This window comes from Scleropages formosus, chromosome 17, assembly GCF_900964775.1.
Source record: "Scleropages formosus chromosome 17, fSclFor1.1, whole genome shotgun sequence".
Classification (NCBI taxonomy): Eukaryota; Metazoa; Chordata; class Actinopteri; order Osteoglossiformes; family Osteoglossidae; genus Scleropages; species Scleropages formosus.
Genome location: NC_041822.1, coordinates 2760401 through 2821933, shown reverse-complemented (window position 1 = coordinate 2821933; position 61533 = coordinate 2760401). Strand labels below are relative to the sequence as shown.

At 42.6% G+C, this 61533-nt stretch overlaps 3 protein-coding genes across 4 annotated transcripts; all 3 read right to left on the bottom strand.

Annotated features, from left to right (window-relative positions):
* Nucleotides 1-12417: 12417 nt before the first annotated feature.
* Nucleotides 12418-30925, bottom strand: mfsd3 (major facilitator superfamily domain containing 3). 2 transcript variants are annotated; one of them, XM_018760004.2, is made up of 7 exons: nucleotides 30854-30925; nucleotides 29719-30465; nucleotides 23586-23733; nucleotides 20214-20314; nucleotides 17667-17776; nucleotides 14287-14319; nucleotides 12418-14192 (listed from the first exon to the last, which is right to left on the bottom strand). In XM_018760004.2, the coding sequence occupies exons 2-7, from the start codon at nucleotides 30401-30403 to the stop codon at nucleotides 14145-14147; spliced, it is 1125 nt and encodes a 374-aa protein (XP_018615520.2). In that variant the 5' UTR covers nucleotides 30404-30465; nucleotides 30854-30925; the 3' UTR covers nucleotides 12418-14144. The 2 variants fall into 2 exon arrangements, with proteins under 2 accessions (XP_018615520.2, XP_018615519.2); XM_018760003.2 differs by having other exon boundaries at nucleotides 12418-14319.
* A 3322-nt stretch (nucleotides 30926-34247) lies between these two features.
* On the bottom strand, nucleotides 34248-36647 carry LOC108938982 (alpha-1-antitrypsin-like). Its single transcript, XM_018760023.2, has 5 exons — nucleotides 36597-36647; nucleotides 35365-36114; nucleotides 34939-35206; nucleotides 34705-34849; nucleotides 34248-34469 (listed from the first exon to the last, which is right to left on the bottom strand). Exons 2-5 carry the CDS (start codon nucleotides 36104-36106, stop codon nucleotides 34272-34274), a joined length of 1353 nt encoding a protein of 450 aa, XP_018615539.2. The 5' UTR covers nucleotides 36107-36114; nucleotides 36597-36647; the 3' UTR covers nucleotides 34248-34271.
* Nucleotides 36648-48540: 11893 nt separating this feature from the next.
* anxa1a (annexin A1a) lies at nucleotides 48541-54712 on the bottom strand. Its single transcript, XM_018759968.1, has 13 exons — nucleotides 54615-54712; nucleotides 53816-53888; nucleotides 53455-53539; nucleotides 52448-52542; nucleotides 52176-52289; nucleotides 51520-51610; nucleotides 51316-51395; nucleotides 51157-51213; nucleotides 50420-50513; nucleotides 49660-49755; nucleotides 49365-49423; nucleotides 49041-49163; nucleotides 48541-48899 (listed from the first exon to the last, which is right to left on the bottom strand). The coding sequence occupies exons 2-13, from the start codon at nucleotides 53873-53875 to the stop codon at nucleotides 48840-48842; spliced, it is 1014 nt and encodes a 337-aa protein (XP_018615484.1). The 5' UTR covers nucleotides 53876-53888; nucleotides 54615-54712; the 3' UTR covers nucleotides 48541-48839.
* Between the last annotated feature and the right edge of the window lie 6821 nt (nucleotides 54713-61533).

Here is a 61533-nt window from a genome sequence, read left to right as displayed (position 1 = left end):
GTTAAAAAATATTTTAAAAATTACCAAAAGAGCCCCAACCCTGTGGTAATGTTATCAAATAGAAACTGCTGAAAGTGTAAAATATTCATCAGGGTGACTGCAAATATTTGACAAACAAATGAATGGGGAAACTTAAAAATACACACACACACACACATTTTCAGAACCGCTTGTCCCATACGGGGTCACGGGGAACCGGAGCCTACCCGGTAACACAGGGCGTAAGGCTGGAGGGGGAGGGAACACACCCAGGACGGGACGCCAGTCCGTCACAAGGCACCCCAAGCGGGACTCGAACCCCAGACCCACCGGAAAGCAGGACCGTGGTCCAACCCACTGCGCCACCGCACCCCCTAACTTAAAAATATTTTTTTGCAATTTTATTTAGAATTTTTTTTAGATTTTTTAGAATAAAACTTTTTAGAATTTTTAGAATTGTGTCATATTCCTGTTTGAATGACATGGTCATTAGATGTGTCATAAAATATTTCAAGCTAGCAGTTTTATTCAGTCACCTGTTCTTACCATCCATCTGTGTTAGTCTCACATTGCTGCTACACTAAATTTTTATTGCTAAAGGATTAATCAGATACTCTTTTCCAAAGACATGTTCAACAGAACACTCAGTGAGACAACAAAATGACATAAATAAACATTAAAGTGACTATAAGTTATTACAGGGGTGACTGTTATATTATCATCATTTCAGTAATAACAATCTTTTCTCCTATTATTTGAAAACAATTTTGAGCAGAACATCCAAGCATTGCCAGTATTGCTCCCCTGTGAAGTTTGCAGAGACAGGAAAAAACTGAGTGGATGTTTGTTGCTGTCACGGCAAGTCATTCAGTATTCATTTTGACTTCCTATGCTTAGCCTGACGGGAAAGCGTTACAGCAAAATTTCGTAAATATGTGCGGCCTCTTAATCCCAAGGGGCCATAAAGCGTGGCTGGTTGGAGCGTGCAAGTGTTTACAGTTGGTATCCATGACAGCTGTACGGTACATTACTCTGCTCTGGCCCCAGTGACAGGGGTATGTCAAGGCAAACTCTAATAATCGCAGATGGACACCCAAGCTCCCGCAGCTAGCGACAGCCATGGGTAATCATCTGAATAATTGTGGATTAGAGCTAATTCAGATTAATTTTTATTTGGTGGAGATTTATTTTTTGTGAAGCCATGGAATACATGCTTGCTTTCAAGATTTCCCTCACATTCATTTGCATTTTGTCTAGACATGACATCACGTTTATCCTTTTGTTTTCCGAAAACAATACGTATTGACCTTGTGTTGGGGTGTACATCTCCATTTTAAGTTTTGGAATGTCCAAGCCTTTTGTCTTGGAAAAAAGGATGGAAAAAATGAATAAGCAATTTACCAAGTACTGGTCTTATGCTGATTGGTTGGCTTTCCCTTCACAAAACCCCACTGAAACGACTAAACTTCCAACAATAAACAAGTATAGTATTAGAGGCTACCTCTGAAAACTGACCTATTCTTTCAGATGGTACAAGACTCCAAGCTTGATGATTGCAGCTGAAAGCAAATGACAGTAATTTTTCCAGTGAACCCGAATAGAAAAGGGCTTAATGGAAAGGCAAGGTGTGCCGTAGTAAAATGGAACGTAACAGCAATGATATGAAAGCCACTTGGAAAGACTGGGCGAAGATCTCCAGAGCAAACCAAGCCTGAACCAAGCTAATGTCTATGTGCAGAGTTGGAGTCCTGTCCAAAATACTTCTATACCAAGCGATTTTGTATTACGGATATACAGATGAGCTGTTATCCTCTCTGCCAAGACAAAAAAAAATCAAATATATTTGTTACATAAAAGGAAACAATGCAAAATGCTGTGAGAAAAATGTCATTTATGTGTTTATGATTTCATGATATACAGCTAGTTAGTGAACATTTCTGAAGTATTTTACATCTTTAACAATCATTGAACAACTCTGAAGGGCAAATCAGCGGTGATATTGCGTTAAATGGCTAATAACCTGCTTATAAATTGAGATTGGCTGAGTAATTAGTATAATTTGTCACCTGTTGAAGTTCTTTACACATTATTTATACAAATTCGTATAGTTTTGAATGTATAAATTGGCATACCTGTGCTAGAGATGAGAGCAAGGTTAATAAATGTTCAGTTTTTCAGAGTGAACAAAAATTGATAACAGTCCATTAATAATTTGGCATTTTTCTATTGTCAGGAGTGAAGCCACACACCTGTTTGTTTTATTGTTCTTTTAACTTTCATAGCATTTCAGGATGATTTTTCATTTAGTTGTGTATTGTACTAGCGGTAAAGATAAAGAAGACTTGTCATGATTAAAAAATAGCTATCCAGATTAATGGAAAACACACACACACACACACATTTTCGGAACCGCTTCTCCCATACGGGGTCGCGGGGAACCGGAGCCTACCCGGCAACACGGGGCGTAAGGCCGGAGGGGGAGGGAACACACCCAGGACGGGACGCCAGTCCGTCGCAAGGCACCCCAAGCGGGACTCGAACCCCAGACCCACTGGAGAGCAGGACCCGGTCCAACCCACTGCGCCACCGCGCCCCCCTCTAATGGAAAACAACTATTTTAAATGTATAACGAAAAAGAACAGAATGAAAACGTACAGGTCAAAATCAGAATATCAGTAAAAATAAATGCTAGAGATGCACAGATATTAAGTACAGTAAACTTGATGAGCAAAAAATATCGGTGAAGCTACCAGCGTCAAAGCTGGTAAACCATTACTAGCATAAAGACCATTATTTTCTCTGCCTTCATTTCAGCACAAAAGACAATCCTCTCGAAAGTCTCAGAAACCAGCCTACTCCGAATGGTACAGTACACTCTGCTTGTGTGGTAAGCGACGCGCTATGGCAAACACGCAACCCATCGTAACTGAGCCGCTGGGAACGTAATTGTTTGACATCGATACACACTCACATGACCAAACACGAGGCCATACAGAACATTTTCTAAAAGCAGGTCTTCAAACCCACGATTAGCCCAATTAAGGCACGCTCCCATCACTGCCAGGACACTGTCCAAAAGGGTTTGCCTGGTGTAGCTTGTGCCACGGATGCGACACTGCGAACGGGCCCCCCGTCGTTATCGCCATTGATTTAACGTGTCGATCCCATCGCACTGCAGTGGCAACCAGGAAGCAACTTGTCCGCTTGTCCTCATTCCCCTGCAAAGCTCAGTGTAGCAATGCACTTATCATGGCTACAGTCCAGAGTCCAGAGCCCACAGTCACACCTCACCTACAGCACTCGTCCGAGCCCTAGCCACGAGGGCAAATTCATATTTCGACATGTGGTATTTTTCACGGATCCTGTTTACTTTTAATACCAAATAAATCCACTTTTTGCATATAATAATAAGCCCTAAAATATCACTACAATACAAGCAGACAAGCTGGAAGAGTCATGCTTCAGTCTGCGATTGTTTCTGGCAGGGTTAAATTTAGTCCAGTTCTCTATAAGCTTCTCTCACTGCCTTCAGTGCTTTTTGTATAAGTGCAGGTGTGTGTGTGTGTGTGTGTGTGTGTGTGTGTGTGTGTGTGTGTATAAGCCTTCAACAACAACAAGGCTGCCAGACAAAGGCAGTCAACGGTCTGGGTTGTTGATATGTGGAGAACGTCGCCTTTGTCTTGTGCAAAACCTGCACTTGCTAGGGTGTGACACCAGGCGCAGTACACTTCCCAGTGTGGTTATTTTCGGTGACAGACATGCCTATACTTATCATGTATTTACATGGGAGTAAGCAGAGAAGGAGAGAGTGAAAAGGAATTCCAGGGACAGAGGAAACACTGGAGCGTAACACTGCCACGACGTGCACCGCGTTCGCATCTCAGGCGTCAGCACCGTTCTCCACACATCATCCCCTCTTTAATGCAACGGCAGTACTTCTAACACTGGACCCCTTAAAGCACTGTGACCCCTGCCAGACTGCCTAGGTCTGGGGTTCGAGTCCTGCTTGGGGTGCCTTGCGACCGACTGGCATCCCGTCCTGGGGGTGTCCACTCCCCCTCCGGCCTTGCGCCTTATGTTGCCGGGTTAGGCTCCGGCTCCCCGTGACCCCACCTGGGACAAGAGGCTGTTTACAATGACAGACAATGGAGTAACATTAGTAGAAAAAAAAAACATTACTAAAGATTCTGTATGGTCTGGTATGGGAGGAGGTCCATGGGGGGGGTGACACCATGAGTTACCACACTGGGTGACACCAACCACCAACCCTAGTGATGCCACTGACAAGACCCCCTGTTTATCTCACGCAAAACTTTAAACTGCTTCCCATGTATGCCGTGTGTAAATAACCAAGTTACTGTAAGATGCAAAGAGCAGTACAATTTTGAGAGATATGCAGTGCTTTGCTGCACTTCTTCACAGAGCAACGGTGCTTGAAAATGGATAAAAGTGCAACAAAGTGGATTCAGCTTTGTTGTGTGATTCAGGTAATTTTTGCTTTACTTCATGCATATAAGCACTGTATCACAAATATGCTAAACTTGTGCCTTTTTAATCAAAAAAGGCATTCCTCTGGCATTCCTCTGGAATTTTCCCTTAGACGTCAAACGCAGAAGTTTAAACACTCCTGTTGCTTCACTGAGTCGGTTTTAAAAAAAAAAATCTCAATTGCTTCTGTCGGAGAAGGAATAAAGCCCCGGGTTAGAGCATCCATGGTTGCACAACAGCATTTAGTAAGATTGTGGTGGGTTGTAAGGTAATCTGTCCTGGTCGAATTCCCCTCCGTCATCACTTTCTTTTCTGTACGGCGGTGTTGGGGCACTGCAAGCACAGTCACCTGTCGCGCCATTGATTTCCCCAAATCCAATTTCCCACCTTCAGTCTCAGTGAACAGCAGAACTGCATTGCTCTGTGGGGAGGCCTATCTGATCTCAGATTAGCGGTTTGGCGGCGTGTCAAGAGAAACAATGACAAACAGACGGGCTTGAAACCACGTCCAGCACTCAGAACTGAAAGGAGCTTTGTGTAAATCGCCGGCCTTATTTGGTGGCTTCAGTCACAAGGTGAGGCTACAGTTAACTTGGGTCCTGCTTTTTCAGTTGAAGGGCTCTCTCAACATGCATTGGTTTAAACACTGCTCTGGAAAATCAGTGTAGTAAAGCATGCTAAAAAACAGAAATTACCAGAACATCAAGGGTCTGGATGTTGCCCATCAAAATCACCAACATCATTCAGGGCAGGGTAAGGATTCATTATAAGAAAACTATTCTAAATTATTCTTCTTTGGTTTAGCCTTGGAACATGACATTATTATTATTAGTATTATTATTACAACAACAACAATTCTTCTTCTTATGCCTTCCACCATTCCTGGGGAATAAGCCGCCAACAAGGGCTCTCCCGACATCTGTAACAGCTGAGATGTCATGAAGTGTCCTTGTTGGCGTTTCTGTAGCCGGCAAGGTTTTTACAGTGTGGGGAAGCAGAGCTTGGGACTGTCCATGGTGGAGTTATTATAATAATACATACATACATACATACACACGTTTTCTGAACCGCTTGTCCCATACGGGGTCACGGGAAACCGGAGCCAACCCGGCAACACAGGGCGTAAGGCCGGAGGGGGAGGGAACACACCCAGGACAGGACACCAGTCCATCACAAGGCACCCCAAGTGGGACTCAAACCCCAGACCCACTGGAGAGCAGGACCCAGTCCAACCCACTGCGCCACCGCACCCCCGTAATAATAATAATAATAATAATAATAATAATAATAAGAAGAAGAAGAAGAAGAAGAAGAAGAAGAAGAAGAAGAAGAAGAAGAAGAAGAAGAAGAAGAAGAAGAATGAATTATTATACTTAATTGTCTACTTTGCTTTCAGCTAAATCAGCGGAAGACATTGATTTAGGCAGGCAATTTCCACCATCCTATCTAATGAAGATTAGTAACCGAACATGGCTGACACTGTTATTCCAAGGATGGAATTACCAGTAAAATACACTCACTGCCTGCTCCTCATCAGCAGAACCCACATGAAAAGCTAATTATATCTGAAACCAGAATTCAGCCTTTTCTAATTCAAAAGTACTCTCTAATGCCACTTTTCGTTGCTTCCGCTTTGCATTTCCAAAGTCATCCTCACATAGGGCACTTATTGTGTCCACTTAGATCTTATATGATACTGTGAAATATATTTTTGAGGTTGTCAATCACAGCCATTATTTGCATTGCCCCTGGAGTAACTTTCTAATCAGTTTCCTTAGTTCGCATTTAAATAACACATACTCCATACTACACTTTTCTTATTAATGAAAACTGTTTTAACTATTTATTGTTCTCAAACAGGAATAAGGGGTAAGTACAGAAGATGTAAATTATGCACGATATTTGGAGTAGTGGACTTGTGACCAAAAGGTTTCTATTTATTCATTCAGCTGATGCTTTTCTCCAAAGAAACTGAAAATAAATAAAACTTCCAATTATTCACCTATTTATACAGCTTGGTCATTTTTACCGGTGCAGTTTAGGGTATGTACTTTGTTCTTAGAGTGCAAAAGCAGCTCTTGCCACAACACATGTCCAGCTCCCAGGGTGACCCGTACTATGGACCCCTGACTATGACTATAATAAAATGAAATACAGATACATAACATAAATGTTTATCACTGGCAGTGTGGCACCTTCCTTCTTTTGAAGCATCACCTCTACATACTGCCATCATGACACTGGCAGGCACATGTGTGTGCATTCTATGAGTGCGGGGGCTTTACGGACCCCCAGCAGCCATGCCACAATGTGCATGTGTGTTAATTCTTGCTCAAACTGTGACCTTCCCATTTGGGTTCGCCACTATGACATGACAGGAGCTAAAGGATAAATGAGATGGATCGTCTTGGGAAAGAAGGGAGTGTGTGATGCCGGCACACCTAAACATGGATGAAAGAGCATAGGGATGGACCTCATCTTAAAAAGTAGAAGACTTTCTACATCCACACACAGGGAAGCAGCAAATGTTACATTTAGCTGACACTTTTCTGCAAAGCAACTTACAATTATTCACCCAGGTAACTTTACTAGAGCAATTTAGGGTAAGTACCTTGCTCAAGGGTACTACCACTGAAGGATGGGGGATCAAACCAGCAACCTTTGGAATCAAAGGCAATAACACCAACCACTACATTACCAGCTGTCCCTAACAACAGTGTGTGAGATTCTTTTCATTTCTTGTTTATTCTTGTTTGCATGAGTAATAGAAAAATGACAGATGCTTAGAATATATTACTTTTGCACAATTTTGACTGAATTATTTATTACTTATTGGACTGCATTTGCAGAAAACAAAAAAAAAGAACCTTTCTTCAGATGGATGGTTTGATTGTTTTGGCTTTGGATGAACTGGCCAATAATTTTTCAATCGAAAAACAAATTTTCCAAAATTGAAAGTCTAATGATCTAGAAAGTCGTGTGAGATTTAAATTAATAAACTTATGGGCATGTTTACATAAATGGTGTTAACAAGAAAATAAAACACAGATTCCTTCATATATGAAGAAATTGTGAATATGGACAGCCATTTTGCCGCAGCTATAATGAACAATTCAATCCAAACCCATCTATGACTCTTGGTCACAGTGACTCACAAACCACAGCATATGACTTGGCAGCTTGTCACATCCCCTTGCGTCAGGAGACCGCCTGGGTGGATCTGAATTTCCTTACACTTCACTTCAAACCATGACTCCTTAGTCCTTGTCTTTTGCCTGGAGACATACCACAATTGCTATCATCTTCATCCTCCTCCATCACACATTCATCGAAACCATCAACATCATCATCAGCAGGAATTATTGCCATCGCCAATATCACTGCAACCTCTATTCCCATCTTAATTATCATCATTGCCATAATCATAGCCCTCCTTATTATTACGCTGAAACGATTGTAATCATGAATAACATAATTATAGGATGCAGTAGTATGTTTTAGGATGCTTAAGTACAAAAAGAGAAAAATATATTTTCTTACTGTAATTCACCTGTCTACCTGTAAATATTGTGTTTGTAAAATACATACAAGCTTTTCTCCAGAGACATTCAGCTGCGACTTGCCTATTTCTGGGAAGATAAATGTGCGCTAATCTTCACTGTAATGACACTTCAAACCTCAGTGCCCCCTGGTGCCTAGTGCACCTAGACACTAGATGTGTATCAGTTCAGTTCTGGCTCCGTTGTAGTGGAATGACCTCCCCCCTCATTCAGAACGGCTGAAACTCCGTCCACGCTTAAGAAGGGTCTGAAAACTCACCTTTTCCGGACTCACTTCGCCCATGATTTCTCACGGTTATGTATGGTGTAAATTTTCAGGCACCATAACTTTATGATCATGCCCAGATAACCGCTACTCCTGTATTGTACATAAATGTTTGTGTACCTTTAAAGAAAAAAATTGTAGAAAGGTGATCAGGAATCGTTTATTCTGAGTTTTATGCACCTACTCGTGCGATGAACATCGGTGCATAAAGTAGAAAGAAACAAACTAAGTTTACTTAAGAATTACGTCTGCAACCATGTTTCTCTTTTTCCTAATGTAATGCACAAATTGTATTTTCTCTGAGATGTACGTCACTTTGGAGAAAAGCGTCTGCTAAATGAATAAATGTAAATGTGTGCTGGAGGAAAGGCTGGACTGCCAGGCAGTGAGTGAGGCGTGAGAAACGGAGCCAAGAGAACATCCACGGCAGTAGAGTAACATGCAGTGCTGTGGAGTCGGAAGCGATTATTGGGTTACTGGAGTCGGAAAAATGTACCGACTGAATAAATGTCCCCTATATACCGGAGTATAAGCTGACCCCCAAAAATCAGAGGTGTTATATAGGTTTAGGCCTATATTTGCCGGATAATTTGACCCCCAAAATAATGTGCAACTTTTGGGCGGTGCTGTGGAGTCGGAGTCTTAGCATCGGAAGAAACCATTGGCTTATAGGAGTCGATAAAAATGTACCATATACGTATGCCGGCATATAAGTCGACCCCCAAGATAATGTGCAACTTCTGGGCAGTGCTGTGGAGTCGGAGTCAAAGGTTTTGCGTACTGACTCCACAGCCCTGGTAACGTGCCATGATTATGCAGTCGACATAGATCTAGCAAACGGGATCTGATGTACAACACAGCTCATTTCTTTTTAGTCGCTATGTATTGTTAAAGATTACGTTTAGTCGCCTCTCTCAAATAACATATAAACCTCTGTGTCTATAATAATATACAAAATAACATATGGCACCCTGCAATAAACTGGCATCCCATCCGGGGTGTAGCCCTTCCAGCCTTGTGCCCACTCTGACCACGACAAGTGTTTATGGAAAGTGAATGAGTGACATATCGCATAAACATTGAATTTATTTTTAAACAGCAATAAACACACACACACACACATTTTCAGAGCCGCTCGTCCCTTACGGGGTCACGGGGAACCGGAGCCTACCCGGCAACACAGGGCGTAAGGCCGGAGGGGGAAGGGGACGCACCCAGGACGGGACGCCAGTCCGTCACAAGGCACCCCAAGCGGGACTCGAACCCCAGACCCACCGGAGAGTAGGACTGCGGTCCAACCCACTGCGCCACCGCACCCCCCACAGCAATAAACAATATGTCAAAAAGTTGAAATCAGGATAAAAAAGGCATGTTTTCAAAACTTAAATTTTCTTTGCATTATCTCCGTAATGGCTCTTATATGTGGTCATATCTCCATTTTACTGTCACAGAGCTTTGTAGGGAAAAATACTGCACTGCATCCTGAACATTTTACCAGATCATTAAGCATGGCAGAGGTACTAATTCATTTCAAATATTTCCTTGAAATATCTTTTTCTCTTTTATTTTGTTTTTCAAACACAGTGTTCAGTGATCTACAGCCATGTATGTATATGTTTTAAAAGATGTTTTGACTGTATATTACAATATTTACAGGTCCTAGATGCCTATGATAGTAATAATTGAAAGTAATGTAGCTGTTAAGTTTTATACACTGGAATATTATATAAATAGAATAATTTATTGTACCACATACAGTAGTGTTTTGAAGAGAATACAACCTTTTTGCCAGTACCTGGCTGTCAAAAGCTACAAAAATTAGAAAATAGTACAATAGCATGGAAGATAAAGGTGCAAGAAAATCATTGATGTCACTGATCTACACTCTATCTAACAAATTTATGAAAAGAGCTATGGACATAGTTTTCTTTTCTATCCATCATGTTCAGTAGTTTATGTATATATATTATATATACACACACACACACACACATATATACAGACACACAGCATGTGTGTGACAGAGAGAGTGTGTGTTCCACTGATGTATGGATGAGTGACCCATTGCAAGTAGTGTATCTAGCAGTGTAAGTCACCTTGGTGAATAAGGTGTGGCCTGATAACACTACATAGAGTTCATTGGAAGTCACTTTGGAGAAAAGCATTTGCTAAATAAGTAAATGTAACGCACAATTTACAAAGTCACATGAATGCTCATATTAGCTCTGAACGCTGACTTATTAGTTACAGCCCCAGAACACTGAGATGTAAATCAAATGAGAGGATGAAGACAGGATTTCATGAATGAGGAGTCTTATTGGATAAACTATCCAATTGTTCTTAAATAAAAAATTAAAACATAAAAAAAAAAAAAAAAAAAAAAAAAAAAAAAAATCACTCCAGTTACACAATTATGGAATAGTTTTAACAGCTTGACAATTAGAAATGAAACAAGGGGGGACTGCAGTAAATTATCCTCATAGTTACTTCTGTGTACACAGCATAAAATACAGTAAGTCATAGATGCAGCAAAATTCATTATGGATTTTATTTTGCATCTCTTCTTCAGATGGAGTTTTGTGTGAATGTTGTCCACATGGGAAGTGATCTGAGAATGTGTACAATGGCCGCGAGGAGAACAATTGTACGCAGACTCGGTATTGTGTTTTGTGGTCAATACGACCGAAGAACAGATACTAAATGCAGTCACAAGACTTTGTGGTTGATGAATGCTGCTTCACAATGCTGTACAGCAGCTGTGTTTAGTTATGAGAACCATTCTGTCTTGCAGACTGTAAAATCATAGCTTTGGTGACACAATTTCTAAAAAGGTTGTCAGTATTGCTTCAATCAAATCCACCATAATTATAAACGACACAATAAAACATTACAAAGCAGTTGTGTTAGAGATGCCCTAATAAATTACAATCTGCAGGACTTGCATTCCTCACACTGAGGAAATCTAACTCCATAAATGAACATTACAAAAAAATCTGTGGAATCTTATGTATGTTGAAATGTGACCTTACTAACAGATGTTACTAACGGGAAATCTGTACTATCCTCTCATTTAGAAGGGACCATTTACTACATTTACAGTAGATGCATACCTGTTATGTTGCAAAATATTGGGTGATTTGATTCAAGCAAGTATGTCAAGCTTGTTTCATATAATTACACTTGGAATTGTGATGTGATTTCCAGCAAAACACCTAATGGTCAGGGACCTAACACTTAAAACGGAGGAGTAAAGACGCAACAAAGAATTAAAAATATAGGATGGGACAGCCCTGCAGTGAGCAACTTCTGCTTGGTAGCATGGTTTTGTCAAAAGAGTGATATTGGTAATAAACTATTTTCAGCAGCCATGTGAATACATTAAAGGCTCATGTCTGACAGCAGGATCTGTGGGATTTGTACAAAGAACCTTACAGAGTGCCTTAGTTTTATTGCCTTATGGTGGGTTTTGCCATTACTGAAAGGAACACGTATGTATTTATTAAATATTACACTGCAACAAAAAAACATTTAAAACATCTTAATGCAAACTAATTCACACATTTCAATAATCGATAAATTAAAACAATTAAATCAGAACAGTTAACACAAAAAAAACAAAGCAGTTGTATTCTGGATGTCAAAATATTTTCACTATTGGATTAATTTTATCATTTTTAATGGGTGTAGATGAAAGAGACTTGTCTTAGCAAAAAAAAAAAAAAAGGAAAAAAACATTTTCTGCTGTCTGTGTGAAGGGCATATGCTGTAAATAGTCTGTGGTCTCTAACATTGACTGTTTTGAATGTCACCTGCTAGACTTTTCTTCCCCTCCATAAAAATTCAGACACAGAAATGAAAGACAGGTATTTTAAGTACAGCAGCTTGTAAGTGAAAAGTGGTGCTGTCAAAAGAAGTATCCATGGTGGCAGAGGCAACATTTTTAGGGGTTTTACTTGCACCATTAGTCTCATATATTTATCATATAGAACATAGTTTATATATTGTATTTAAGAGTTAATGAGAGTCATTAAAATACGTTTCATTAGTTACAGTGTTGTCATTTTTCAAAACTTTTTTCTTTTTTTATTATTTTTTTTTTTTTTAAAGAGAATTTACTCTGGGGGGGGGGAAGAAAAGCAGCCGTCTTGTCAGAATTTGCCCTGACACAATGAGCTACAGTGACAAACCGTGCATCTCCTCAAAGGTGGAACAATGCGCCCAACGCCAATAAACAGCGCATCGAGTGACTTTGCTGGTGTTTTAAATAATGTTGGGGAAAGGCATCTGTACTGGAAAATGAAACAGAAAACAAAGGGAAGAAGAAAAAAACAAAGGAAAAGATGAGGAGATGAGAAGGACAGAACATGAAAACAGATCTCATCTGGAGATGTGCCGATGTTTCTTTCTCTCCATGCAGACAAAGCAGTGAATATCAGAAAAGGAAGCGTAGATACCCAATGCCCGAGTGCGGCCGTCACCCAGCACCACCGGTTAACGTTTCCCATAAAGACAAAGCTCCAGCGGGCCTTTCTGCAGGGCTTGAACACAAAGCCAAGTCAAAAACTGACACCTTCTCCTCTGGGCACTGACAAAACACTTTTGTTTGCAGAGATGGAAACATGTTGCAGTTCCTGCACTTCCACAATGGAAACCAAATACCTCACTTTGAAGACATGGTAGAGAGGGGGGGAAAAAAAATAAAAAAATCTGATTTCAGTCCAATCTCTTTCAATGTGTCTATTAATCCATTTATCAGAGATTAGCTCGTTTTGTCTTTTCTTCCGCTAGCCATTATTGTGACATGCCTCGTGACCTCAGTATTCAATCACAGGTTTGGCAGCTTCGGAGTGAATTACCTGCCTGTTTATGCCATTCTGTGATGTGGCGATTGCTCAATATAGACTCAAATACTGAAAAGACTACTTCTGTTTTGGCCTCACAGTTCAGAGGCATAAACAGGAACAAAAACATGCAAAATACTTTCCCTTACACTGTAGCGAATTTAAAAACGAAGCATAAATCAATTCCACAACCTCACAGCAGAAGTGTCCAGAGCAAAACAATTGTCGAGTTGAGTGATAACTTTAATCTGGTGTTTTATTACGTGCTAATATATATTATTTTTTTATATCATAACTGTTCAAATTAGACTGTTTTATTAAAAGAAACAGCAGAAAAAAAATTTAAAAAAAGTCTAAGTGGTGTACACAAACTTTGGCTGAGTCATACGGTGACGATATCTGTCCAAGAGGAATATTACACCCAACAAGTATACTTTATTACATTATCAGTACTGAATAGGCAAGCTGAACACCAACCCCGCTCTAACTCACACTCCTTAGGCCTGGAGCTCAACCAAGGAACTGGTTAATGGATAATGAGCTCTAGGACAGATATCACATCCTCAGCTGATGTATTTTGTGTTGTTGCTGACTGAGGGGAAACCATGTGGTGTGTAGCCTGCAGGCCCCCCTTCAGGGCAAACGTTGCCTCAGGAGGTGCCAGGCGGAGAGCACAGGCCAGGCTGGAGAGCTGGCACCCCTTCAGTGACATGCGCAAATCTTCCGCCAGAGCCTGAGGATCAACATTCAGCAGAGGGCCCTTCTCCCTGTCTTCTCAAACATAAAGCATTAAACACACAATAAAACTCCAAGTCACCCGCTGAACTCCAAACAACTCCAGGAACACAAACCACGCTGCGGCAAACTCTTAAGACAGGTATATTTATTCCATATGGGGCTTATACGGCGATATCAATACGCACAAAGCTTCACAGGGACTCTGCAGCTCCCAGCAAGTGGAGCGCTCCTTGTGCAGCCGCCGCCTCTGGCCACATCACCCAGGCTGCTGGTTCAGCTCGCCCTTCTCCGTGGCCCTGTAGACATGGAGCGTGGCGGCGGCTGAGAGCAGAAGGAAGAAAAGGAAGCTGACGGGGAAGCCCACCCAATCCACCAACCATCCTGCCAGGGCACTGAACGTCAGCTTCCCCAGTACCTCCAGTGTTGCCAGGAAACTGTAGTGTGTGGCCTGGAGAGCAGAAGTACAGTCACTGTTAGAGGGGGGGGGTGTTAAAAAGAAAAAAACCTAACTATCGTTTGTCATTACCCAGTCACTTTTGAATGATAAACTATTTTCCATGTTCTGTCAGCATGCACTTCTGCCTTTATCACCTGCCTGTTAACACTGGGTGTATTACATACCCTATGCAATAATGACTAGGCATATATGTTATTTGATGGCTCACACTGGGGGGATGAAAAAAGAAAAAAAAAAAAACATGCACTGTATAAACATCAGTTCTGCCTTTGCAGCACTTCACTGTTTTGAACTTGTCTACGAATACAGTAGACAACAATTCTGCCCACAACTGTAACAAGTCCTCTAAAAGGGAGAATCTGCTGACACATTTCCCTTAAAAAGAACAGGTAGGTATCTGTGCTCAGTACTGCAAGATGAGTAGAAAAGGGAAAAGACACCAATCTGCACAACTGTCTCAAACACATACACTGCACAAACCTAAACTGCAAAGTTATAACATAGTCACTGTATACACAGCAAAATAATATCAAAGCAAATTAAATGGAAGAAGGAAAACCAAATGGGAAGCACAACAAATGACGAAGACAAAGATGAGAGACGTTTATGTAGGGATAGGTGATGATCTCTGATGGCAGAGCAGAAGCGGAGGCAGCTGGTGTAAAGGCAGGCAGTCAAGCCTTCAGGACCTCCACAGAAAATCTCATGGAGAAGCCAATGCTGATTATCTAACTCAGAGCCTTGGCACAACGACAAAGAGAAAACAAGTTGGTCTAGACACGTGCAGAGCAATTAAAATATGTCTTTCAATCGCCTCTGTTCAGTGATGTGAAAGACTGTTGGAAGGAAAGCCTGGTCTTAGGCAGTGAAAATCTATGACGCTGAATCGCAAGACTGTAAGAGGTATTGGAGCGGGGTCTTTAAAAGAGACAATAATAAGGTGCAGGGCTTGGGGGGATGCTGAGAACGATGGTTAGGATCATAACGATTTGTTTGATGATCATGTTGTAACAACCCAAAACTTATCACGTGGGGAAGGAGGGGGGGGGGGGGGATTACTGCTATGAGTTGCATGCGGCTGTGCAGTGTATCAAACAGGAATATGTAAGGTCTGATGAGAAATTATACACAGCACTACGATACATGAAACATCTATAAATAGCATCCTACAGTGCTGTTCAGCATTTCAGTATGAAGTGTCATTACGCTGAAACAACATATTGAGTAGCACTCTCCCTGGACTACCCATGCTAGCAGAGATTTGGCTTACTGTCCACAGACATAACCTATCAAACACTCTGGAAAGACTTGGGTGTCATGCAAAATTTCAAATTAACCTAGAGGTCATTACAATCTTTTAAAAATATTTTATTTCATTCCATCATACCACCTCCTCTGCCTTAAAATTGTAATGAGTGCTTTCAAAAATGATGGACAAGCTGCAAAAAAAAAACCCACAACACTAGTAAATGACCTCCAGACAGTAATGCCCCATTTCAACAGGACTAGGAGTTAAAAGGACTGCCAGCAAAGTCACAGCTGAGGTTATGTGTTATTAAGCTGAGCAAAAGCTCATGTTGGGTCATGACATAATTCTCAATTCACTATCACAAAACAGCTTTGAGAATTATGTCATTTCAAGGGCACTGATTTTCATTTTTTAGTGTACCTATACTTTTACACACTAATTTAATAATTTAATCAATTTAAAACATCAAGAAGATGACCTTATATGGCTTTTATGAGATTACATGGCTTTTATAACTTTTACATAGTATTCTGACGAAAAGTGTTTAAGAGGATCTTTTTTATGGGGAATTCCACCCATAAGGATATCAAGTGTTTTTCATCAAACAAGTCCATACAGATCCAAAGGAAATTTTATTACATGCAACTTAAACAGAAAACTGTCTCTTTGTTTCCCTGCATCAACAGATATTTGTTTTCTAATGTGTACTCGTATTCTATAGAGCAGAATTTATCCCCAGCGCAAACTGTCTGCCTTTTTATGATCTCAGTGTGAACGCAGGTCACATGGATTACTGGTGGTCTTTGGTCAGCCCTTTAAAACGACATATCTGTATCAAGATACTTCCATTCCCTATCCCTTTTCGTTTTAGAAATTTGTTTTCCTTGAATCACTGGGGCCATAAAAATGGTAACCGGCAGCCTTGGGGGGATTATGGGGAAAAACACTTACTGGCAATTAACACATTGTTAAAACATAATAAGACTGACTTGAACACAGATGCTGCTCTACTTATGATGGTTTGACTTTTACTGACGATTTTTAAAAGTTATGCTGGTACGATAGCAACACGCATTCGGTAGAATCCGTACTTCAAATTTTGAATTTCGATCTGTTTCCATGCTTGCGATATGCGGTACGATATACTCTCTCCCGATGCTGGGCGATGGCAGTGAGCCGCAGCATCCAGTCAACCACGCTCGCAGTCTCTGTAGTGATCACACCAATGAGTGTAAACAACCCCAAGTGTAAACAAGCGATACTGTGTTGAAAGCGTTTTATTTTGCGTTTTCGCATCCCATCATGTCTACTAAACACTCATGTGTGTCTCCTGCTTAAATCTGCCCAGCTGTAAGCTATGGTAAGTGTTCTGAGGACGTTTAAGGTAGGCTAGGATCTTCGGGAGGTGTGGTACTGTTTTCTATTTTGACTTACGATTTTCCCCACTTACGATAGGTTTATCAGAACGTAACACCATTTGTCTGTCGAGAAGCATCTGTACATACAAAAATGAGATGCTGGTTCCTACCACAGTAAAGCATGTAGTATGTCTGGATTTCGCCTTTCAAGAGGCTGAACTCAAAATCAGGAAAACACTGCCGTTACTTCAGAAATCAAGGTAGGACCGTGACTTGACTTCCACGGTTTCAAAGTTTCCCTTCAAATACTTTACTTGTTAGCAGATGTTGGCTCTGTGCGCACATGTGCAGGTTCAGTAGCCACAGGATGCCAAAGGCTCTCTCCCTTGAGTTTATTATTTATCTGATACTTTCTCCAAAGTGACACACAATGTAAACTTATTCAGGGTAAGTACCTTGGAGTCACTGCAGCGGGGAATTCCTGGGGGTTCAAACTTGGGTCTTTAGAGCACAAGGCAACAGCTTCAAACACTATGCTGTTTCTACATGTACACCCCTATTTCCTGTGCTCGCTGTCCAGTGTTTCACTGCTTTACCGGTAACTTTGCCCCCTGCTATCTGCTGAATATTATTTTAATGCAACGGTATGTAAACGTTTCCTCTGTTTTTTCATGTGCTGTGCTTTCCTGGCACACCTGTATGTGGCGGTCTGCAGCGTGTTTCTGGCCTACCTGGATGCTCTCCTCAGCTCTCTGGGTGCACTTCATCATGGTGGTGAAGGTGAGCGTGGTAATGAGTCCACCAAGAAAATGCTGGATGCATAAACTCAGTATGGCAGCACCTGAGGAATACAAGAGAGACACTCTTAAAAGGACACTTCCATGGTTCCTCACCCTTGCAGCACACAAATCAAAATAATTAAGTGCATAAATGTGTGAATTCACTGAGAAGAGAAATAAAACATTTGGATGAAAGGGATGAATAAAGAAACAATACAAGCTTGCAAGACACATTGTTCCACATGACAACATGGGGCACAACATGTTTTTATGGTTGAGGGAAATATGAGTCCCTAAGCAATATTGACTTGAACAACTATGGCCAGAATTTTGTTAAGGTTTTTAGTATTATTAGTTCCACCTTGCCCAAGGAAAGGTGCAGGACATGGAAACAAATTAACTTTGACACACAGTACACATTAACATTTCGTCAAGTTTCAGAATTTGGCTTATCTAACCGGCATAACAGCATCTTCTGACTCACATTCAAAGATCTTAATTCGACATTTGGTCTTTAATCACATAAGATGTACCTTAAGACCAATATCGTATTAATCAATTACACAAAGAGCCTCTCCTATCCCTTGTAAGGCACACAGCATGGTGTTATGAACACTACACACTGGTCCAACAGTTAAGAAAAAGAGATTACATTCACTGCATAGCAGCTGCATGGGCAGATCCAACAGAACAAGCAAAAAACCCAAAACGGAGGCCAAGAACACTGTCAAAAACATTAAGCTAACAACATTACAGCATTTGAGGACTGCACCACACAGAAATATAAGGAAAAACAACACTCTTGGATTTTGTTAGCTTCTATCGTGTTCTTACCCGGTTACTGGCGTTTCCTCGTGCTTTCGGCCCTTTGACAGCCAAGGTCACCTTAACGGCATATAAAAGCGGTAAATGAAGGCGGCTTCCACCACTACGGCAAAGCAGGAGTCAGGAGTGAAGCCTAGGCCTGCAGACTCCTGCCGTCTCCTTCTATTCAGCCAAACATGTATTCCCTCTAGAGAGCGATGCCGGCATGGGTGGCTCCAACTTTCAACGCTCCCTGAATAATTCACTGGCGATGTTTAGTTTTGCCTAACAAGACTTCTCCATTACTTATCCAGGAATGAGAAATATGACATTCGTCTCATCCGAGGCGGGGTGCCTCATATAATATTTAAATAGCAGAAGAAAAACCCGGGATCTTTGTTCTTGAGAGCACGAGTCAGGAAAGAGTGGCAACGTCTTTCACACACAAAAAAAAAAAAAAAGGCACTGAAAGTCGATGGCTTTGGGGAGGCGCAAAAAACACAAAGTCAAACAATTCAACGTCAGGCTTTTTCATAAAATAAACATTCAAAGCACCAATAAGTGAACGGAGCAGACTTTCAGTTAACAGCGACTGCCGCCTTGTCTGCGACGCGCAGGGGTTTCAAAGAGACTAACGAGAGCCTTGCATAGAAATTGGAAATGAATTTCTACAAGATGTAGCAGAACTTTCAGAACACATTTAACACATGCCGCTTTAATGCGATCCTTTTTTCAGCTGAGAGCGCGTTTTATAAAACTGCCTTAAGTAAGCAGGAATCGAATGCAGGTGGCATTCAGCAGTGCCTATAGGCTAATGCAGAGCAGTAGTTTTATGTGTTCCCACACACTTGAGAGCCATGGGGGAGAGGCTGACAAATAGGCTTTACTGACAAAAAAAAAAAAAAAAAAAAAGTCAGAACATATCTCCACCTCGCAGGCACATATACGAGGATAATGAGATTACATATTTTATTTCAATATATATTTTGCTGTTCTAACTACAGCTACGCGTGCTAGCTCGCAGTTTATTTTCAGTGTGATAGTAGTTAAACTGAAGAGACAAGGAAATCTTGGCTTTTTCCCCCCCCTCTGAACAGGTAAATGAATTGACACACCAAAGTTAGCTACTGCGTGTACATTCTCACTACAGGGTACAAACTAAAAATTCTGTAATACTCAAAAGCAAGACATTGCAGTGGTGGAGGACCTAAATCAAAGCTCTGGTTTCCTTCCTCTTCTTATATGGCCTGTTCCGTACTGTAATGCAGAAGGCTACAGATGCATACACTTACATTTATTCATTCAGAGGACACACTTCTCCAAAGTGACTTACAACGTTAAGCTACTTACAATTATTCACCCATTTATACAGCTGGGTAATTTTAAGGCAAGTACCTTGCTCAAGGGTACTACAGCTGGAGGTGAGATTGGAACCTGCGATCTTTGGTGCCCTACCAGGTGCCCCACACTTGTGACCTGGCAGCTCAGCACCTTTTACAGGAAGCTCCTACTGTAATTATGTACTTTATGTAGCCAGAATCGATTGTCAGTGTAGAGGAGAGAGGCCTGCCAACTGGGCTCATAAATGAAGGCTTATATATTATGACTAAGTTTTTTTTTTTTTTTATTAATCTCATATCCATGGCTGTGGGGTGTCACAGCAGCCATAATGGTGAAACCGGAGGACCCTCTCACCTTTCACCAGGGAGGAGTGGCTGAGGAAGAGCAGGAGGCTGGTCTGGAAGGCCATGCTGAACATTCGCAGCACAAAGGCGCTCCTCATCAGGTATCCGATACTGGGGAGATGAAGAGAGCAGACACAGTCAGGCCTGAACGGGTCATGCTGTCAAATGCTTGATTTTCACACCTACCAGGCCACACCCCCTTCCCCAAATGCTTCTTAAGACAGTTCTATAGCTGAACTCGCCACAGTCTGCCTCTTCATGAGTTTGACAAGCCCCAGCTAGAAAAAAGTGTGTGTATATATATACACACACACACACACACACACACACACACACACACACACACACCCCTATACAACTGACATCTTCCAGCAATCACTGTCCTAATTGATTCCTTGCAAGAAGTTAAAGCGTCAAATCCCCTGGTGGGTAGAGTTTGCAAGTAATCAATATCCCAACAAGATCTGCCACGACAGGCTGATTAAGCGCAGGGCAATTAGTGACCATCAAATGTCTTACTCACAGTCAGCCAGTCAGTTGTTACCTGTCCTTGCACTCGTAATTTGTCCCAATGCCAATCAAATGCCAGTTGGACGCTGTCAATCAAAGGAGGGAGGAGAACGACAATGGGCCTGAAATGTTGGTGTCTTGGAATTTAGCAAGTTTTTTTTAATCCTGCTTGACAATTTCTTTGTGTCAAAACTTGATTTAAACATTCTTTGGTGGTTCTATTAACACCTCTGTTCACAAACAAAAAGAAATAGAAGAAACATTCAAATTCATCAAAAATTATCTGGTAAAACGTGGATATTTTCTCCAAAGTCACATGACTCCATTGCAGTGGAAAGAAAGCAATGCTTTCCATTCTAATAATGAAGTGTGCACTGGTTTAGTTCATTATTTTTCCCGTAATAAATTTGCCCGTCTTCTCCTTTTAGACACGGCACAGCAAGTGAATCTCAAAGCTCCAGGCTGCCTGTATCAGCACCTGTAACAGATCCTACCACCTGATTGAGTAGTTCAGCCTACTACATATTTACGAGTTAACCATACCATGGATTGGGTTTAAACTCTAGATCCTGTCAGTCCAGAGTGAATGAGGGACAACAGAGAGATACGCAGTAGTGGACGAAAGCACAAAGACAGTCATTGTCATTTGGGGGACAACTGTAAAAAGCAAATTAAAATTTAATTTTGTTAGAAAATATATATATACAATATATATATATACACACACACACACACACACACACACACACACACACACACACACACACACACACACAGTCTCGTGACATTTTCTAAGTGTTATTTTGGAGAAAGTTCCATAAAAATAAATATAAATTTCTTATGACGTAAAGACAAACGAATATGTTACGTTATCCATGATATTAAATCAGTTCCTGTGTTCTTTCCCCTTTGATCCGTCTCTACTCATATTTTGGTCTTTTGCAAAGAAATGAAGTGGATGAAATTGAGCAACAACACAAAGTCTTGCTGATGTATCACATGTACTCTGGTGCGATAAGACTGACACTATAGAGTTACAGATGCCGAGATCTATATAGGGGGGGTCAGTTTTTGGCTGGTCAACCATTTCAGATTGGCCAGGATAAGTGTCCAAATTAGCTTTTAACAGCCTGAAACTGAAGCAAATGAGGGAATGAATAGGAAATTCAATCTCAGAGACAAGGAAGTTGGGTTGAATGCACACGGTGTCAGGTAAATGTTACGCTGCGTGTGAAATTTTACATTCTTGCTCTGAAGTCCTTTAAAAAAAAAAAAAAAAAAAAAAACACAGCACTTTCAGCCCAACGCTAAAGTCATGTTCTGTAACTTATTACTGAGGTGTCATCTTACTACGGAGGACAACGCAAACCAGGAATTGACTGATCAGTTTCTGCATGTGAAAATGGTTAAAATGAGGCCAAAAAACTGAATAAAATAAGAATAGAATATGCATGATCTGCTCTGTATAATATTAAGAGTTTAAGTATCACCGCAGACTGTTGGAAACAAATTAAAAGTAAAAGCATCACCTTTACGACATTGTCACAGCAAATGTGTACTAAATCAGATTACATGTTGTGTCCGAACATAAAGCTGAGACTGGAAAAACCGAATTCAATCACTAACAGCACTACATGGTGTTACAAAAGTTTTGCATAGAAAGTAAGTCTAAGTTTAGATTACATAAGGAAAAAGTTCCCTATTCACAGGAACAAAAAGAGGAATATAAAAGGCTTTTTTGTTTCCCTAACGTACGTGAAGAAAAATTTGATATAGATTTTTTTTTCCCCTTTTGAGAGCACACGTACGAGAATCCTCATTCCTGGGACACTTCTATATAAAAGCAGGCAGACCCCAAAGACGTTTTCCTACAGCGCAGTGTGTGGAAGAAATCAATACTTTCACCCGTACACCTTGCACAACAAGACTTTCAGCTCTGAGAGAGGGTTGTGTTTACTTCGGTTTGAAAAGCCATCCCGGGGGGACTTTTACTTTGGCACAGCTGCAAATCCTGCAGGGGAGGACCTGTGGCTTCTCCTATTGACAGCGCCACAGCCAGGCTGAGTTTACAGGGCTATTCAATTCGTGGGACTACTTATCGCTGCCTTGCATACACGAGGCTTCTGCGTGGAGACGCAATGCAGCCGCAGAGATCTAATGAACTGAAATTAGACACCGTGGAGACGGGAGGTGTATTGAATACCTCTCCCCTCTCAACTGTCTTGTTAGGGACTCTTCTCACTAGGGCCTTTGACAAAGCAAACGCTTCTTCATTCCTCTGCTGCTCCTTCCACCTGCACTCGATGGTAGTTCATCTAACGCAGGCTGAGCCTTCAGCCTCAACGTAGGACATTACCTGAAAGTTTGCTTTAATGAGTTGCCGGAGCAGACAGAGACAGGCAGACGGGGTACAGCTAGGTTTTCCACGTTCGGATTCCGCACTCTCGCCAAATACACCAGAAACGCTGAATTTGCTCTTATCCTACTCATTGCATCCATGAAGAGCTTCTGCAGACTCCATTTAGCTATGTAGCATCTAGAGCCAGCATGTGTTCACTCTGCCAAGGCACAGTTTAGGAGAGGCCTTCCACATAGTGGGCAGCCCATCAATCAAAGCTAAACTCAAAAAGAACTCAAAGGTGGGTCTGCAGATCATTACTAGTGTGGTCTATTTGACGAGGAGAGAAGATGTGGGGTTAACGTGAAACAAACTGGGGGTTAATTCTAAGAGAAATTTCGCATATATTTCTAAACTTTCAGTTTATTCACAGACTGGAAGGCAGAGGGTTTGATGGCCACAGTGTAACCACACTAACAGAGATTCAAACGTTTGGCCACGGTACAAAAGATGAAGGGGATGTTACTGAGGTACCTGTACCAGGCGAGCAGCAAGCCTGCGAGGGACGAGCCCAACACGGAGAAGCCCATGGCCACCATGCCGTTCCAAATCCCAAGCTCTCGGGCACTCATGTGATGGTCCAAGAGAAAGAGGGGAAACATGGTCACAGCACCTTGCTCTCCTGCATGGAGAAGACAGAAAGATGGCTGAACTCAACATGCCCATAACAGCTCAAATCTAACAAAAAACTAAAACCATTTAAATGTATTAGGTCGGTGAATGTTATGCTGTTAGAGTTCACATGCTTTCATCTTTCGCTGGTGTGACATTTTCAGCTGTACCATATCATCTTCACTTTCTTACTTTGTTTTTAAAAAAAAAAAAAAAAAAAAAAAAAGTGCTTCTTTAGCTTACTGAAATATTATACTTCTCTATATGACATAGTGGGGAACTTCAGCACTATTTTGAAGCAGTCAAAGTGTATGGGACAAAATTGTTTTCCTTGAATAAAAAGGGTTTAAGTATTGATTTCCACATGTTATTTTGGTATCAGTTATTTGCACACAGCCACTAGTATTATAATATGAAATTATGAAAAGTTAAAAAGCACGAAATGAATTCAGTACTAATACGGTACAATGTGCACATTTCTTCCCTCATAATTACAGCCAGAACTGTTTCCCCTCAGTGCGTCAGCTTAAAGGATGCTATACTTAGAAGACAATGGCAATAATTAATATATCTAATTAGGAAGAAAAAAGTTCAGCAGATACTCATCTACTGAAGAAACATATTGCACATAAAATAGACATCAAAATCTCTCCAAACTGTGGAAATGGCACAGGGACGACGCACTTTTGCTGTCTGGAGTCTACTGATCATTGTTTTCACCACACAAACTTTGAAATATTTAGAAGGGTTATAATTATTTATGGAAGCTGGCTTCAGAAAGCGTGACTTAAGATCTTCCAGCTGTGTGAGCGACAGCTCAGAGACCACTGTCAGAATGTGACAAGACACAAACTCTCCCAAAGAAGGAGGGGAAGAGGAGAAGAAGAAGAAAAAAAACACTTCACATGTACAAAAGAAGAAAATCAAGAAGCTACATCAGACTGTTTTGTTTTTGACAACGCTGGAAAAATCCCACGCTAACTTTTCTCATTGTGACAATGACAGAAGAATAATGCATGTTAAAGTTGATTCTGGAGGCAAAAGAAAAAGTACCGCAGCCTTCGCAACGTTCATTAACTCTGTTCATCCTGGCTGCTTGAACAGACAGTGGACGGATCTGCAACATGTGCCACGCTGTCAGTTAACCTGAAACGGAAAATGTGCAACAAAAAACCTGCAGCATGTTATTACAGATCCCTGCAGATTTACAGTTTGAATCATTTCCTTCATGTGAAATTCTTTAATTGCCCGTATTCTCAACCAAAGACGTCTCCTCTTCGTTACTGTCCACTTAAATCATTTATAGACACCCTAGCTGAATCATAAAGACTGCTATCAAAATGTATCGCGTTACAATTTGACAGCGCCGCAAGCCTTGTGCGAATAAGTGTTTTTAGCAGATTTGACGAAACTTGGAGAGTTTAAACGGACAGTGTAAAATCTTGCCTAGTTCTGTTTTTACTTACATTTATTAATTTAGCTGATGCATTTCTCCAAAGCAACTTAGAGTGTTAAGGTTACAATTACTTACCCATTTACACAGCTGGGTGATTTTACTGGAGCAATTTAGGCCAAGTACATTGCTCAAGGGTACTACAGCCAGAGGTGGGGATCGAACTTGCAACCTTCAGATCCAAAGGCTCTAACCACTGTTTGCGCTAACCACTAGGCTACCGTCTCTCACTGTACTTGCTTATTACTCTTATTTATTTAGCAGACATTCTAAGAATGTGAATAATTTAGGACCGGTATGCAACTCAAGATTTATCGGTATAAATGAAACCAACAATAAAAACAGACAGTGCGTTGTGGAGGAGGACATTGCTGTCACAGAGCAGGGGCCCCAAGCCACAAACCGAGAAGGAAGCCTGTTGCCACAGTGGCGAAGACCAGGGGTCACAGATCCTGACGAGTGATAAATAGTATCGAGCGTAGGCCTATAAATAGATCCTGTGTGTACAGTGTACATTTCAAGACATCGTGCTCTTAAGAAACCACAGAGGAAACAGCCTTCAAACATGCAGTGGAAATAAACACGCTGCTTTACACTAAAACACTGAAATGTATTCAATGTCTTGATATGTGCCCCTATAACATTTAAATCACATGAGTCTCACAAGGACATTTTTCACTTAGAAAATAAGAAACTTACACGTCCTAATTTTTTTGGCACACACAACTCAGGTGTCACTTTTTCTTTGCCCCAATGACTCCCCTTACACTTGCTGAAATAATTCATTTGAATAAATCAGGGCTGTTTCCTGAGAACAGTTTATTCTTAACATTAGAAACCCCCCAAAATAAACAGTCTCGTTGCATCATAATGGAGGGATGGAATAAATAAAACCAGACTCCCCAAAGAGGGATGGTTTTGCTTATTATGTCAACTCAAATAGATTGCAAAAAGCTTTTTTTTATTGAATTTGAAAAATATTCCGGTATGAGGGCTATATTCTTTTGCTAACAATGCCAAAGTAGGAACAAAGTTCTCCAAAACACTTGCACAGATTACAAACCTCCAGATGAGCATAAAGCGCATCATCTTCCATTTATGGAAAAATATGTAGTCTGCTTTTCTAGTGCTTTGGCAACATCACATTTTCTTCTACCTGCAACCTGGAGCTTGTATCGTGTATTATGATAGCACATGTATCTGTTCATAAAACAGTTTTTATATGTACACAACAGAATTGCAGCAAATGCAATGTTAAACGCTGTACAGTAAACATGTTACCCGTTGTACAGTACAAACTGTAGTTAAAACTGATTATGTGGCGTTTGCTTGTGCTCATCTGTATGCCCACTAATTTGTTTTGTTCAATCTGTTCCAGTTGAACTGGTTAATTGTTTTACATCTGCTTTATGAATAGAAACCAGCATAAGGGAGGTTATTCCAAGTAAAAAAAATACTGAAAGATGAGGTAGAGGAGGGCAATAATGCCTTTTTTGTCTTTGTATGTCAGAGTTTATGCTCCTTGTAACAAGTTGTCCTTTGTTCCAGCACTGTCTTTTAATAAAATGAGCCCTTTTCAAACTCCATTTGAAAAGTCACACAACCTTTGCTTTAAAAAAAAAAAAAGCACTGCTATAAGAACAAAAACATGATTTAGAGTAAATTTTGGATCAATAGTGTATATTACATAATGTTCAGCTGAAATGGAATCCACTGGTCAAGTGACCTGAAAGGAATGGAAAGTCACATAAAGCCTCACTGTAAGGTACTGCAGGCACACATTAAGCCTGAGAAAATGCCTCGCTTAGTGGTACTATAGCCAGACACAAAGCCTCGCTGTGACACTAAACATTCAGCCTCACTCTGGGCCACTAGAGCCACACATGAAGGCTGATTCCGAGGCACTTTATGCTAACTTTTCAGCACTGTAGCCATACTTGAAGCATCAGCCTGACGGGCATGCATGAGAGCACAGAGATGCCCACTGGGCGACTATCAGAGCCCCCAGGTCTCCCCCAGTCGGCAGCATGAGACCCACACAATGGGATGCACACATGCCGCCATGTGGCGCCTATTAATTAATTCATTCCCTCGCCTTCCCTACAGTTCTCTTCGGCCCCTCCAGAAAATATTTCCTTCTCAGCCCCACGGGGTCTACCGCACATGGGGGGAGCCTGGGAAGATGGGCCTCACAGCATAACTAGCACCCTGAGCCCCTCCCGGCAGCCCCGTCCACCTGGACTCTTCTCAGGGAAAAGCTCCGCCTGTCCGTCTCGCTCCCACATTCCCACCCTTCAGACATCGCATCAGTGCGACCCTGGAGCTCACGGGGGTCAGCCTCTCGAGTATCCCCATTGGTCAGCACATACAGCAGATTACTGACGGCTGGTTATTTTAATTAAGCTACAGCATCGAATCTAAGAGACAAGCGGGAGGACAGGACTCCTTAGTTATGTCTGGAAAAACCCCCTTTCGCCCTTGGTCTAATTCACTCTCGTCATACACACAATTACAGTACATAATCATTTCCTGCTGCTGCCTCACTCTTGGTGTGTAAGGGACAGCCTGGAGCAGCAAAGGCATCATAACACCTGGAAAACAATGCAAAGTAAATCTCATTTCTCAACTCGTCTGTGCATTTCAGAGCCTCATCTTATAAAACCAGAAAGTTTACCGCACAAAATTACCAAACCTAAAAATGCCACACTTCTGTGGTATGCGTGCACCTGCATGAGAATAACACTTATTTGCACTCCAAGTACAGAAGACAAGTTCACCTCTGTATTGTGTTTACAACAGTGTGTGACAAAAAGCAGGATAAAGGACATAACACTGACAATATTCTAACAGGAGTGGTGCTGATGAAGCATTAAGAACTCCAGACAGATTACTATAGCATCCTGTTAAATGCCATGTCTGGTGTTGTTGGTTTGTGTGGATCATCTGATTAGAGAGTCATATCACCTCTTAAAAACACAATAATGCCACTGAGGAGACCCGCACTTCTCTATTCTCTCGTTTCCATATAAATGTGACAGACACAAAGAAACTGTAATCCTTACATAATCCCCTTCTGCCGCCAAACAGAAAATGTCCATATTAATTCAAGGTTTCAGTACAGTGTGCAACCATTTCATAAAATGTATACGTGTTATTGAAATAAACAGACATTCACATACACATCAGAATGAAAACTGAGCAAGAAAGAATTTTCTGTTGAAACGTGAGACCAGCAGTTAACTGAGTAGTATGTGCAGATCTGGTAAATCTTACCATTTTATGTGCAATTTTCATTGTCAACTTTCTCTAGATAGAAAAACCTCACACATAGCAACAGCTACACCTTGTGGTCAAAAAAAAAAGAATCTAAAAATTAGGAAAATATAAGGCACAGATTTCCATACACTGGTTCCTCATGTTATGCATGTTGTAGTTGCACATTTCCAAAGACTCATTATCTGATTTATTAATTTATTACATTTGAGAAAGTGACCTCTATTTACACAGTTATTAGATGGCAGCAAAATGCACTCAGAGTATCGCTGTGGGACAGACTTAATTCAATTTGTTTCCGCAATGCTACATTTACATTAATTCATTTAGCAGATGCTTTTCTCCAAAGTGACTTTCAACAAGCTCTCTGTAGTGTTACCAGCCCACAGCTCGTTCACCCAGGTGACTCATGATACTAGTACTGTACACTACCTACAAAGGGTCACTCATCCATACCTCAGTGGAACATACTCTCTCTGTCACTCACACACTATGGGTGAACCTGAACAGCATGTCTTTGGACTGTGGGAGGAAACCAGAGCACCTGGAGGAAACTCACGCAGACACGAGGAGAACATGTAAACTACACACAGACTGAGCGGGGATCAAACCCGCATCCTCTCACACCACCCGGGTACTGCGAGACAGCAGACGCTACTCACTATGCAACCGTGCAGCCCATACGCTGTGTGTTTACAGTTAATGAATTTCAGAGATCAATAACAAGACCAGGAATATTGAACGTGTATGGGATGAATTTTTTCAGCCATTTTCACTGTAATTTCAATATCGCTCAGAGTTAATAACTACTGTATTTTAAATCTGTATTGTTAAATAGATTTACAGTAAATAAAAGTGGTCTGATTGGCAAATATTGCACATAGTTATGAGATAAATCACTCAACAATCTGAACTGAATAGAAGGTTGTGAAGACGTGTTTGTATCTTCAGAAATTTTTAACGTTAATCCTGTTAAAGTTAAACTTTTAACTTTATTTGGAGTTTTCTTTGACTAAGCTTTTAACTAGCTATCATCTAAGTGATAACGGCAACCTTGGATTATGAACAAATCAATTTATGAACAGTCTTCCAGGCCCAGCTGCAGTCACAATATGTGGAGACAGTGTAGTTTTATTTTGATTCACCACCCCTTGACTTTGGTGGGTTCAGCTTCTCGGTACCTTTAAAGTCTCCTTGTCTTTTCATTTACACAAAACAAACTCAGAAGGTGCAAGAACACAGAAGACAGTGGATGACATTTACACTTACCTAACTTGTAAATGAGGACATAAATGACAGTCCATGTTGTGCCAGGCACAATCAGCAGTTCCCTCCAGACTCTCCACGGGTTCATACCCCCAAGATGGCATTTCCTTTTGGCACTTTGGCTCTTTGGATGTTTGCTTAAAATGGGTGTCTTCATCACATATAGTGTGACAGCAGAGTACACACAACCCAGTGCAACAAAAAGTGAGCTCCAGCCAATGATATCCATGACTGCCAGCAGCCCTCCCCCTGCCAGCACTGAGCCCATCTTGTACCCTACAACTTGCACCATGTTGCCATAACCCACCTCCTCTTGCTGCTGCAGCAGCTGAACCGCAACGCCATCCACAGCAATGTCCTGCACAGATGCCAGGAAGTTCATGGCCAGCAGCACCATGCCAATCATGGAAAAGTGTGCATCAGGAGAAAGTATGGAACTTGCCAGGCATGTCAAAGCCAGTCCAGACATACTAGCCACCAGCCATATCTTCTTGGTGCCTGCCTGGTCCACAAGAGGTGCCCAGAGTACTTTGAGTATCCATGGGAAGTAGAGGGCCTTAGTCAGGCTTATGCTGGTCAAGGAGAGACCTGAAGTCCGTAGGTAAACAGGTAGCAGAGAGGACTGAAGACCATGTGGCAACCCCTGCACAAAGTAAAGGAGCCACAGGAACAGCAATTTGAAGCTCATCGTTTATGTGTAGACATCTTCATCAAGGCACCACTGCTGCATGCTCCTGGATGGAGATGAACCTGAAAAGAGAAGGGCGCCCATAAGTTATCCTTGTTTGACTGACACCCAGCTGACTGACTGTCACTGAGTTATTTTTATCATCATGATGAATGTGAATGTTGTTGGGTAGGAAGAAGAGCAAAAAAAAAGAACAAAACAAAAACCCAGCCCAGTTTCAAGACAGCACCTTGTTGTCCTTAACCCACAGAGTCTGAAGCGTCTGCTTCACGGTTTAGCAAGTAACAGTCACGGAGTCAGTGTCAGCAGCACTGGTGACTGAATGAATGATAATGACTGACTGTTCCTTTGTATTTCCAGCCCTAAAAGCAGTAGAATGACAGCGGCTCTACACACACTGCTGAACAAATGCAATTTGTTGTTCTCCTTCAAAAAGAACACCTTACTTACCCTGAACACTGCACTCGTAACTTCACAACGCTGACCAGCTTCAGCGTTTGAATACCGGCACTTCCGCAACGGACTGAAAACGACGACGTCGAAGACTAACCCTGTGCTGTAATTGGCACTTTAATAAACTACAGTGCCCCCACCCGGCCATTGTCTGCATAGCCGCTCCTAGTATCACACCTCTTGTCTCAGCTCTGCTTTCACGATGATTTTAGACGGTGTGTCAGTGGCGTTACTAGGGTTGGTGTCACCCAGTCCAGTAACTCATGGTGTCAGCGCCCCCCCACCCCCGTACCAGACCATACAGAATCCTTAGTAATGATTTTTGTACTAATCGTAATTCCCCTATATCACTGAATGCAATAGTAGTGACATAAGCAACTAACAAAATTAAACCCTACACGTTTAAATTACAATATTGTAACGACCCGCGTTACTGTGTATTTGGGCGAGAAGATTTGTTTACTGTAAACAGTTGAATTGTGGGTGAAAAGTAAGAGGGTTCAACCACTATGGCGATTTATGGGTAAACTAATGGGGTGACTGTGTTTGCAACGTATGGAGAGAAAATCCAGGAAGTACAAAGCATGCTGGGAAGTCTGATTTAAAGCTCAGGTCCTTGAGGAAACGGGGGTCCTTGAATTGCGAGAATTATATTCCTAGGCTGCGTGCTGATGACGTTTCATATAACGTTCATTATGAACGCTCATTCTTCGTCCCATCCAAACCCAGAGCGCTGCACGCTACTATTATACGCACAGCCTCAATATATTTACATTTACATAAAGAAGTGAGAATTCGGTAAGAAAAACAATAGAACTCAACATAAAAATGTTCAAGACCTACATTAAAATTGTTTTTTAACGTTATTGATATAGGTTCACAAATACTAATTACCACAATAGGGTAGCTAAAACACCAAAAAAAGTGACAAAATAAACGAAACAACAACGGCGAGGAAAAATAAGCGCGTGCTTGTAGCGTGTGGAGACGAAACCACGTGATTCGAAGCGTCACTGTAATTGGGTAATAATGAGAGCTCTGAGCGGAGCGCATTGGAAGGTTCGAAAAGTAAATGAGCACAGAGTTTTATCCTTGTAGGTATATTGATACATGTCAGCTGGGCTTTATTATGAAAAATGTTTCTGTTCTTTTGACTAACTACAGGGATATTTTTATAAAAAATAATAATCTTGATGTCCCCCCTCTGATGCTGTCACCCGGTGTGGTCCGCACGTCTCGTGACGTCACTGCGGTGCGCCTTACCTCAGATTCCCTCAAAAAAAATGTCGATTTTATTTCACCTTCCTGCAACGGGAAATGCCGGGGCCTGCTCTCTGTTGGGTCTTGGGTTCAAGTCCCGCTTGGGGTGCCTTGCAATGGGCTGGCATCCCGTCCTGGTTGTGTCCCCTCCCCCTCCAGTCTTGTGCCCTGTGTTGCCCTGGTTAGGCTCTGGCTCCCTGTGACCCCGCTTGGGACAAGTAGTTTCAAATAGTCTGTGTGTGTGTGTGTGTGTGAATTCACTCCCGAATAACTGGACACAACTGTTTTTTTTTTCTTTTTTTTTTTTTTTGCAAAATGGGCATGCTTATTACTGTCACAGACAACCAAAAAAAGCTATTAAGAAGGAGCACTGTGCTGTTTCCCACATTATTAAACAGGAGAATTACTTAAGAATTAGTACATTGAATTCCTAATCAGGGATATATAATGCTTTTTGCCTCCAGAAACATTACATATCCTTGCAGCTGATTCCTTTCACAGTATTTCATCAAATTCCTTCTTAACTTTACATGTCTAAACACTGCTAAAGAAACATTCCATCAACCCAGAAAATACCCACTGTTTCTGGGATAGGCTCTGGCTTGCCGTGACTCCTCTAGGGTTAAGCAGTTCTTAAAATTGGTTGGTTGGTTGGATTATGTCTGGGCTTTCTATTACTGGACAATTCGTAGAGGATGAGTCCTTTCTAGTCTTCTGGCCTTTGCCATCAACCCTTGTGATGTGAACCAGATTTTGCTTAACCTTCCAAAGTGTTCCTATGTGTTTCCCCCTCCTGGTATCTCCTCATTGGCTTCCTGTGGTTGCCAGTATCAATTTAACGGCTATAGTGATGTCAACAAGACTCTCAAAAGATCATCACCCTTATATGTACACATTCTGATCAGTCCCCACACCCCACCAAGAATGCTCAACTCCTCCACCTCTGGCCTCTCAGTGGTCCCACTCACAAGAGTTCTAAAACTGAAAGGCTGTAGGCTTTGGTTTTGGCCCTAATGCGGTGGAATGAACATTTTCTCCCTCAAGACAGCTGCATCCTTCACAGTTGTGAAGATAGGTTAAATATGCAGTTTCTTTTGGACAAATTTCTTTCTATAGCTTCTGAAAACTATCTATTTTATCTGCTGTCATTATCAGTGTGTTTGGTGCTTCCATCTCACTTATACAGGCAACTACCTGAGTGGAAAGGTGCATCAGGAAAGTGTCAGTAAACAAACTGTGTTTTAATGATTGCGTATGTGTTTCTAAACCTCTGCATCTGTTGTTGAATGTACTTTTGTGCTCTCTGAGACTTATGTTGCAGTGAAAAAACACCTGCTAAATAAAGATATGTAATTGTAGACATACGTAAGCAATCAGTTAATTCTGAGTATTAACAGATTTTAAGTGTCACGATATGATGCTATAGAGGGAATAGCTATTGAAATCTTAATAATTTAAAGCAATGAGAGTGTGTGTCTGGCAAAAGTAGACAGATTATTATTGCCATACAAACAGCAGAGAGCCATTAAAAGTACTCTTCTTGTTCTCGTTCCATCTGCTTTCACTCCACATTGCTTCTTACTGCTTACGGACAGAAGGTGTAATCCACAACTAGAATACTTTACTTATCTGAGAACCACTCCAAGAGTATACCATCCTGAATGAAAAACTACTGTGGACATGCTGGGTGAATCAGTGATATAATTTAATTTTACTTTAAGGCCAAAGTGATTTTCATTTTAATCGTAAAGTCTCAAAATCTTCTCAAAACCATAAATGAGCTCTTTCCGTACAAGTATGACATATTTCTCCAATATGCATGATGTGAAAGGCTCATACAATTGCACTTCTTCCTATGTTCCTATAAATATTTCTTATAATACTATAATTGTTAAAACATAGATAATAAAAATTAAAATTACTTTGACTGTAGTAATTATATTCACATACAGTGTATCTTAGTGGTAAAGACTATCTGAAATTGAATGAACTTCAACAGAAATACCAAAATTCTTTATTTTTTAAAATTCTGTACCCTTGTACCTTATAGAAAATATACATTTCTGCTAAATTTGGAATGGTATTTGTAACAAAGAATAAGAAATGCTGTGATGAAAAAGTGATGCATGTAGATTGTTTAGGTGTATTTATTTGTTTATTTACCTGTGGGGTTTACAATTTTCCCCATGAACAGTAAACTCCTGGTTTCATGATGACCTATTATCATCATAAAAGGACGGTCAAACCGCAAGATAAGTGGAAACCTTACAGACATAAGCATAACTTCTACACCTGTTGCTGCTGTTGCTGTGGATCCTGACTCGTCAACATCAAGAGTGGCCTTCTGAACAACCTGGAATCAGTTGCATTTAACTCAGATATAATATATATACAGCAGGAAAAACATCAGGAAAGAAATAATGAGAATTATGAGAAGATTTCTTTTGATTTTGCATTTTGGTGACAAAATATGAATTAATATCGAACAAACTCACACACACACACACACACACACACATTTTCAGAACCGCTTGTCCCATACAGGGTCATCCAGACTAAAACTTAAAAATGTTTAAGTTCACACTTACCTTTGACACAACTAACGGACTGTCTGAGATTCCTGTGAAGTCAGCTCCTGCACTAAAAATGTCAGTGATTCCCATTCCAGTCAGAATGTCTTTCAGATCATATGACGTTTCAATGGAAAATTTTGGGATATAAACCTCACAATGACTGTAAAATGCAAGAAAAAAATATATTTACGCATTAATACTGTCACATGATACTGCAGATACATAAAAGAATGATTATGATTTACTTACGTCTCCTTCACATGTCGATACCATTTCTTCATATGGGCCCTAGAAAATACCTTCTCGAATGCTTCCAAGCCATGCTCAGGGAGAATCAGCATCATTGAGACAGATCCATTATAACGTAGCTGGAGAACATGTGCAGATATTTCTTTGTCATGATAAACAAAAAAACTGTCTGATTTAGCCATCATTTGAACAGGAACTTTATGTGTTTTGTTCACATGAAAGATACTTCCTTGTGTCTTTTCAGGATCAAATGGAATCTCCCATTTACCTGAAAAAAAAATCCAGTTAGAAAGCACTTCAGTCAAAATGCCCAATTTTATCCTAATCATTGTAATTAGTTTAGTCATACCATATGTGAGGGTTTGAAGAATAAACAGTGTATACCAATTCCATGCTAGCAGGTGTGATTTAAACCACATTACTTACCCTTGAAATACATGTAGCTGATGAGATACATAACTGTACTTGGGTCCAGATCTTTAACTAATTTTGATATTTTGCCATGAGTTTTATCTTTCACATATTTGTTAATAAGGTCTGTGGTGTCAGTGGTCTTGGTGAAATCTGCAGTGAAGCCTTCTGAGTGGTAGTAACGCTTCATGTTCTCCAGAAATTCTGGCTGAGGTTTGAAGGTATTGTGCATAAACAGAGCGCTGCCCACTGAAAGATCTACATCTGCCTTCTTACTGAGGTCTAAGAGGATCTGGTGGAAGGCCTCGTTCACCTCCTCCACAGTGATTTCTGTTTCATTGAAGCCGAGGCCACTGAAGAGTTGCTGGTGTGTTTTGCCCCTTGTTCCCAGAGAAAGAGCAGCCAGGGCGAGTGACACACTCAGTGGGGAGAAGAAGATGTTCTTCGACTGGGAGTCAGACTTGCTTGCAATTTGTTTGTACAGACTGAAGGCAAATTCACCATTCTCTTTGTATAACCTGAGGCTCCCATTTTCATGTTTTTCATGGTGGTGATGTCTATCTCTGTGGTGACCATGATGACCATGATGACCATGGTGGCGTTCATGCTTGTGCCCATCCTTATGCTCATCCTTCTTCCCATGCTCTTTTCCATGCTGACCTTTCTTATTTTGACCATCACCATGTCCATGGTGGTCACTCAACACAGAAATGCAGAGCACCAGTAATATGATGCACAGAGAGAAGAGTAGCCTCATCTTGGTAACTGTATCAAAATGATACAAATTATTAAACAAGTAAAGTCAGCTATCCATCCATCCATCCAGCTTTAATGACTGCTTATCCTGAGCAGGGTCACAGCGAACCAGAGCCTATCCCACTGGGGTCTGTTGGAGCCTGTTGGGTGTTAGGCTGAGGGGCTGTATACCCTGAATTCCAATCCATCGCAGGGTTGCCACACAGACAGTCACTCACTCATTCAAACAACATGAGCGCTTTAGAGTCACCAATCCACCTGAAATGCATGTCCTTGGACTGTTGAAGGAAACCAGAGTACACAGAGGACACCAACAGACATGGGAAAAACATGCAAACTCCGCACAGACTGAGCAGGGATCGGACCCACATTCTCTCGCAGCATCCAGGGACATTAAGGTGATAGAGCTAATCCCTTCTCCATAATGAAATCTAGGAATACAATAAATAAAAAGTAGTAATACGAACAAATTTTAAAAATGCTACACTCACCACTTGGATGTAGCTGTTCCGTACAATGTCATCGTTCACTTCACAGATTAGATTATATATGAGCTATGTTTGAACAATTGTTAATGTTTGAACTGTTTCTGTCTCCAAAATTATCCTTTTTTTCTCTCTGTCAGTCAGTAAACGTTCAGTAAACACTGCAAAAAATCAAACATCAACTGCAGACTCAGACTCATTTCATATTTGCACATGTAGAAGTTAAGCATTGACTGACCTCTGTCTGCAATTTTTAAAATTGAGGCAACTGGATAATGGCAAACAAATTATAAGTCTGTATAAAAAAATTAAAGACGTTTTTGTCCAGACCTACAAAGACCACTTTCCATTTAAAACGCATGCCTATACTGTAGAAGTGCTTCACTTGACAGCATTTTCATGGCTTTACTTAAATTTGTAAACATGGATTTTAGAGAATTTATGAAGAGGTGAATATGAATTTATGAAAAGAGGATATTGCTGTGAGTGAACTGAAACAAAAAGGATAGGGGTTCTTCTACAGTTCACAATGCTCAGGTTGGTTTATATAGCACTTCATAGTGATTTAGAGAGAAACGTGTGTAAGTATTCGATGCAAAACAGATGTAATAACTTGGATTGAAAAAAGAAATGATGACTAAATATTCTATTATCTCTACAACATTTCACAACATTGCTGTGATGTTTGTTCTGGCTGAGTATTGTGAAAACTGGTCTTGACTAGAAAGGAATGTGGAAGACAGGCAACTTTCACCTACAAACTATCATCTTGTGTGATCTGTCAGACATGACCATATTGCTCTTTTCTGTAAATTCCAATAAATAAACCCCATTAAAAATCTGCCCCCCTAACAAATTTGATGCACACAGTATAGAAAATGAAAAAGTTTTTCAAAAGTATTAGGTGGTTTTGTGAGATAATTTTCTTCAGAATAATAATACATGCTCCCTAGTATTTAAATATTCCTTGGTGTAGTTTGTGTTATTTAAGGATGTTAAGTTGTGCATTCTTTGGGAGGTATAGAAGAGACCTCAGAGTCCTTGATTTTGTTTTTTATCCATCCTATGGGAATTTTGTTTGATTTATTGTTGTTTATTTTCAACCAACGTCAAGAACCGCTTGTCCCAAGCGGGGTTGTGGTGAACCGGAGCCTAACCCGGCAACACAGGGTGCAAGGCTGAAGGGGGAGGGGACACACCCAGGACGGGATGCCAGTCCATAATAAGGCACCCCAAGCAGGGCCACAAATCCAGACCAGCCACACAGCGGACACTGGCCAACCCCGCTGCACCACTTTTGCATAAAAACACACACGCACATGCACACGCGCACACACATTGACTGAAACCACTCGTCTCATGCAGGGTCGCGGCGAGCCGGAGCCTAACCTGGCAACACAGGGCACAAAGCTGGAGGGGGAGGGGACACACCCAGGATGGGACGCCAGTCTGTCACAAGGTACCCCAAGTGGGACTTGAACCCCAGACCCACTGAAGAGCAGGCCCCAGCCAAGCCTGCTGCACCACCATGCCCCCCTCCTCCAGGAATACTTCTCATATTAAATACTGCACTTCTTTTGACTGCATAAGATTTAATGCAGTAGTGGTCTTTAAACCTAATATTACAAATTTTACAATTCCTCTCGGTTTTGTTTTCAGTGTTTCAGTACTGACTATATACGACTTTTGCTCAAGGACTACCTTTAAAATTTGTACAACGTAATGGAAATATACAAGAGATGGGATTTTAAAAATCCCCCGTTATGAAGCTTTTCTGACACTGTTACTTCCAGCTTGCTTTGTTTTCCTGAGAAATTAAAAAAAAAATCATCCTTTAAACATGTTTTGCACTGCAAAGTTATGTCTTACTGCTCACGTATCAGCTTCTCGGCTCTTTATTTTCTGCTTAGATGCTCCCTTTTCTGAAGAGTTTTCCATTTCAGTATAAGAGGTGGTCTGGAGCTCTTCAACCCAGAAGCATGGGGCACAAGACAAAGCAGGATACACCCTGAACAGGACACCAGACCATTGTAGGGTAACTTCAGACACTCATTCACTCACACTTCAATACACTATGACCAGTGTAGGGTCTCCACTTCACCTGAAACACATCTCTGAACTGTGGGAAGAAACTTGGAGGAAAGTCACACACATGGGGAGAACATTAAAACTCCATGCAGACTGAACTGGATTTGAACACATGCCCATACAGCCCAGGTGCAGTGACATGGAAGCACTACCTACTGCATAATTGTGCCATGCCTTTCACATCATTCTAGTATGTACAGGTGACCCCTGACTTATGATGAGGTTACGTTCCACAAAACCCACTGTAAATCAGAAATATCACACACACATCATCTGAAACCACTTGTACTATGCAGGCAGCCAGAGCCTAAGCCAGCAGCACAGGGCATAAGGCTGGAGGGGGAGGGGACACACCCAGGACAGGACACCAGTCTGTTGCAAGGCACCCCAAGCAGGGCTTGAACCCTAGACCCACCGGAAAGGAGGACCCAATCAAACTCGCTGCACCACTGCACCACCCCCCCCCCCCCCGCCGTTGAAAACAGCATAAGTCAAAAATGCATTTAATACACACCTCTTGTGACAGACTGGAAGATGTGGATCGCTGCCACTGCCCAGCCTCAGACGAGAGTATTGTATCCAGCTGGTAGTATAGTGGTTAGTGCTATTACCTTTGGACCTACAGGTTGTAGGTTTGATCCCCATCTCTGGCTGTAGTACCCTTGAGTAAGGTACTTCCCCTGAATTGCTCCTGTAAAAAAAAAAAAAAAAAAAAAAAAAAAAATCACACAGCTCTATAAAGGGGTAAATGACTGTAAACATGTAATAATTGTGACCTTAACATTGTAAGTTGCTTTGGAGAAATGTGTCAGCTAAATGAATAAATGCAGATGTATCCCATTTCACTTACTCAGGGTAAAAAAAAAAATCAAAATTTGAAGTATAGTTTCTACCAAGAGGGATGTGGTGGTGTAGTGGGTTGGACTAGGTCCTGCTCTCCAGTGGGTCTGGGGTTTGAGCCCTGCTTGGGGTGCCTTGTGACAGACTGGCATCCCCTCCCCCTCTGGCTTTATGCCCTGTGTTGCTGGGTTAGGCTCTGTGGCCCTGTATGTGACAAGTAGTTTGGAAAATGTGTGTGTGTGGGTTTCTACCAAATACCTATCCCTGGCTCATTGTTGAAAAAATCATGAGTCAAACTGTTGTAAGTTGGGGATCACCTGTATAAGCATGAATGCTTTCTTGGGTCACAGAATACAGGTTTTTTTTTGGCTTGCAGTTCAGTCATCAGTTGGCCGATCTTTACTAGCAGGTATTGGCGTGGTTTACTGCTGACCGTGTTAAGATGAAGATAAGCATAATGTAATGTGAGGCAATGGTACCACAGTCAGAAATGAGTTTGCTCGATTGTATTGCTGAGCTCACATTCTTGCACAAGATGATTTCCACAGAGATCAGGAAGGAAGCTGATCCAATGGATCGATAGAAGTCAGTGGACGTGGTTTGAGGACCTGGAGAGGATGTGTGGGTTTTTGTACTTGGCGAAACCCACAGGAAGGAGATCTTAGAGCAGGCCCAGGGCCTGCTGAAAAAACCATACATCTTGCCTGGCCTGGGAATGCCTGGGGTTGCACTAAAAGGAATGTGAGATTGTTGAGAAGGAAAGGTTCTGCTCAGCTTTGTTGCATGAATATATCCACAAATTACAATGGATTGTACAATCAAAATCCAGACATCATCAAATACCTGCTCATTCCTATAATTTTTAAATGTGCAAACGAGTGCCTCCACTAGGTCTACTGCTTTTGCCAAATCAAGACATGAAGAATGGAGCATGTCAGAAAGGAATTTTGCATCTCCAAAAAGTTTTTTAAATGTTGATAGAAATGCAATAAACTCCAAGTCAATTTGAAACAGACGGCCTTGGCTATCTACTGACCTTTCCCCAATTTGTTCCCCAGCTATTTCGTCTAGGACTCATACTACTGCTGGCAGCCTGTCCACTAAATTGCGACAGGCCAAATACCTGCATGCCCACCATGTGTCACTCCACCGTTGAAGTTCCCTGGGAGCACCCGGGTAGATAAGGGGGTGTGGTGGCACAGTGGCGCGGTCTAGGTCCTGCTTTTCGGTAGGTCTGGGGTTCAAGTCCCACTTGGGGTGCCTTGTGACGGACTGGTGTCCCGCCCTAGGTGTGTCCCCTCCCCCTCCGGCCTTACACCCTGTGTGCCGGGTTAGGTTCCGGTTCCCTGTGGGGCGAGTGGTTCGGACAGACCCGGGTATATTTCATCTTGAATTTGAAGCTACTGATGAAGACATATAGCTTTTGTAACAAGGAAAAGAAGCAATTAGCTTCTCGGATGACTTTTACTGTGTCAACAAGCACAAGATTGAGGCAGTGAGCATTACAGTGCATATAAAATGCCTGCTTTGCCACTTCCTTTACACATGTCAGTACACCACAATACTTGCCACTCATGACTGCAGCTCCATCATAAGACTGACCTACCAGATTACTTTTCTATTCCAGACCATATCTTTCCAGAGTGTTAATAATCCTTTGTGTCAATCCTTCTGCATCCAAACGTTTAGCCTGTTCAAATTGTAAAAAACTTTCATTTATTGCACCATTGTAATAAGAAATCTACTCTTTTTTGCTAAGGTCTTTAGTTTTATCTGCTAGTATGCTGAACACCTCACTTTTCTTGACCTCTTTTATTACTGAGGTGCACACCATCTCTGCTAAGCAAGACAGAATCTCATTCTGGATATTGACACTTGTATATTTTGCATTGCCAACTGCACTCATTTTCTTCATAATGTTAGGATTATGTTTTGCAATCAGCTCTAACATACCTAAAAAGTTCCCTTTCCTGTCTGATTCTATTCTTTCATTGTGCCGTTTGGCCAATGTTTTGTGTTGCAGTGTAAAGCAAAACCTCAGCTAATGTTTTAATATAATCCCGGTTCTCTTCAACCTTTTTATTGTACTCTTTGTTTAAATTTCCACTTAGAGATTCCTGCTTTTTCCAGATGTCCCAAATTCTTTCCATGCCATCATCGCATCCCTATGATGCTCAGTTCTACTGGGTGCAGCTAATCCTCCATCTTTGAATGTCGCCTTCTTCCAGTTTTTAAATAGAGAGCTTGCAGTGAACATGGATTCTGTGTGGCTGGGGAAGCTAAAATGTCTACAAGCATAACAGAAGGCAGAGTCCACACTTTGGAGTATTCTAACCAGGGGTGACTTGTGTACCATTCACTCTTAAAGCTTCTTGTTCTGTCTTCCTGAAGAGTCCTGGGAAACACCTTCAGTCATGGCTGTACTGGAGCTTCACCTCTGGATTTAGCATTGTCTATAACAACATTATGATATAATTTAATAATCCTTATTCTACATTATTTGTATATTTAGATGCTAATGATGCAAACTGGCTATTGGAAATTATTTTTTTTATGTTTGCAGATGCAACTGATGTAACCTACATACCTGGTGGGCAACGACTGACTACATGAGTGTTTTTGCTCATCTCTGATTCTGGTCTGATATGTGTTGTCTCTGTAGAGCTTCTCCATAAAATCCCTCTCTGACTGTATCTCTGCTTCCTCCATGTCTCTTTTAGCAGCATGCATTTCCCCTGCTTCTTCCCTCTCTGTAGCATTCATTTCGCCTGCCTCTTCGTCATTGTCAGTTTTACTGTTACTAGCCCTCTTTGTAAAAAAAAAAAAAAAGGAAAGTATCTTCCTAGCTTCTCCTGCTTTCCTTTTCATGCTCTCTACAGTTTAGACAAACACACCTATCAAGAAACACTTATTATTATTAAATTGAATAGCTACTTACAAAAAACAGTGACAGAATCATAATGTAAACATGTGACGTGGTAACATTTTCATTAAATTGAACAGCTATTTACAAAAAAACAGTGACAGACTCATAATGTAACCGTATGATGTGGTAAGGTTTGTGTGGTAACATCCATCCATCCATCTTCCTCCACTATCCGGGGCCGGGTCGTGGGGGCAGCAGTCCGAGCAGAGTCCTCCAGACTTCCCTCTCCCCGCACACCTCCTCCAGTTCCCCTGGGGAAACCCCAAGGTGTTCCCAGGCCAGCCGGGAGACGTAGTCTCTCCAACGCGTCCTGGGTCTGCCCCGAGGCCTCCTCCCAGTGGGACATGCCCGGAACACCTCACCAGGGAGGCGTCCAGGAGGCATCCGAAACAGATGCCCGAGCCACCTCAACTGGCTCCTCTCAATGCGGAGGAGCAGCGGCTCTACTCCGAGCTCCACCCCGGTGACTGAGCTCCTCACCCTATCCCTAAGGGTGCGCCCAGCCACTCTGCGGAGGAAACTCATTTCTGCCGCTTGTATCCGCGATCTCATTTCTTTCGGTTATGATCCAGAGCTCATGACCATAGGTGAGGGTAGGAATGTAGATTGACCGGTAAATTGAGAGCTTTGCCTTACGGCTCAGCTCCCTCTTCACCACAACAGACTGGTACAATGACCACATTACTGTGGACGCCGCACCGATCCGTCCGTCAACCTGCCGCTCCATTTTTCCCCTCACTCGTGAACAAGACCCCGAGATACTTAAACTCCTCCACTTGAGGGAGCAGCTCCCCCCTAACCCGGAGGGGGCAATCCACCTTTTTCCGATGAGAACCATGGCCTCGGATTTGGAGGTGCTGATTCTCATCCCCGCCGCGTCACACTCGGCTGCAAACCTCCCCAGTGCACGCTGCAAGTCTTGATTTGATGAAGCCAACAGGACCACATCGTCCGCAAAAAGCAGAGACGAGATCCTGCGGCCACCAAAACAGACACCCTCCGTTCCCTGACTGCGCCTAGAAATTCTGTCCATGAAGATAATGAACAGAATCGGTGACAAAGGGCAGCCCTGGCGAAGTCCAACATGCACCGGGAACAGGTCTGACTTACTGCCGGCAATGCGAACTAAGCTCCTGCTCCGGTCATACAGGGAACGAAGAGCTCGTAGTAGCGAGCCCCGAACCCCATAATCCCGAAGTACCTCCCACAGGATGCCACGAGGGACACGGTCGAATGCCTTCTCCAGGTCCACAAAACACATATGGACTGGTTGGGCAAACTCCCACGAACCCCCCAACACCCTAGTGAGGGTATAGAGCTGGTCCAGCGTTCCACGGCCAGGGCGAAAACCGCATTGCTCCTCCTGAATCCGAGGTTCGACTATCGGTTGGATTCTCCTTTCCAGTACCCTGGCATAGACTTTCCCAGGGAGGCAAAGGAGTGTGATCCCCCTATAGTTGGAACACAATCTCCGGTCCCCCTTCTTAAAAAGAGGGACCACCACCCCGGTCTGCCAGTCCAGAGGCACCGTTCCTGAGCTCCATGGAATGCTGCAGAGGCGTGTCAGCCAAGACAGCCCCACAACATCCAGAGACTTGAGAAACTCGGGGTGGATCTCATCCACCCCGGAGCCTTGCCACCGAAGAGTTTTTGACTACCTCAGCAACTTCAGCCAGGGTAATGGACGAGTCCCCCTCCGAGTCCCCAGCCTCAGCTTCCTCTACGGAAGGCGTGTCGGAGGGATTAAGGAGATCCTCAAAGTACTCCTTCCACCGCCCGAGGACATCCTCAGCTGAGGTCAGCAACGCACCACTTCCACTGTAAACAGTGTTTGTGGAACACCGCTTCCCCCTGAATCGCCGGACGGTTTGCCAGAATCTCTTTGAGGCCGACTGAAAGTCTTCCTCCATGGCCTCGCCGAACTCCTCCCAGGCCCGAGTTTTTGCCGCAGCGACTGCCAGAGCCGTGTTCCGTTTGGCCCATCGGTACCCGTCAGCTGCTTCAGGGGTCCCATGAGCCAGCCAGGCCCGATAGAATTCCTTCTTCAGCTTGACGGCATCCCTTAACTCCGGTGTCCACCACCGTGTTCGGGGATTGCCGCCACGACAGGCGCCGGAGACCTTATGGCCGCAGCTCCGAACCGCCGCCCCGACAATGGAGGCGTGGAACATAGTCCATTCAGACTCAATGTCCCCCACCTCCCTCGGGACCTGGTTGAAGCTCTGTCGGAGGTGGGAGTTGAAGACCTCTCTGACAGGGGCCTCCGCCAAACGTTCCCAACAGACCCTCACTATACGTTTGGGCCTGCCAGGTCTGTCCAGCTTTTTCCCCCGCCATCGAATCCAATTCACCACCAGGTGGTGACCAGTTGACAGCTCAGCCCCTCTCTTCACCCGAGTGTCCAAGACATATAGCCGAAGATCAGAAAGTACTACAAAGTCGATCATCGACCTCCAACCTAGGGTGTCCTGGTGCCAAGTGCACTGATGGACACCCTTATGCATGAACATGGTGTTCGTTATGGATAAACCGTGACTAGCACAGAAATCCAATAACAACTCACCACTCGGGTTCAGATCGGGGAGGCCGTTCCTCCCAATCACGCCCCTCCAGGTGTCACTGTCGCTGCCCACGTGGGCGTTAAAGTCCCCCAGTAGAACGACAGAGTCCCCAGTGGGAGCGCTTTCCAGCACGCCTCCCAGGGACTCCAGAAAGGCCGGGTACTCTGCACTGCCACTAGGCGCATAAGCACAAACAACAGTGAGAGACCGTTCCCTGACCCGAAGGCGCAGTGAGATGACCCTCTCATTCACCGGGGTAGACTCCAACACATGGCGGCTAAACTGGGGGGCTATTAATAAGCCCACACCTGCCCGCCGCCTCTCACCCTGGGCAATGCCAGAATAGTGGATAGTCCACCCTTGGTCGAGAAGAGTGGTTCCAGAACCCAAGCTGTGAGTGGAAGTGAGCCCGACTATATCTAGACGGTATCTCTCAACCTCCCGCACCAGCTCAGGCTCCTTCCCTGCCACTGAGGTGACATTCCAAGTCCCAAAAACTAGAGTTGGCGCCCGAGGTTTGGGTCGGCCAGGCACTCGGCCCCGACCACCGCCCAAATCACAATGCACCGGCACCTTACGGTCTCTTCGGCAGGTAGTGAGCCCACCGAAGAGCGGCTCTACGTCATGGCTTCGGGCTGAGCCCGGCCAGGCCCCGTGGGCATAGACCTGGCCACCAGACGCTCGCATGCGAGCCCCCCCCTCCCAGGCTTGGATCCAGGGTGGGGCCCCGGTGACCCCATATCGGGCGGGGTAAACGAAAGCCTTGGTTTTAGTTTCTTCATAAGGGCCTTTTGAACCGCACTTTGTCTCGTCTGTCATCCAGGACCTCTTTGCCATGGGAGACCCTACCAGGGGCATATAGCCCCAGGCAACATAGCTCCTGGAGTCATTCAGGCAATCAAACCCTTCCACCACGGTAAGGTGGCGGTTCACGGAGGGGTGTGGTAACATTATTTTTAAAAATTAGCTAGCTAGCAGTTGCAGTAACTTTAACTAACAAGATTAGCTAAGTTATGTGATATTTAATAGTAAGCTAACATTATTTTCTCATGATGAAACATCACAGTACCTTAAACTTTCACGAAATGGTAGTGAAATGTAGGTAAACACTGATGTTACTCTCCTGATCACTGTATCCTCTTGCGTTGCTCACTTGCGCTGGGCTTAGCTGGAGTAACGCTACCAAAATTCAGTTTTACCGCTCCTACACACAGAGGTTTGTGTCGTGTGGGCGGTTCGCAGCTCTTCAGCCTAATAGCGCCACACACTATGTGCATTATACAAGTTTGAGCAGCGAAAAAAAGTCACCTCTCAGTGTTGTCAGAGTGCTTTGCACACCAGGGGTGGCTAAGCTTCAGTCAGGAGTGGCACTGGCCACCCACAGCTACCATGTAGCTATGCCCTTGCTTGGACTCCACAAGATCTCTGAAGGTGTCCTGTGGTGTCTGGCACCAAGACATCAGCAGCAGATCCTTTAAGTCCTGTAAGTTGCGAGGTCGGGTCTCCACGGATTGGACTTGTTTGTCCAGCACATCTCGCAGATGCTTGATCAGATTGAGATCTGGGGAATTTTACAAATTTATTAAAAATAAGACTGAAATATCACATTGACATAAGTATTCAGCCCCTTTGCTGTGGCACTCGAAATTTGACTATTTTTATTAGAGCAAAACCCAAGCCAAGCAGTCAAAAGAATTGCTTGAGACAACCACAGCTCTTCCTAGATCTGGCCGGCCAGCCAAACTGAGCAATCGGAGAAGGGCCTTGGAAACAGAGGTGATCAAAAATCCAATAGTCACTTTAGCAGAGCTCCAGAGATCCTGTAGATGATGATGATTGTCCTTCTGGAAGTTTCTCTCCATCACTGCAACACTCCAGCAATCTGGGCTTTATGGCTGAGTGGCCAGATGGAAGCTTCTCAGTAAAAGACACACAAAAGCCTGTCTGGAATTTGCAAAAAAGGCACCTAAAGGACTCTGACTGTGAGAAACTAAACTTGAACTGTTTAGCCTCAATTCTAAGCATCTTATCTGAAGGAAACCAGGCATCACTCATCACCTGTGCAATACCATCTCAAAGGTAAAGCATGGTGGTGGTAGCACCATACCGTGGGGTTGTTTTTCAGCAGCACAGACCGGGAGATCAGTCAGGGTTGAGGGAAAGCTGAATGGAGCAAAGTATAGAGATGTCATTAAAATCTGCTCCAGAGCACTCTGGACCTCAGACTGGGCCAAAGGTTCACCTTCCAACAGGACAATGACCCTAAGTACAAAGCAAAGAGAACTGCAGAGTAGCTTAGGGACAATTCTGTGAATGTCCTGGAGTGGCCCAGTCAAAGCCCAAGCTTGATCCCACTCAAAAACCCCTGGGGACACCTGAAAATAGCTGTCCACCCACAGTCCTCATCCAACCTGACAAGAGTTTAAGAAGTTCAGTAGAGAAGAATGACAGAAAATCCCCAAATCTAGGTGTGTAAGATCATTGCATCATACCCAAGAAGACTCAAGGCTATAATTGCTGCCAAAGGCAGTTCAACTAACTAAATGGCCCAAATACTTGTCATATTTCAGCTTTTTATTCATTTTTGCTTTGTCTTTATGGCATAATGTAAATTGAGGGGAAAAACTGAAACGGGTTTAAGCATAGTACTACAACATAAAATGTTAGAGTCTGAATGCACTGTGTCACATGCACAAATTTCACAATGCCTCACCTCCATATGTTCAGTACAGAATAAAGGATTGAACAACCAAATGAAAATGCTTGAGAGGTAAGGACTGGCTCAGTTGGACATCTGAGAACAATAAATTCCTGCATTCTGAAAAGTGCTCTCCACCGAGCATTCAGCTGAGTTTCAGGCAAAACTGCACATTACAGCTTGAATGAAATCACTATAATTTTAGTAATTCTTTAAACTGAATAGTTTTACAACCAGTATGGCACAGCAGTGGAAGTATATACTTAATTTGGTTAATGAAAATGATTCTCAGGCATTTCTGGAAATGGGACATACTTAATTTCAGGTATAATGGGCCAAGTGGCTATTTAATAAAAAAAAAAAAAAACCCACACACAACCAACCAACCCACTCACCCACCCACACAGAAAGTAACACTGCTTGAATGTTTGCTTTGGTTAAGCATTATAACTTTACCCTTCACCTGAAAGGGACATGGAGAAATTGGCACTGTCACCAACAACCTTTTATTAGACCTATCAGACAATCGTACTGCTGTATCCTGTAAACCCACTATAGCATGAACTCATTTCTGTAATACTTAAACATTCAATTAACTAGCCATTACCACAAAACTGATTTCACAAGCATGAAACTGATTTTCCATTTATTGCTGTATGCCCAAGTCACAGGGTAGAAGATGCTTCACAATGAGTTTGACATTTTAATAAATGGGCAGGAGCTGCAATGGAGGAAGAGCTCTTATGTTAAGTGGTTCTGGGTATACACCGTTTACATTATGCAGTGAGGCAATATTAGAGTTGGGAACATTTACAGTAATACAGAAGACATAGCCAGTCTTTTGCTACTTCAGTTTTTATTTGTTTTAATATGATCAATGCATGCACTTGCAGTTAGCTGCACATGAATACTGAAATTTCTGAACACTGCAATGCTTCCAAATTCACTTTATTCCAAAACCACCACTTTATAAAATAAAGATTAAAATGTTTAAGGAACATACAATGAGCCATTAATGAACATTTGCACAGAAGCACTTCAGCCATTCTGGCTTTTCTACTACAGAAGTAAACTTCATTGGCTAAGAAGCAGAATATTTAGCTATATAATTGCTTCCATCCTCAAACAGAAGTGGATCAGTTCTCACTTCCACAAAGAGCCAGTAAGATTTTCTCATAATCCCCTTGGGTGTCATCCTGTGGAGGGGGAAGAAAAAAAAAAACCCATTGTAGGCCAGTGCACTCTGCCAACTAATTTAAAGAAAAACATGACAAAATGGCATGGGGTTTTAATAACCTACTCAATATTCTTTTGGGATCATTTAAGGAACAACTCACCAAAATATCCTGATACAGGGTCTTTCCGTACTTCTTTTTGTATTCTTCCTTAATTTTTTTTAGGTCCAACTCAGAACGGCTCACCATGATTCTTGTCAGGATTTTTTCCCTTGTGCCGGATCCCTAAATGGTAAATAAAGGGAAAACCATGTCAGCACGCAACTGTAGTCAAGAGTCACACCTGTACTCATCACCAAAAGCCAGTTTCAATTTAAAATCACATAGGAAAAAAAAGCACTGCAGAGAACAGTATGCAGAGGTGCAAGCTTGTCTTTTACTGTAGTCAAAAGTAAGTTTGCCAGAAATCTGTTTATTAAAGATTACCTTCATAGACAGGTAGAGTTGCTCAGCAAAGAATGCTGGCTTGTTCCCAGCACATTTTACTAAATGGAAGGGGGAAAAAAAAAAATTCATAGAATAAGCAGAGCCATCTTGTGTGCCTACACTGAACAGCTCGTTTGAACTACTACAAAGTTTGTCATTTCAGATTGACAGTGAGAGACATCACAAGCTACAGACAAATAGTGAGGGTGAGTATTTGTCAGAATAAAATTGTAAGCAACCAGATGAAGACATTTATTCATTTAGCCAATTAAGTATTAAAGCAGTTCCCACTTACCAACAGCTGTAAGGCAATTCTCAATGTCACCCTTGAGCTCCAGGTCAATGGCTTTGGTCACATCCACTTTGCTGTACTTCGAGTACTTCTCAAACACTGGAGAAGTAATCAAATTGTTATGTACATTCATACATCATTTACATTTCAAAGGAATTTAATTTGTTCTGGAACATTAACTACATGCATGATTTTGAACAAAGGATTGCTACTGTAAATTTTACAGTTAGTCCTTAACTAATGACAGGGTTTGATTCTTATGACCTCAAAATTGCAAGTCCCTTTATACCATATAATGAATAATGTGCAAATTGTTAAAATGCATAATTGTTGCATAGCATAATGGGGCTTTTACACTTTTACTGATTTCTTAAATTTTTGCTCATTAGTCATTTGAGCACATTCAATTACCTATTTTACAAACAAAATGGGTTAAAATATTTTCTAAATGAATTGCGGTTGTTGATAGACACAAAGTCCATAAGAAATATGGGTGCCTTTCAGGAGGGCATCCAGCTGATGTTCTTGTAGAGCAGACTGTTAGATGTTACAACCAAATATCCACACAAAAATTACAAAAGTTTATGGGACAGCCATTGTCTGTCTGGGATATCAAATTGCATGTATTTTTTAAAAAAAAAAAAACCACACACACCCCACCAGTGAGACCACACAGCCATTTTTTATATAAATGGTCTGAAATTTCCATGCATTTCAGACAGAGTTAAAGGATCCAGACAAGGAGCTCTCCTGAAGACCTTACCTTTGCACAGGTATTGGGCATTTCTGGTGGTGAGAATGTCAATGAAGACAGCGCAGTCCGTGCCTTTCCTTTTCTCACCAGCTTCATACAAGGCCTACAGGACCAGATACAGAGGAAGAGATTAAAATAAATGAAAAAGCTCATGCCTTCACCTTTGACTAAGGGAAGTTAGTACCCTGGTACAGATACATACATTAACAAATGAACCCTTGTACACAATAGGAATTCTTACTGGAGCAAGCTAAGCAAAATTCCTTGGTATTACAGCAAGAGCAGGATTCAAAGTGACAAGACAAGTACACACACACACACACACACACACACACACACACACACACACTTTCAGAACCGCTCGTCCCATACGGGGTCGCGGGGAACCAGAGCCTACCCGGCAACACAGGGCGTAAGGCCGGAGGGGGAGGGGACACACCCAGGATGGGACACCAGTCCATCACAAGGCACCCCAAGCGGGACTCAAACCCCAGACCCACTGAAGAGCAGGACCCAGTCCAACCCACTGCGCCACCACGCCCCTCAAGTAGCAAGTATTTTTTTAAATATATATTGCAAGTATTTATCTGACTTGTGTTCTGCTGCTGTAACATAATTTCCCTTGTGGGATCAATAAAGTCTAGCTATCTATTCATCAGCCCTAATCACTGTACTCCTACCCTAAATGGGTAATGAAGTGATAGCAAAAGGAAAAACCTGAAGCGGAAGTGAAACCATGCACTCACTCTTGCGTCACGATCGGCAAGTTCCTCGTTCACCATTGGATCCTCGCTCCTGGCAGCCTAAAATGAAAATGATACATAGAAGAAAAGCTACACCAAGCATGACTTTGCCCTAAAGAGATACTGCCTCCTCCTGCCATCTAACAAGCAAGTGTACACAACCTTGCAAAGGGAAAGCAGAGCTGCTCTGAAGTCACCACTTGTGTCGGATTTGATATCATCTTCTAGTTCTTTTTTGTATTCTGTAGAATACAGAGACGACAGATGTCAGTGTTGCACAAGACTGGTCCACTGTTACACCCTCCCCTCACAGACTGTACACATTAGAAATGTCAGCTAGCTGACTGCAAAGAAATACAAACATACCTTCCTTGTAGACCTTCTTTATTTCTTTAATTTCCTTGTTGGTCCTAGAGGCCAAAATTTCAATCAGAGTGTCCTCATTTGTACCAAGTCCCTGGAGGTACAATGTATTGTCAAGTCAGTTGGGGGGGGGGGGATGCATTTTATTCTATACCTTAGACCCAAAAAAAAAAAAAAAAGTTGAAACTGAGCATTCTGACATTATCAGACAGCCACAACTGCTAAAAGGAATTATGCTCTCGTGAGACAAATTGTTCTGAGTAAGACCATGACTTAAAATATGGAAACATTTGCCATGATTTTCAGCTGATGAAATATGAAGAAATGGGTGAAAGGGAAGTATTTACAAAAGGAAAAAATTGCATATTTCCCCATTTATAAGTAATTTTTACACTGGGCAATACTGAGCAAAAACAAAGATACAATACTCAGTGTGCAGAATTAACTTCAATACATTAATTTTCATATCATTCTCATGATAATTATTGCTGTACATTATAAAGCAATTGATTAGGATGTCTGGAGCTATAAATGTAATTTTTAGCAATTACTGTAGTGCAATATTTTAAAAGTAACAATAAGAAAAATGTTTTCTGCACAAACCTGATCATGTATAAATATCCTCATTTCACACTATGGCTGTCACACCTCACATTTACCTTCATGGCTAGTTTCAGCTGCTGGGCATCATACTTTGCTGGGGTCATCAGCAAGGCCAGTACCACATCCTCCAGATTCCCCTTAAGAGCTGCCTTTAAGGCAACATCCAAAGGCTGTCCATAAAGAAAGGAGCAGTTAGCCTAAGATCCTCTGCAACATTTTGCAGCAGTTTGTATATATTTGGAAAGACTGAGTATGTTTTTCAGTGTTTAGCAGAATTGTACATTCAGAATGCAGGTCATGCACTTCATACATTGACAGAGGTCCTCACCTTTCCAGTAGCCTGCTGGTAGGCTGCCTTAATCTGCTGGCGCTGAGCATTGCTCCTCTTCACCAAGACATCAATGATTGTGGTCTCATCCACTCCTGTTAAGATTAACAAGTGTGGGGGAAAACCAAGCAGCAAGAATGCTTTTAGCAGAAAAAAGGTAAAACCCAACACAAAACAAGCTCCAGGCCTCTGGAAGAAAAGCAGAGGGTGTGCATTGTCTGATTTGCATAAAGTGCTGATAAGGACTTCACATGCTTGAAGGGCAAAAAAATCCACTGCTGATCCAAGCAACCAGCTGGGTTTGTTCGAACTGGCTACGATAACCCTTTACTGATCACTTCTGAGCCAGCCATCAGCAGAGTGTGTCTTGCACCATGACCATTTTACATTGACAAGTACAGTGAAACCCCATTATAATGCGATTGTTAGGACCCATAAAACGTCACTGCGAAAAAGAGCGGGGGTCATGCTGAATTGGGGTTCAACTAAAACAAGCGTTCAAACTGACCAAATGTTGATCAAACATTTGAAATAAACTTGCTATGAAGTAAATGGATCAGATAGGGGTTACTACCTTTGAATTGCATAGCATGATTAAAACATTTTAGCCTTTCTAACCTACTCACGTTGTTAAGACTGTTTGCAAAGTTTGTAAAAACTTTGCCAACTATTGAACTTTTCAATGCAGTTTCTCACATTCAAAAAAGTCCAATGACCCATCATGTTGCATCGAAATTCATGATATAACCTCCAATCATAGGGTTTTACTGTACTTTGCACTGTAGTTTTAGCACCAGATTTATACAGTGCTTGAACTTAGTTCAAGTCATGTACAAATCCAGTGGTAAACATGACAAGATACAAAATTAGCATTTATGCAGAATACAATACATGAACATATTAAATATGACAGGTAAACAGCATTTAAATGAGTCAATCACCTTGTTACTTGTGAGGAAAAAAAAAAAAAAAAAAAAAAAAGTTTGATCTGACCTTTCCCCACTCACCTTTGGTCTTGATGGCCTTGTCCAGAACAGAAGCATCACTGCTGGCACTAAACTGGGGGTAAGGTGTCACCGTGCCTTGATAGCTCTGCAATCAGACAGCATCAACTTAGCAAGGACACAACCTGCTGCAAGCAACGACCTGTACGTTTTTAGAAAGAGGAGACGAGAAGTAGTTGAGCAGTTCTAGTTCTTTAACAGAACTTGTGCAAAACAGTGTGGGAGTGGCTCACATTCCAGATCTACTGAATCATCCCAGCCTGCACAGACATTTTGTCCACCCCCCCCCCATCCACTAGCACACAGAAGTTTTTCCAGAAAGACAGTGAGTTAGGGATCATCTCTTAACCACTGAGAGACTTACCGAGTCAGTGAGGCTCCCCAAATATACGGTCTGCTGTAGAAACTCTCTGATGAGGGACATTTTCACAGCTGGTCTGTAGGACAAATAATATGTTAAATAAACACCTCAACACAGCTGTCAGGAAGGTGTGCCTGGACAAGCCAGAACACCACACCACTTTCTTTGGTGCCATTTGAGAACACTGCATTTTAACCATGACGCATTTCCTTGCAAGAAAAGCAAGGAAGTGAAGAGATGAAAAACTGAGGAGCAGCAAGGGCACCATTTTGTTTCCTACTCCTTTCATTAACTTCCTCAACAATAAGAGACCTCCAGTACTGTATACTTATTTCTGTAGAATGAGAAACCATGTTTGGTGACATCATGTGAAAAACACAAAGGCAGAGAGTGTGTGACAGTCATGGGTGAGGGAAGAGGATAAGGTGTGGCCACCACACCCATCGCCTCATTCGCAATGGTGCCTCACTCCTCCGTATCAGCTTTTACTACGCTTTCTGCAGCAGTTGCAGAACTACAATGGTGCCTTTATTTTCACTCTTGCGCAGTGTAAATAAACTGCGAGCTTCAAAGACTCAAAGAAAGTCAGGCAAGAATCAGCTGAGGCGCATACGTGAAACGGGCGCGCGGCCATCGCGCGCGTTGTTCAGCTACAGCTTTAAAAAAAAAAAAAAAAGCGGGACAAGTTCGCAGGGCACAAAAAAACACAGCGTTCTTTTATTAAAATAAAACATGAAAAGTACAACATGATTTCTGCAATATTCAGCGTTTCGCAAATGATAGGGGAAAAGGTTCATCTTACCAGCGATACTGTTACTGCAGCAGAACGGACGGAAAGTAGACTTGAGAAGCAGCTTTTCGATGTGCATTTATAGTAGCTGAGCCACACCTAGAATGGGCGCTGCCCACACACACACACACACACACACACACGTAAAAGTTTCCTTTCAGTGAAAAAACCAAATCCTGGCTTTAATTTGGAGAGGAAGGCGGATGCAAGTTGTGTGCCTTTTCAAGCATATTTTAAATATGGCTAGGAAGCCATATTTGCTTTTTATACTGTACTAAAATGGTTCATTTAAAGGTCTTTTTAAGGACTAATTCCTCTGTACTTTTAAAAATGCTGCCTTAATTATTTTCATGTCATTAATGTGAGGTTCCTGGTAGCCTTGTGTGTGTGTGCATGTAGAAAGTTCTAGGCTGAACACAGCCAAGCGGTGGCCATTAAGTGTCTTCAAGTCAATGTGCAGCATTATTGTTGGTATGCTGTAAAACTTGTTTGAGAAATATGAAGTCAGGGAGGCATCTCTTTCACCACAAATGTACATTCCTTACTAGAATGTGAACTGCAGCAAGAGCAGAGGCAAAAGTGAGCAGGGTTCACTGACGCTCTACCAAAAGTCGACGTCCATTGCCTTGAAAGAACTTGCAGTTGAAGTAACTCCTACGGCCCTGGGCTTCTGTAGCTGTTGAACAGCTTTGCCAAATCAATGACTCCCTTCAAAAAATACAGCAGGCCAAGCACTCACAGTGATACCTGCCAATTTCCTCTTCCATCTCCCTTTACTCATTCTAAATTAAAATCATAATTATTGCAATTTGAAGAAACACTGCAGTTTACAAAACCAAGTGAAAATGGACTTCAAGTCCAGTGTGCTTTCTTTCATTTCCAAAACATTCACTTCTGCCTTTAGCCAAGTTTAGTTAAAACTAGAGACTTGTAATCCTTTGCTATTTGACATATACAAACTGAAGTTTTGAAGGACTGACTCATGGTAAAATGTGAATTGAAATGTTTAGATAAGAATCAGCCCTTTTTGTCATTAAACCTCCTCCAGGATTCTGTGGATGCCAGTCCATTGCAGAGTAACCACACACACAGTCAGTCACCTCTGCACACATCAAAGGCAATTCAGCATCACCAATCCACCTGCACTGCATGTCTTTGAACTGTGGGAGGAAACCAGAGCACCCGGAGAAGAGCCATGGAAAGAACATGCAAACTCCACACAGACTGAGCAGGGATTGAACCTGTATCCTGTCACACTAGTCATGTGCTGTGAGGCAGCAGCACTAATCACTGTGTCACCATGCTAGCTACATTATTATTATTATTATTATTATTATTATTATTATTGTAACGACCCACGTTACTGCTTTAATGTAAATAGTTGCATTATGGGAAATAATGTTAAACGTGTGTAACCACTGGGGGCACTTAGGGGGAAAATGGTGGGGTGACCGTGTCTCCTGGTGTGTTGGGAAAAAACTTAGGGGCTCTAAGTCAGGCTGCCTGTAAGCGCAGGTCTTGGAGGAAACGGGGTCCTCGGACCGAGAGCATTATTCCCTTTGTGTTGGTGTTCAAATAAACCGTTCGTTATGAACGCTGCCTCTGCGTCCTCCTTCGCCCCATCCAAACCCACGGCACTGCGCGCCACATTGGTGTTAGGAGTGGGATGGGGCAGGACGATGAGAGGCTGGATCAGGGAACAGCTGACCACCAAGCATCGGAAAGAAGAGAAGACCGAGACGGAAGAACACTGTCCGGCGGGAGAAGTGCCTACGACGGTGGAGGTCGAGGCGGACGAGCTGTGGCGGAGCACGGGTGTCCAGGGGGACGCTGGGGAAGCGTGCGCAAGGGCGAGGACGGCGGAGAAGAGCTGCGAGGTGCCGCTGGAGGTGGGCGAGCAGGTCGAGTGGGGTCTCCCTGCGCCCAGAGAAAGAGCGGCAGGAAGAGGCAGCGAACCGCCGTCGACCGCGGAGGAAAGTCGCCCCGCGAAGAGCGCCGCTTTCTCGAGCAGGACGGATGCCGTGCTGGGCGACGCGGAGCAGTGTGCCTCGTCTGTGGACGGGCAAAGCTCCGTGTCGGAGAGGAGCGGAACCGCCGACGCGAATTCTCCCGCGGAACGGGAGTCCGGCACTTTCGGGGAAAAAGCGCCCAGCCTGCCTGAAGCCCAGGCGGGCGTTGTTGAGGAGCGGCGCGGCGGAGCAGGCGCCGCAGAAGGAGGAGGGCTGCGTAGCAAGAGGCGGCCAGTTTTGCGAGCGTCGCGGCGAATCGGCGGAGGCGAGAGCGGCAAGCAGGGCGGCTTTGCCGGGTCCTTCGCCGAGTCCTTCGCCGAAAGACGGCCGAGCGGCGAGGCGCGCGGCGAGACGACGGGGGGCGCGAGAAAGATGTTCGCCCCCGACAACGGAGCGGGGACAACGCGGAGCGGCTGCGGGGAGCCGTCGCGAAGGTCCCACGGAAGCTGGTTAGGGAAAGCCACGTGGGCGCCGCCATGTTCGGGACGCGCCACGTGCGAGTGAGGGAGTCCTGCAGGGGCCGAGGCCGGGCGGACGGGGGACGAGGATGGCCACCCCGACCCCCGAGCGCGCCGCCATGGGGGTCTCTTGCAGGTTTCCCCGCCCCAACCACCAGCGGTGAGCGTCTGGGACCTGTACTCCCGACCGGATGCGTGTGAGAACAGCGCTGGACGTTGGGACACTTGTGGGGCAGGCAGCAGCGGGGACGCTGCCATTCTTTTTGATGGGGGGCTATGTAACGACCCACGTTACTGCTTTAATGTAAATAGTTGCATTATGGGAAATAATGTTAAACGTGTGTAACCACTGGGGGCACTTAGGGGGAAAATGGTGGGGTGACCGTGTCTCCGGGTGTGTTGGGAAAGAACTTAGGGGCTCTAAGGCAGGCTGGCTGTAAGCGCAGGTCTTGGAGGAAAAGGGGTCCTCGGACCGAGAGCATTATTCCCTTTGTGTTGGTGTTCAAATAAACCGTTCGTTATGAACGCTGCCTCCTCGTCCTCCTTCGCCCCATCCAAACCCACGGCGCTGCGCGCCACATTATTATTATTATTATTGCAAGGAATTATTTCAGTGGAAGGCTTGTAGATGAATGTGTGCCTCTCCATTCATCTTGCAAGGGAATGAAATTTAAGTGCAGCTGTTCTGAGCTTCCTGAGGCATTTACAGAAAATCCTCTTCTTCATGATGTGGCAGCTTCTGTCCAGATGAAAGAATGTTTGCAGATTATCAGTGTTATACTTTTCCAGAGACTCACCCTTTCACAGAATGCAGGTTCCATTGTATGGAAAATGCAGGGAGTACTGAAATATAACTTCTGTCTTTGTGTAAATTTTATAAAGTAAAAAATAAAGTATAGTTTGGGGGGCGCGGTGGCGCAGCGGGCCTGGCTGGGTCCTGCCCTCGAGTGGGTCTGCGGTTCAACCCCACATGGGACAAGCAGTTTCAGACTGTGTGTGTGTGTAAAGTATAGTTCATGTTATTCCCTTTCCAGATATTTTAAAGTGATAAGATTATAATTGACAGTGTATAAGGACTTATAAATGTATCAAAGACAAAATGTTTTGCTTCTCAGATTTACTGTATCTCAGGCCTCGTGCAGAATTATCCTGTCTATACAAGTACTGCGAATTAGGGCTCTGCCTTCAACTTTCAGTACTTTTACAGGTAAAGAGGATTGAATGAAGGTTTGAACATAGGTTGCTCACTCAAACTGGATATGGATTGTTCTTGCAAATTTTGTCACAACTTTATCAGAACATAAAGAGTCAATAAAAAGGATGTTAGATGTAACAGTGAGTCATTGTTTATTATAGTTTGTTTATTTTAAACAAATGAGCTCACTCAGAATTTCTGAGTTTGTTAAAATGAGGGGGGGGCACGGTGGCGCAGCGGGTTTGGTCGAGTCCTGCTCTCCAGTGGGTCTGGAGTTTGAGTCTTGCTTGGGGTGCCTTGTGATGGAGTGGTGTCCCGTCCTGGGTGTGACTCCTCCCCTTCCAGCCTTACGCCCTGCATTGCCGGGATAAGCTCCAGTTCACCACGACCACACCTGGGACAAGCAGTTTCAGACAGTGTGTGTGTGATGTTTGTTAAAATAACTGATAACTTTTCCTTTTTTTCCATTTTGACACAATAAAGTGATTTCATTTCGCAAATGACAGTATTTATATTTTAAGTTGGCTCAAAATTGTAACAATTTCTAAATTAGCAGTGTAAAAAAATATATATGTATATTTCTCAAAAACAGCTTTTATACATAATATATTTTTAGTATCTCCTTGGCAATGACAATAGTTTGTGGCAATGTATTTGCTTTATATTTGGAGGAAAGGTATACTGTATTAATATAACACACGTCTCTTTTCAGTGAACTTTCTGTAAGCTCCTGGCACAATATTTTGCTGACTCCAAGATACTTTGAGCCCCTACTTCAGCACACATGCTTAAATGAAAACAAAATATATTACAGACGTAAAACCGAATTGCAGAGTTTATTTCAGTAGCATCACAGCACACATTGCTGCCTGTTTAGGTCAAAGAGTCAAGTGCTCCAGGGTTTGGGGGTGGAGATGTATTACTGCTGCCTGTTCCTGCTGAAGAAGGAAGACCAAGATTATTAAATGTATCACAGGCAGATTCGAGATCACCGGAGACACTGCCAGCATATGGAAATTATTCAGCTTCTTGCTGGTGATGTTGCTGTTCAGATGCATAAACATCAGAGTCAATGAAAATCATCATATTATGAAAATACCGTATATATAGACACTTGCATCGCCTCCTCAGCTACAACATTGGATTCTCCCCAAGACCTACGTTTGTGTATCAACCGACCCACCCACGCCTATCTCGGCCCGTTCATCTCCCTTTTGTACCAACAATAAAGATCCTGCGACTGGGTCGTTGTGTTAGAATGCATAGCATATGGGTTCTAATATGGGAATGTCTTGCCCTTTCTCAGTAAATGCAAAGAAATCTCGCAGTAGTTTCCATGTGTAGGACCTATGAAGAATTTATGAAATATATGATTTTCAATTTTTTCAAACAGTTTTACAAGTCAGCTCATATATGAGTAAAACATTCTTTTTGTGGAAGCGCCACATGCAATTTTCTTTTGCCAGTTTGTGCTTATTCATTTGTTCTTGTTAACCACCTGTCCTTGTCAGAGTTATGGTGGTTCAAAACCCGTCCTGGAAGCACAAAGCGCAAGACACAGTAGGGTACATCCTGGACAGGATGCAAGACCGTCATAGTGTTTAATTTAACAGACAAGATAATATATTTGTCAACAAACTATGTTTTTTTGCACATCTCACTATCCAACAATCAAAGCTTTAATCTGTTCTAACTATATGTTAGTAAAAGTTTATATTATCTTATAGTCATATCATATAATGTTTTCTAGTGTTTGTCCCAGAATGGACATTTTTCTCTACAAAAAAGTCCTTACATTTTAAATGCTGCAAATGAGCATACAGAATAAAGCTTTTTCGATTTGTTCAATATTTGCAGGAAGTACAGTTCATTTTGTGTTTAAGATTTGTCTTTGTGTATTATTGTAACCTAGTTGAACCTCACAGCATATTTTATGAGTAATTAATATTGAAATTCAGGTAATGCCAAAGGTTTCACAAACTTTTTCCAGCAATTGTGAATAAGAAAATATGCAGATATCACTAGTTATATCTCACTGTACACTATTATTGCTTTATATAATTATATTGACACATTGCCACTTTTGGTGCTCACAAGTATCTGAGAAGTGCTGTGTTGTAGAGCTCTAGAAAATTTTGAGAGCAAATTTAATCCATGTAGATTTATGTATAACTCCTTTTTAGTATTTAAATTAATCTAAATGTATTAAGTTTTAAGGGGGGTGCGGTGGCGCAGTGGGTTGGACCACAGTCCTGATCTCCGGTGGGTCTGGGGTTCGAGTCCCGCTTGGGGTGCCTTGCGACGGCCTGGCGTCCCGTCCTGGGTGTGTCCCCTCCCCCTTCGGCCTTACGCCCTGTGTTGCCGGGTAGGCTCTGGTTCCCCGCGACCCTGTATGGGACAAGCGGTTCTGAAAATGTGTGTGTGTGTGTGTGTGTGTGTGTGTGTGTATTAAGTTTTAAGTTCTTAAACCTCAAGATTTACATGAATTCCTCTGGAGAAGAAAACATTTCTACATCACTGACATGTTCAGGAAACTGCTCCATTTCTCCAACATTGAAACAAGGTACTGAATGTCTGTCTAACATGTTCACAGTTGTTAAGGAGGTGTTAGGTACCTGAAAAATGAACACTTGATTGAGTACTATCTGCTTGAGACCAGCCCAACCAGATATATCTCCTGCCATTGTCCTGAGCTTTGAGTTGCTCTGAACTGTGCAGTATGTCAGAGGTCAGGTGTTCTGAAAGGCATCTTGAAATATTTTTATAGATGAAGTAATTCAGATCCAGCGATGCAGAGACTCTTTCTGACAGAAAAGCATTGCACACATTTCTTGACCTTGTTATCACATCTTTTCTGCTAGTCCAGATCAGGTGAGTTGAGCAAGGATGGTTATGAACTCTTATTTTCTTAATAGTTTTTCTGGGTGTGTTTGTTTTTCACAATGGAAAACCTTCAAACCTGCAGTGCAGCAAGCTTGAGCAGTACACAGTGGAGTCATTCTGTGTTATAAAGTGTCATTTTTAGGCAGTCTGCAATACAGAGCCTACTTAGCATATGGTTCATATTTTGTTACTTGCTGTACCTTTTACATTTTGTAGCTTGGGATATGTCTCCTGCTTACTGCCTTTCTTAGGTTTCTGGGCATCTGCAGCTTAGTCCTGGAATTCACACACACACACATTTTCTGAACCACTTGCCCCATATGGGGTCGCAGGGAACCGGAGCCTAACCCGGCAACACAGGGCGCATGGCTGGAGGGGGAGGGGAC

What these genes read in the sequence shown, in the direction of transcription:
- mfsd3 (XM_018760003.2), bottom strand. Translation starts at nt 30,403, where the DNA reads ATGAGCTTCAAATTGCTGTTCCTGTGGCTCCTTTACTTTGTGCAGGGG. An exon ending in TGTCCTCATTTACAAGTTAG is followed by an intron (nt 23,734 to 29,718) that starts GTAAGTGTAAAT and finishes TTCTCCATGCAG; the next exon opens with GAGAGCAAGGTGCTGTGACC. An exon ending in TTGCTGCTCGCCTGGTACAG is followed by an intron (nt 20,315 to 23,585) that starts GTACCTCAGTAA and finishes TCATCTCCCCAG; the next exon opens with TATCGGATACCTGATGAGGA.
- LOC108938982 (XM_018760023.2), bottom strand. Translation starts at nt 36,106, where the DNA reads ATGAGGCTACTCTTCTCTCTGTGCATCATATTACTGGTGCTCTGCATT. An exon ending in TATCGACATGTGAAGGAGAC is followed by an intron (nt 34,850 to 34,938) that starts GTAAGTAAATCA and finishes TGCATTTTACAG; the next exon opens with TCATTGTGAGGTTTATATCC. An exon ending in GTCCGTTAGTTGTGTCAAAG is followed by an intron (nt 34,470 to 34,704) that starts GTAAGTGTGAAC and finishes AACTGATTCCAG; the next exon opens with GTTGTTCAGAAGGCCACTCT.
- anxa1a (XM_018759968.1), bottom strand. Translation starts at nt 53,875, where the DNA reads ATGTCCCTCATCAGAGAGTTTCTACAGCAGACCGTATATTTGGGGAGC. An exon ending in TTGCCGATCGTGACGCAAGA is followed by an intron (nt 50,514 to 51,156) that starts GTGAGTGCATGG and finishes CTGGTCCTGTAG; the next exon opens with GCCTTGTATGAAGCTGGTGA. An exon ending in CCCTGTATCAGGATATTTTG is followed by an intron (nt 48,900 to 49,040) that starts GTGAGTTGTTCC and finishes CCCCCTCCACAG; the next exon opens with GATGACACCCAAGGGGATTA.